The sequence below is a fragment of the Canis aureus genome, chromosome 15, assembly GCF_053574225.1.
Source record: "Canis aureus isolate CA01 chromosome 15, VMU_Caureus_v.1.0, whole genome shotgun sequence".
NCBI classification, from domain to species: Eukaryota; Metazoa; Chordata; class Mammalia; order Carnivora; family Canidae; genus Canis; species Canis aureus.
Genome location: NC_135625.1, coordinates 53,891,820 through 53,959,481, shown reverse-complemented (window position 1 = coordinate 53,959,481; position 67,662 = coordinate 53,891,820). Strand labels below are relative to the sequence as shown.

The 67,662-nt window shown below is 56.2% G+C and overlaps 3 protein-coding genes and 1 long non-coding RNA gene across 16 annotated transcripts; 2 read left to right on the top strand and 2 right to left on the bottom strand.

Moving 5' to 3' along the window:
- Nucleotides 1-12,370: 12,370 nt before the first annotated feature.
- Nucleotides 12,371-21,141, top strand: H2AZ2 (H2A.Z variant histone 2). 3 transcript variants are annotated; one of them, XM_077849947.1, is made up of 5 exons: nt 12,371-12,487; nt 13,939-14,016; nt 17,110-17,223; nt 19,152-19,281; nt 20,681-21,141. In XM_077849947.1, exons 1-5 carry the CDS (start codon nt 12,485-12,487, stop codon nt 20,908-20,910), a joined length of 555 nt encoding a protein of 184 aa, XP_077706073.1. In that variant the 5' UTR covers nt 12,371-12,484; the 3' UTR covers nt 20,911-21,141. The 3 variants fall into 3 exon arrangements, with proteins under 3 accessions (XP_077706073.1, XP_077706075.1, XP_077706074.1); XM_077849948.1 differs by lacking the exon at nt 20,681-21,141 and adding an exon at nt 19,937-20,266 and having other exon boundaries at nt 12,376-12,487; XM_077849949.1 differs by lacking the exons at nt 17,110-17,223; nt 20,681-21,141 and adding an exon at nt 19,937-20,266 and having other exon boundaries at nt 12,372-12,487.
- Nucleotides 21,142-33,253: 12,112 nt separating this feature from the next.
- Nucleotides 33,254-35,632, bottom strand: PPIA (peptidylprolyl isomerase A). 2 transcript variants are annotated; one of them, XM_077849945.1, is made up of 5 exons: nt 35,480-35,632; nt 34,722-34,752; nt 34,537-34,625; nt 34,176-34,348; nt 33,254-33,582 (listed from the first exon to the last, which is right to left on the bottom strand). In XM_077849945.1, exons 1-5 carry the CDS (start codon nt 35,546-35,548, stop codon nt 33,450-33,452), a joined length of 495 nt encoding a protein of 164 aa, XP_077706071.1. In that variant the 5' UTR covers nt 35,549-35,632; the 3' UTR covers nt 33,254-33,449. The 2 variants fall into 2 exon arrangements, with proteins under 2 accessions (XP_077706071.1, XP_077706072.1); XM_077849946.1 differs by lacking the exon at nt 34,722-34,752.
- Nucleotides 35,633-35,865: 233 nt separating this feature from the next.
- On the top strand, nt 35,866-45,993 carry LOC144284843 (uncharacterized). 2 transcript variants are annotated; one of them, XR_013353264.1, is made up of 4 exons: nt 35,867-38,497; nt 41,846-41,978; nt 42,507-42,612; nt 45,764-45,993. It is a non-coding gene; the product is annotated as an uncharacterized LOC144284843 (long non-coding RNA). The 2 variants fall into 2 exon arrangements; XR_013353265.1 differs by lacking the exons at nt 41,846-41,978; nt 42,507-42,612; nt 45,764-45,993 and adding an exon at nt 39,433-39,661 and having other exon boundaries at nt 35,866-38,497.
- Nucleotides 45,994-52,562: 6,569 nt separating this feature from the next.
- On the bottom strand, nt 52,563-66,956 carry ZMIZ2 (zinc finger MIZ-type containing 2). Of its 9 annotated transcripts, none has more exons than XM_077849939.1 (19): nt 66,902-66,956; nt 61,134-61,268; nt 60,886-61,000; nt 60,379-60,581; nt 59,959-60,142; nt 59,519-59,782; nt 59,175-59,351; nt 58,571-58,648; nt 58,287-58,455; nt 57,562-57,736; nt 57,266-57,476; nt 56,796-56,901; nt 56,503-56,660; nt 55,902-55,969; nt 55,533-55,601; nt 55,065-55,309; nt 54,462-54,631; nt 54,138-54,377; nt 52,563-53,471 (listed from the first exon to the last, which is right to left on the bottom strand). In XM_077849939.1, exons 2-19 carry the CDS (start codon nt 61,181-61,183, stop codon nt 53,364-53,366), a joined length of 2,790 nt encoding a protein of 929 aa, XP_077706065.1. In that variant the 5' UTR covers nt 61,184-61,268; nt 66,902-66,956; the 3' UTR covers nt 52,563-53,363. The 9 variants fall into 9 exon arrangements, with proteins under 9 accessions (XP_077706065.1, XP_077706062.1, XP_077706066.1 ...); XM_077849936.1 differs by lacking the exon at nt 66,902-66,956 and adding an exon at nt 66,519-66,671; XM_077849940.1 differs by lacking the exon at nt 66,902-66,956 and adding an exon at nt 66,519-66,671 and having other exon boundaries at nt 57,562-57,706.
- Between the last annotated feature and the right edge of the window lie 706 nt (nt 66,957-67,662).

Sequence of the window (67,662 nt, the reverse complement as noted above, 5' to 3'; positions counted from 1 at the left end):
CGAGTCTCCCGATGTGGTTCCTGTGCCAGACAGGCCACTTGTTGCTTCCTGCATTTGTTCCTGACCATTGTCCACTGGCTATTAGGCCCTGTTGTGGTCAGTGGGGGGCGAGAAACTACCACCCCAGCCTCCGCCACCAACTGTCACAGCTGACTGGTCAGGCCAGTGCTACCCACCTAGAAGGAAAAATGAAACTCTTAGGTCCTAGGTCCCGGCCCTGGCTCCCAAATTGTTATTTTCAGGAACTCCCTTTACACCATGAAGGAGATTCTATTCTTCCGGCCTGTGTCAGCTGATGCCTATCCTAAACATTGAATTAATTATTTTGAAGATTTTATTTATTTATTCATGAGAGACAGAGAGGCAGAGACACAGGCAGAGGGAGAAGCAGGCTCCCTGCAGGGAACTCAATGTGGGATTTGATCCCTGACGCAGGATCACACCCTGGGCCCAAGGCGGCGCTAAACTGCTGAGCCCCCGGGGCTGCCTAATTTTTATTTATTTATGATAGTCACAGAGAGAGAGAGAAGCAGAGACATAGGCAGAGGGAGAAGCAGGCTCCATGCACCGGGAGCCCGACGTGGGATTCGATCCCGGGTCTCCAGGATCGCGCCCTGGGCCAAAGGCAGGCGCCAAACCGCTGCGCCACCCAGGGATCCCTGAATTACTTTTAAGACAAAACTAAAAGTATACACCCTGGGGGCTACCAGCCAGGGGGGCCCTGGAAAAGGCATGCTGGTGAGGTGACAGGCCGGTGTGGCCACAAACAAGAGGGCCAGGAACCGATGGCTGAGTTCGAGGTCTTCTAGGTGATCCCCCTCCCCCCCCGGTGCACTCCCACAGTGGCGGCATGCAGACCCTCGGGGAGCCCCAGACCCACTACACCAGAGTCTTTGGGACGCAGGCGTCGGTGTCCTGTGTGCTTTGTGCTACCTTCCCAAGCTCCCCAAGTGGTCGTCCTGAGTCGGGATGCGAACCAGCCGCCTGGGGGGCTCAGGGAAGGAAGAGAAAGAGGGCGAAGGGCGCAGTTTCCGCGGCAGGAAGCAAGAACCCCGGGAGGGCGGAGCCCTGGCCAGCGGGGCCTCACCTGGCGCCGGGGGGTGGGCTCCCGGGGGCGGGGGCAGGGCCGGGACACGCGGGGTGCTGCGAGCGAGCCGGGGCTCTGGAGACGCTCTGGGGCGCGCAGGTGCGGTGAGCCGGCTTCCCCCCGCCTCCGTGCCCACGGGCAGTGCGGCTCCGCGCGCATCCGACACAAATCCTCGCGGCCCACGGCGGCCTGGCGCGCGGAGAGGCCACCTGGCGGCCGCTCCCGGGATCCCTATGCCCGGACTGCGGTGGGCCTGCCTGAGGCCTTGGCACCGGTTGCAGGAGGCGGGGTCGGTCGGGGCGCAACGAGAGCAGCGGGGGGCACTGGGGAGACCTGCGGGAGCTGAGTGCGGCCCTCCTAGGGACGCCCCTCTGCAGACCCCGGCGGCTGTGGGGCTGGGGGCAGCGTGCGCGGCAGAAGACGGGGCGCCCCGGGTTCCGGGAGGGCGCGGGCGCACCTGCGGGGGTGGGGGTGGGCCTCGGGCAGGCCAGGTGCCGCGCCCGCGCTTCCGATGGAGCGGCTCCCCTGGGGTCCGAGCCATCCAGTCTCCATCGCTGAAGATGGGCTCCATCCAAGCGGCCGGAGCTCACGCGGGAGGGGCCCGCTCTCCGACCCCGCCGTACCCGGGACACCTGGGGGCCCCACCTGGGGAGAGGCGGGAGTGAGCCCACGTCGCAGGCTGTTGCCCCCACCGCTGCCCCAGGCGTCCCACCAGGGTCTGCCAGACGTCCTGGGTTCCCCCGCGAAGTGTGCGTGCCGCTCATCAGTGTCTTCAGGGTGTGCTTCCGAGAATGAAATTAAACAGGTCCCCAAGGCTTTAAACAGGATCCCCCGGTGGCTTTAGCGCCGCCTTCAGCCCAGGGCGTGACCCCGGGGGCATCCGAATCAAGTCCTGCATCGGGCTCCCTGCATGGAGCCTGCTTCTCCCTCTGCCTGTGTTTCTGCCTCTCTCTCTCTCTCTCTCTCTCTCTCTCTCCTCCGTGTCTCATGAATAAATAAATAAAATCTTAAAAAAAAAAAAAAAACAGGTCCCCAAGGCTAAGAAGGAAAGCGCACTGACTTGGTTCATCACTATCAGTGACCCAGAAGGAGAATGCTAGCCTTGCATCTGGGTGAGCCCCACTCCACTGTGAGCATCCGTGGCTGCCTCCAGACCTGAAAATCACAGTGCCCCTCCCAAAACAAAAGGTTCCAAAGTCACATTGCAGGACTGGATTGGAGCCAGACAGGCACTTCCATGAAGCCAGTGCAGAGCAAGTGGGCCTGCAAATAGCCCCTTTTATGCTACTTTATGTTTTTTTCCCAGCCTAGGTGTCAAACCAAGAAAATAGCCAAGTTAATAAATAAGGATGGACAGGGTCTGTTACTGAAGTGTTCCCCAGGATGCCCAGGGTGGGACCAGAGGCCAGAAGCTGGGGATGTGGACTGAAGCCCTGGCGGGGGAAGCCTGACCCACACACAGCCTGGCTCTGCCTCCCAGGGCCCTGTCACTAAGCGCTCCTGGACTCTCCCACACTCACCATCATCCTGTCCTTTGCTCATTTATTCAGCAGCCCTCATAATCAGTGGCATCATTTTGGTAGTTACAGTCTCCGAACTTTCTTTGATTATAAAAATTAATGTATACTCATTTCAACAGATATAAACAGTGGAGTATCGCTGGAAGGAAACAAAAATGAATGTTCTTTCTCCAGACCCGCTCCATAAATGTAACTACTGGTATCCTTTTGTTTTTTTTTGTTTGTTTGTTTGTTTGTTTTTAGATGTGTCCTTTTGATAAATCTTGATAATTTTTAAAAATCTCAGCAGTGGTAGGTGCCCACCACATTTATGTATATTTTTTAGATTATTTATTATTTATTTGAGAGAGAGAGAGCACCCACACAAGCAGGGGGAGCAGCAGGCAGAGGGAGAGGGAGAAGCAGACTCCCTGCTGAGCAGGGAGCCCAGTGTGGGGCTGGATCTCAGGGCCCCGAGATCATGACCTGAGCCGAAGGAAGACGCTTCACCCACTGAGCCCCCCAGGCACCCTGAATGTATATTATCATATTGAAAAAACATCGGATTAGCTCACCAGGTGAAATGACACAGATTTCTGGTCAGATAGGTTAAGGGTGAAATCTGGGCCCCAAAGCCAACAACTCCAATGCAGGAATTGAATTGAAAAGTAACCTAATTTTTCATGATTTTAGGTTCCAGCGAGTTAGACACAGGCAGATCCCTCTTGCATAGTGGAATAAGTACTTTTGAGCCTATGGAATTTAGAGAAAAGTGTCTTTATTTTATAAGCTCTGGCACATGGAGTGATCATCTGCTGGTTGCACTTCCAACCGACTGTGTATTTCAGGCAAAAACTTGCCTTCGCCATCAAGAAGTCACGAGATGGAGTGATACTCACCACACACAGGGATCCAGTGGCCCTTCGCTCTTATGTCACAGGCTATTGTGCAGTTTAGGAACAAGAAAATGTGTTTTTGTTTTTTGATTTATTCTGCAACCTGCGGTGAGTGTTTCCCAGCCATACCTACGTCCAGCTGCTTCTGACCTTGAAACTTTGGCTTAGAATTCAGAGTGAGCCTTTATGAATATGCATATCGTGTAAATGACTAGTTCAGAACATAAAGGCAGTCTCAAATATAAATAATGCAAACAGAGAAAGCATGTTCGGTTCTTAGGAAGAATGGCAGGGAACAGTCTGCGCGGGCAGGAGAGCTGCTGTCAGCAATGTGGAATGTTCTAGTGCAGCAGCTGCTGTTTCCTGGCTGTGAAAACCCAGCTGGGGACATCACTCAAGCAAGTGACTCATCAGGACCCGGGGGGGCGGGGGGTGTCTCATTTGTCTGCTCTGCTGACACCATGCCTTTCCTGGGGAGCTGGGGAGGCTGTGAGCTTGCTTTGGATACACCTGCTGACCTCTTCCAGACCTCCGGCAGCCGAAGGCTTTCTCTTCTCTGGATGGTGTTCAGGATAAAACAAGTCTGTGGGGGATTCCAGGGCTTTTCACTGGGTGTTTCTCTACTCCACCTGCCATTTGCCTTCCAAGGCCACATGTGGAGGGAGTCAGCCCTTCTGTTCCACCTAAAAGCTGCTGTCACCCACCCTGCAAGGGCCAGGCCTAACGTTGCAGGGAGCATGCATTCTAGAGCAGAGCGGGGGCCACGGTCAGTGTCATCCGGCTCTCAGTGGTCCTGGCCAAGCACCTGCCAAGCCCACAAACCGGGTCCTCGCCGGACTCAACGCGCAGGAGTTGACATGTTATCACTTTGTGACAAGGAGCACGCTTACCCTGTGCTCAGGTACTCGGCCACTGTTAAATTTCAGTAAACATGAAAGATTATTTTGCCAAAAGACATGTGCCAGTTACAGTGCCAGATGGAGCCGGGCTCCCAGAGGAGGAGCTGAGCTCATCTCCAGAGGGAATAGTGCTGTACCACCCTGTGCAAGCATCATTTTGGGGCCTTCAGACATAGGGAGGCCTGAGAGCAGCAGGGAGGAACAGCGCAGCACCCTGCGTCTGGGCCTGGGGAGGCCGGGTACATAAAGCTAAGAGCAAATCGCATACGGATAAGAAGTAGGTACAGACAATCCAAGGGGAAAAAAAATTGACACCAGCGGCCCAGAATTACATGAGAATAATCTCCCCCCTAATAAGAGAAATGCAAAATAAAACTGAGATACTATTTCTCCCCCGCGGCCTGACAGCAATCTCCCCTAGCAATGCTGTAGGTACACAGGGTCACTGGAGCATCACGGTGGGGGGTGAGGTGGGGGGTGGGCACAGTCCCCAGCAAAGGGTCTCGTGAGGTCTAGCTAGCAAGAGGGCTTGAGAAGTTGCCCTTTGACCAGCAATCCCACTTCTCGGGATCTACCCCAAAGGCATGCTGGCAACAGTGTGGAAAATGCTCGACTGCAGGGCCCCCTTGCGCCTGCTGTCTGCTGTGAAGTCCACCAGGTAAATTCTTATGGCCCTCGCATTTATGTTCGCTGCTCATTTTTAGCCAAAGTCTATGTTGAACTATTGTAAATATACTGTACCCCTAACCTTTTTATTTATGGCAAGCTGAAAAATATTTGGAATAACAAAAGAATTTCCTTTTTTTTTTTTTTTTTGTCTTTTCACTGACTACAAGTCCAATTTTAGGAGCCTTGGATTTGTAACTGTTTAAAAAGAAATTACAGGGCAGCCTGGGTGGCTCAGTGGTTTGGCGCTGCCTTCAGCCCAGAGCATGATCCTGGAGACCCGAGATCGAGTCCCACATTGGGCTCCCTAAATGGAGCTTGCTTCTCCCTCTGCCTATGTCTCTGCCTCTCTCTGTATGTCTCTCATGAATAGATAAATAAAGTATTAAAAAAAAGAAAAGAGTCCAATAATTAAGATGAAATTGTTCTTGTGATAATACAAATTATTTTTATTATTATCATATGGAGCCAAGTGGTGCAAACATGTGCTTGCAAAATGAAGACGTTAAACACACCTGGAATTGGATGTAGCACACACACATAACTCTTAAGGTGTCCAAGCAAGCTGTGATATCTGCCCAGCTAACAATTATGGTATAGTCATCACATCTTAACAGAGTTTATAGTGGCTAAAGTACAAAATTGTTGTGAAACAGTAAATGTTGAATCTAACAAGCACTTGAGCTCAGGGGTGTGGATTTTCTCTGTTTTTTTTTTTTTTTTTTTTTTTAAGATTTTATTTATTCATTCATGAGAGAGAGAGAGGGAGAAGCAGGCTCCATTCAGGGAGCCCAATGTGGTACTCGATCCCGGGACTCCAGGATCATGCTCTGGGCCAAAGGTGGCGCTAAACCGACGAGCCACCCAGGGATCCCCTTTTCTCTCTCTTTGCTGTTCAACATCCTATTTCAGAAATGCTTGAGCCTTTGAGAATCAACCTATACTGAATTCACTTTTATTTTTGTAAACAAGGCCTCTAAATTTTGGTGGTATTTTATTCAAGATCAGTTGGAAGTCTTTCATCAAAGCATTCGATGTATGAATTGGTAAGAAACTTCAGCTTTTGGTTATTCTGAATTGTGACCCTTCACTATTCCCAAAGAAACCCATGGCAGCTGATAAAAATAATAATAATAATAATAATTTTAAAAAGGAAATAAACTTCAGCTTTTGAAACCATTGGTTGCAAGTATTGGAAGCCACACTGAAAAGAGGAAAATGATGAATGTGGTCCCTTCAGAAGAAAGGGAAAGATGAGCAAATTAAACACTGGGGGAGCACTCTGGAATATCTCAGCTATGGTTTCTCTTCTCCAGAGCGTTTCCCTTGTTGTAGCCTCGAAATTTGGTGAATACTCAAAAGAATCAGAGACCTTTTAGAAATGACTTGACATAACTCACACAGCCTTTCTGGATCTTTCTCATGTATAAAATGAGGATCATAGATTGTATTTTGCATTTTGTTATAAAGATTAAAAAGTATGTGTAAGGCACTTAACACTTAGGATGATGTCTACCACAGAGGAGTAGGCCCTCCAATTTTAAGGTGCATGAATTTTAAGTCTTGAAAAATGTAATAATTTGTTCTATTATCATGTTAATTTTTTATTTTACTTCTCCCTCATGTAAAATTGAAATATTTTTAAATGCATTTTTTATAAAAGCACTTATAAAGCTGACACATAGCCAAGAAATGCAGTTTAGAAAATACCAAAGAACATTCAAAATCCAACCCACATTACCCTAAATAATTCATTGTTGGATGTTGCTCCATTTCCTGGCAATGCATTTCTATGTGAATGAAAGAATGAGAAAAAGACAGCAGATTCTCTTCAGGCAGCTTTCAACACCGTTTCTTGAAAAGATTGTGCTCTGCCCATTGCATCATCTCAACACCTTTATCAGATACCAAGTGACCAGAGAGACTCTTGTCAATCCGATTGATCTGTCGACCCTGTGCCAGCCCCATGCCATCTCCGTCACTGCAGCTTTGTGCTAAGTTTTTTTTAAAGATTTTTATTTATTTATTTGAGAGACAGAGAGAGAGAGAAAGAGAGATAGAGAGCTCGCACAAGCAAGGGAAGTGGCAGGCAGAGGCAGAGGGAGAAGCAGACTCTGCTGAGCAGGGAGCCCGATGTGGAGTCAATCCTGGGACCCTGGGATCATGACCTTAGCCGAAGGCAGATGCTTCACCCACTGAGCCACTAGGTGCCCCTGGGGTAAGTTTTGAAATTGAGGAGTGTGGGTTTTCCATAGATGGCCTCCATCAGGCCTCCATCAGGACCTCCATCAGGTCCATCATTAGAAGAAGTTCCTTTCTAATCTTAATTATTGGGTGTTTTTATGATGAAAAGGTGTTGGATGGGATCCCTGGGTGGCTCAGCGGTTTGGCGCCTGCCTTTGGCACAGGGCGTGATCCTGGAGTCCAGGGATTGAGTCCCGCGTTGGGCTCCCTGCATGGAGCCTGCTTCTCCCTCTGCCTGTGTCTCTGCCTCTCTCTCTATCATGAATAAATAAATAAAATCTTAAAAAAAAAAAGGTGTTGGATTTGGTCAAATGCTTTTCCTGCCTTTTTTGGGATGATCACACATGTTTCTTATCCTTTATCCTACTAATATGGTACATTGCTTGCTTTTCCTCTGTCTAGCTGACCTTGCATTCCGGGTATAAGCCTTTTTACATGTCACTGGGTCTGTTTTCACGAGTTGAGCAATTTGTTTCTAGATTTACAAGGGAGTTGGTGTGTGGGATGTTTTTCTCGTAGGATCTCTGTCCTATGTTAGTCCCAGGGTAATAATGAAGTGGGAAGTGTCCTGTCCTATTTTTTGGAGGAGTTTGTGAAGGATTGATATCAATTCTTCTTTTTAAAAAAAAATTATTCATGAGAGACACACAGAGAGAGGCAGACACATAGGCAGATGGAGAAGCAGGCTCCTCGCAGGGAGCTGGATTGCGGCACTCGATCCCAGGACCCAGGGGTCACAACCTGAGCCAAAGGCAGACGCTCAACCACTGAGCCACCCAGGCACCCCGATATTAATTCTTCTGATAGAATTCAACAGTTAAGATTCAGCTTTTCTTTGTAGGAATATCTTAAATTACTAATTCCATTTCTCGACTTGTCATACATCTATTCAGATTTTCTAGTATTTTCTGGAGTTTCTATCTTCTCAGGACTCTGCCCAATTCATGGAGGTCACTTAATTTGTGGTCACAGAGCTGTCCAAAAGCATTCTGATCATCCTTCTTATTTCTGGAAGGCTGGTAGTGATCTTCCCTCTCTCACTTTCCATTTCTCTGATCTCATTCCTCTTTTCTTCTTCTCACTTAGTCTAGCTGAACCATAGTTCTGTTCATCTTTACAAAGAACCAACTTTTAGTGTCACTGATCTTGGTCTATTGTCTCATTCTCCACTTCCTCTTGAATCTTTATTATGTTCTTCCCTCTGCTTGCTTACAGTTTGCTCTTTTCTGTTTTATTTTTATTTTTTATTATTTTTAAATATTTATTTATTTATTCATGATAGACAGAGAGAGGCAGAAACACAGGAGGAGGGAGAAGCAGGCTCCATGCCAGGAGCCCGATGCAGGACCCGATCCCGGGACTCCAGGATCGTGCCCTGGGCCAGAGGCAGGCGCCAAACCGCTGAGCCACCCAGGGATCCCCTCTGTTTTATTTTTTAAAATATTTTATTTCTTTATTCATGACAGGCACAGGGAGAGGCGGAGGCATAGACAAAGGGAGGAGCAGGCTCCCTGTGGGGAACCCGATGCAGGACTTGATCCCGGACCCTGGAATCTCAACCTGAACTAAAGGTAGACACTCGACCACTGAGCTACCCGGGTACCCCTGCTCTGTTGTGTTTTATTGTTTAAGGAAAGGACGCATGCACGTTGTACAAATTCAAGAGGACCGAAGGCTTTTTTTGTAAGGAAACTATTTTCCCGTAAAAACATCTGTTGCTCCTTTGCTTTCCATTGGATTTGCTAGTGGTGGGGTAGATGTGAATGTGAACGTAAAATAAAGTGACTGTGAGTCCGTGATCACTAGTTGTGTGAGGGCCACTTCAAGTCCATTGGAACTATCGCTTTACCTTGGCATACGTTTAAAATTTTCATAATAAAAACTTACACATGCACATATCCTGTGCCTATCCATCAAGGTCCTTTCGGGTTCCAGGGACACCCCACGTGTCTGAACAGAGAGGATATAAAGGATTTTAACTAGATACAAAGTTGCTAACTGATAAGTGGTAAAGGCTCTAAGCTTTTGGCAGTTGGCAGCTACCCTCAAGGAGCAAAAGGAAAACCTTAGAACCTCAGGGGAAGGGCCCGTGGCTGGAGCTCACAGCTGAGGGAAGGGCTGGCTGGGTCGAGGAGGCCCACCTGGTTTGGCAGGAGTTGGAAAAACGGATTCAGTGATGGCTATATAAGAGGTAAAGCACTGCTTGGGCGAAGCTCAGAGCAGGCCAGCAGAATTGCGTCCTGGCCCTGACTGTCCGGCGCGTTCCCTTCAGCGCTCCGCGGCCGCAGAACCACGCAGGTCGGGGAGCCTACGCACCGGCTCAGCAGCGCCAGCAGAGCGCTGGCTCCCGGGGCTGCTCCTCACTGACCACAGCGGAACCAGGCACGTGCTGGCTCATGGAGGCAGCTTCCCTAACGCCCCAGGCATGTTTTTTTTTTTTTAATTAAAGACTCAAAAGAGAATTTGGCTGTGCTTTACAAGAGTGGCCCGAAGAAAGTGTCTGTCTCTTAACGCCTTCATGATATTTGGTAGAGTCCCTCAGTGTTGAAAGGAACTTAAAACTGAACACACAGGGATCCCTGGGTGGTTCAGCGGTTTAGCGTCTGCCTTTGGCCCAGGGCGCGATCCTGGAGTCCCGGGATCAAGTCCCACGTCGGGCTCCTGGCGTGGAGCCTGCTTCTCCCTGTGTCTCTGCCTCTCTCTCTCTCTATGTCTATAATAAATAAATAAATAAATAAATCTTAAAAAAAAAAAAAAGCTCTGGGAATCCATGTAGTAATCATGTAATCATTAAGACCATCTTCCCGAAAGGCGGGAGGATGCTGTCATCACTCTGGCAGCCTAGGAAGATGGATGACTGGGGTAGGATGACTGCTACCCTCTGTACCTTTACAATTCTGTGCTCATGAATACATAACCCACTTGAAAAATCAACTACAACTTTGCAAAGAAAAACCTTTGTGTTAGGTCAGGTTTCCCAGGAAACAGACTCTAATGTGGGGGGATTTGCCTTCGCCAGTTTGCGGGGGCGGGGGTGCTCCTGGCGAAACTGCTATAAGAAAATGAAGAGATGGATGGAGGAGAGGGAGAAGTGGGACAGCAGTGCCGCTCAGCAGATTGGGGGGAATCACACACAGGACACTATAGAGTCCAAGGGCTCTTCAAGATGCTTTCAAATTAAGGCACAGGACTGGGCACCGCTACCCCACCTCCACCAGCCTGGGAGGCCGGCTGTGCCCAGAGGACTGACCCCTGGGCCATGCTGCCCCCTTGGGTTGAGCACACTTCCTGGGAAGACTCCTGAGCAATGACCAGTGGACCCCGGGCAGCTGAGGAAACAGGTGCCTCTGTGTGGACCTGCTCAGACGCTCCTGTGCACCCTCCCTGCCAGCCCCATGACCCCAGCCACAGTTTCTGGTTCAGACGTGTGGGTTGGGGTCCGAATCTGCTCTTCCAACAATTGCGGGTGATGCTGATGGTGCCGCGTAGGCACTGCGCCTGGAGAAGCGTTACACCGTCTCTGATCGGGTTGCATCACGTGTGGCAATTTATCACCAAGGGATGCTAATCCCTGAACTGCCCTGGTCACGCTGGGGTTCTTTGTGAGCTCATGCCACCTTCCTTGAAGCCCGAGCTCTCGGGGAGCTAGACTTGATTCACTAACACACCTGCTTTCAAAGATCGGTAACAGGCAGTGTTTATAGATACCAGAAAACCCCATCGGTTTTCTGGAGTCTGTGGGCCTCACTCTATTTCTCGCGGCTCTCAACAGGACACAGAAGCCAGGACAGGGGTCTTCAGTACCACTTGAGATGAGCACCAGGGTCTGTCAATCTAACTCCATGCTCCCCGAATCCGTGAGCAAAGTTTATCGGGTATTGATCCGTGCTAGGTAACCGGTGAGTGCTTTCTCTAGGCCACCGCGTAGCGCTCACCCAAACCCTGCACGGTGGGCCGGCGTGGGATACCAGGTGCCTTGGCGGGTCAGACACGCAGCCAGGGAGGGCCCCAGAGCGGTCTCCGGAGGCGGGGTCTGCAGGTTCAAAGTGGGGCTGGGCAGGTCTGCAGGGGAGCGAGGTAAATGAGGAGGGGCGGGATCTGCAGGTGCACGGGGCAGGGGCGGAGTCTGCAGGGGAGTGAGGGGCAATGAGGAGGAGCGGGGTCTGCAGGTTCAAGGTGGGGAGCGGGGTCTGCAGCGGAACGCGGGGCAATGAGGAGTGGTGGGGTTTGCAGGTGCGCAGTGGGCGGGGCAGGTCTGCAGGGGAGCGAGGGGCAAAGAGGAGGGGCGGGGTCTGCAGGTGCAAGGGGTAGGGGCGGAGTCAGCAGGGGCGCGCGGGGCGCAGAGGGGGCCTGTGGCACCGAGGGCATCTGCTCCTGGGCCAGACTCGGGTTGCTGACCGGAACGCCCTTCTCCCACCCCGGAGTCCCGAGGGAGCGCTGGCACCGGGGCCATCCGGTGCACCCCACAGGAAGCGCCCACGAAACCTCCGGGGTCCCCGCCGCGCGGACGCGGGAGGAGGGCAGCAGGACAAATGCCGACGCAGGGCGCCGCACGCGGACCAGCGAAAGGCAGGAACACCCGGCGGGCCGGGTCCTGGGGAGGCCGGCCTCACTCCGGGGGTCCGCACACCGCTCCCGGCCGCGGGCCACCCAAACCCTGCGTCCCACACCGCGGCGGACCGGGCACCGAGAACACGCGGGAAAGCCGTGGCCGCCTCCGAACTGCCCACCCATTGGCTAACCCCACTGTCGTTCACGGAAGCCCGCCTCCCCTGCTCGCGGGCCGTGCTCTCATTGGCTGACTATCCAGCCGTCCGCCCTTATTAGCCCGCCCCTCCGCTCTTCGGGCAGGAGTCGTGGCAACAGGCGGACAGAGGTACGCGGCCCCGCCCTCGCGCGCGCACACGAGCGCGTCAGTGTTGGGGCTGGAGGCCCCGCCCCCGCGTGCCGTGTGCAAAAACAAACAGCCGTTAGGGAGGAGGTGCCGGGGGCGGGGCCTAGCTAGAAGGGGGCGCGCGATTGGGCGGTTGCCGGGGTTCAAACCAGCAAGGCGAGCGGGGATTGGCCGGGGCGGCGCGAAGCGGGCACCGGTTATTGTCCGGGCTCCGGCGGCGGCGGCGGCGGCGGGGGTGGTGGTGGTCTGTGCTCCGGAGCGGCGGCTCGGCGGGAGCGAGGGCGGGAGCGGCCGAGACCATGGTGAGGGCGGCGGCCTAGCGGCCAGGGTCGGCGCCGCTACCTGTTGAGGCGGCCCGGGGCGCCCGCCCGCCCGCCCTGGCGCCGGCGAGCAGCGAGGGGAGCGGGCCGTGCGGCCGGCCTGCGTCCCGGGCGGGCGGCGGGCTCTCCGCTGGGCCCCCGGGCAGCGCCGCACACCTGCGTCTCTCCGCCAGCGGCCGCACGGGAGCTAAAAATACCAGCGGCTGCGAGCTGTGGGCTTGCTGCGGAGCCGCGGTCCCCCGGGGCCGGCGGGCAGTTGTCCCGCGGGCGGGAGCCCCTCCGTCTGGGCGCTAGGGACCAGGTGTCCGGCGGCAGGTGTCCCGCGGGCGGGAGCTCCTCCGTCCCCGGAGTAAGGGGGCAAGTGTCCCACAGGCCGGAGGGCAGATGGGGGAGACGGCGAGCAGGTGTCCAGCCGACAGAGCTCCTGCATCCGGGGGACAGTGCATACCTGCACTTCGTTTGTTGAAATGGCTGCATATTTTCCCTTGCACCTCTGTACCATGCTTTATTTGTGAACGGTCAGATTTTTTTTTTTCTGTCAGTTGATAGAAATTTGTTTGACCCTGTTAGTGTAAACTGGAAGGCCCTTTTTTTTTAATTCTCAAATATACATAACAAAATTTGCCATTTTAGCCACTCTTTCATGTCCAGTCAGTGGTATTAAGTACGTTGTTCTGCAACCAGCACTGCCAGTCATCTCCAGAACTTTCCTTTCTTCCCAGAGTGGAACTCTGTACCCATTGCACACTGACTCTTTGTTCCAGCCTCTGGCAGCCCCCCTTCTACTCTGTCCCTCTGGTTTTGACCAGATGCTCCTGTAAGATGCACTGACAGTATTTGTCCTTTGGGGTCATGCCCTTTATGGGTCCATGTCAGAGCAGGTGCCAGAACGTCCTCTTTATAGCTGAGTACTAGTCCATTGTGTACACGTACTGCATCCCCTACCTCCGCAGACACGGCTTTTTCTGTCTTTGGGCTGTTGTGAACATGCACGCACATCACATTGTTCTATTCTGTGGGGAGAGACCAAGGGTGGGATTGCTGGGTCATGTATTTCCATGTTTACATTTTTGAGAGTTTTCTTTTTTAAGGTGCTTTTTTTTCTCTCTCCCCAACAACTAATCTTCTGATTATTTCCGTGGAAATGATGTATTTTAACTGTTTTTGTTTAATCTCTTTTTGTTTAATCTCTTAAAAATACCTTATTATGAACTATTTCCAATGTAAAAATTATAGTCTTGATGGCTTGACATATTTATGTAACTTAATATATGGTGAAATAACACGTGTATATTTGAAATTGAGGAAGGAGATCATGTAGTTTTTTAAACTACCTTAAGTAAAACTGGCAAAAATTATTTTCCAAGTGTTTTTGAAATAGCATCTTCCAACTGGAGCTTTTTTTTTTTTTTTTTTTTTTTTTTTTTACTTAGGCTGGAGGCAAAGCTGGAAAGGACAGTGGGAAGGCCAAGGCTAAGGCAGTATCTCGCTCCCAGAGAGCCGGGCTACAGGTAATTGATGCTCTCGTCATTCACTATTAAAATTAGTTTCTTGGGATGTTTGGGTGGCTCAGCAGTTGAGCATCTGCCCTTGGCTCAGGGCGTGATCCCGGGTCCAGGGATCGAGTTCCACATCGGGCTCCCTGAGTGGAACCTGCTTCTCTCTCTGCCTGTGTCTCTGCGCCTCTCTCTCTCTCTCTCATGAATAAGTAAATAAGTTTCTTTACTGTTGTGAGGACCATAGATGTTATATTAATTACAAAAATGTACTTGTACTCCTGGCCTTTTAATGAGATTGATTGATCAAAATGTAAATCCTGGGATCCATGGGTGGTGCAGCGGTTTGGCGCCTGCCTTTGGCCCAGGGCGCGATCCTGGAGACCCGGGATGGAATCCCACATCGGGCTCCCCGTGCATGGAGCCTGCTTCTCCCTCTGCCTGTGTCTCTGCCTCTCTCTCTCTCTCTCTCTCTCTCTCTCTCTGTATGACTATCATAAATTTAAAAAAAAAAGTTAAAAAAAATGTTAAAAAATGTAAATCCTAAAACAACAGTCTTTTAATTTGTATTCTAAATGAGAACAAGTCATGAAATGACCTTAAGTGAAGTCTGTGATTTTGCTTTTAAAATCTGTTACTTCTAGATTGTAAGTATTTCCTGGTTCTTTTGTAAATTGTATAATGTTAAAGTAAGTCTGCTGTGGTTTTTCTTTTGGAGAGGTATCTGTAGTGGTACGTAACTCTGAGGATGAGACAGAGTGTTGGGTAGAATAATGAACTATTCGTTAATCCTTTTAATGTCTCCCCAGTCACTTCAGTTCGAGACTCTGTGATATACTCAAAACACTATTTTATCAAACTTTATGTATTTTAGTTATTGTAGCTTTAATCCACAAACTCAAAATTTTCTGAATAAGAATTACTCCCTACATATAAGAGACCCTTTTTAAAGGAAAGTGTGAAGGCCAGACTGTAAGGTGTGGACTTTGATCCCCTTGGCAGTGGTGAGTCACTGAAAATTTTGGAGCAAGAAGATGACGTAATCCAGGGGTACTAAAGGAAGGGGATGGAAGGTACACTTGATGGTAAATTCTGTGTTTAGAGCATCTTGTAGATCTCTGTGAAGATGTTGGGGGGAGTGGGAAGATAGCAGAGGCTGTTCCCATGCCACAGGTAACACAGACATGAGCCAGAGCGGGGCAGAAGCAATGGGAGCATGTGTGTGTCCCCCACGAGTGGAAGGGGAAGCACAGGGTTGAGCGGCAAGATTTGTCTAAGACTCAGAACCAGAGAGTCAGAGGAGTTTGTGTTGTTAGAGGAACGGGTTATGATGTAATGAATTTCAAGTGAGTAACTTGAAGTTCAGAACACCCACCCGAAGATGTCCACGAGTGTAGATTTGAGCCCCCTTTCCAAGAGGGAGTGATGAAAAGAATTACACATATAAGTTCAGGTATGTAAAATTGGCAGTTCACGCCATGGATGTTTGCTATATAGAGCATGAGAAAAGAACATGAGGACCCAGGTGCACCCTGAGAAGCACAGGGTATTTGAGTCTGATAAAGAAAAGCCTGGGGATCCCTGGGTGGCTCAGCGGTTTAGCGCCTGCCTTTGGCCCAGGGCGCCATCCTGGAGACCCGGGATCGAGTCCCACATTGGGCTCCCAGCATGGAACCTGCTTCTCCCTCCTCCTGTCTCTCTCTCTCTCTCTCTCTCTCTCATAAATAAATAGATAGATAGATAGATCGGGCTCCCAGCATGGAACCTGCTTCTCCCTCCTCCTGTGTCTGTCTGTCTGTCTCTCTCTCTCTCAGATAGATAGATAGATAGATAGATAGATAGATAAATAAATCTTTAAAAAAAAAGAAAAGCCTGAAGCCCACCCTAAGGCGGCATTAGAACTCTGTAATCTCTGTAGCCTAGGAAGAAATGGAATTGGAAGCCCTAATTTAATGTGTGAGACAAGCTGTCTGCTTGGAGGAGCTCAGGATTACTTAGTGAACGAATGTAAACAAAATACCATGCTTTTCCTCTGGAAGGATTTGATCTAGAAATGGCTAGAATGGATTTGGCAAATGGATTTGGCAGTTCAAGTTCACCACTGACTCTTGACCTTCAAGGATGTTTGGCAAAAGCCAGGTTTGGAATGCCTGGGTGGCTCAGCGGTTGAATGTCTGCCTTTGGTCTGGGGTGTTATCCTGAGTCCCTGATCAAGTCCCACATGGGGTTCCCTGCAGGGAGCCTGCTTCTCCCTCTGCCTGTGTCTCTGCCCCTCTCTGTGTCTCTCACGAATAAATAAAATCTTAAAAAGAAAAAAAAGAAAAAAAGAAAGGGTTTCAGCATTTCCACTGAAATTTTGCCGTTGAAGGGGCGTCTGGTGGCTCAGGTTGTTAGACGCCTAACTCTGGATCTCGGCTCAAGTCATGATCCCAGGTTATGAGTTCAAGCTCTGCATCAGGCTCTAGGCTGGGTGCAGTGCCTCCTTAAACATGAATAAATAAATGAGTAAATGAATGACTCTTGCTTTTGGAAAGGAGGGGTGTAGGGATGGGGTATGGCGGGGACTGGCAGGAGTTCAGGGGCACAGCACTGGGACCTCTGGGAGCTGAGGAGATTCTTAGAACAGTGAGGGAATGGTGTTGGCTTTTCCTAACTATCAGATCCCCTCTTGAACCTGAGCAAGGAAGGGTGGCGCTGGGGTCCAAGGAAGGTGGGAGTGGAAGTCACATGAGGCTGTTCTCTGGATAGATGACCCCGACACAACTTAAGGCCCCATGGGACGAGCAGTGGATGCCACACCACGTGGTTTCTCTGCAAGTTGCCATGACACCCCGTATAGAGAATTGATTCCTAAAAGCCCGTGGTGGTTCCTGGCACTGTGCCTTTTCTCCGCTCTTCAGTAGGGTAAACGGCGTGAAGATGTGGGGTTCCTTTCCAGGACACACACAGGTCTAGGGACTGCTCTTTGCCAAGTAGGTTTGACCTCTGATGCATGCAACCAAATTTACCTTCTCTCCTGCTTTCCCCTGTTGCTCCACCATGCATCATACTAGGTAGAGTGATGTCAAGACTCTTAGGTGCTTCCCATTCTGATGGTCTGTCTTTCAGTTTCCCGTGGGCCGCATCCACAGACATCTGAAGACTCGCACCACCAGCCATGGAAGGGTCGGTGCCACGGCTGCTGTGTACAGCGCTGCGATTCTGGAGTACCTCACTGCAGAGGTCGGCAAAGGGGTCTGTTGTTCATGGGGTTTGTGGGGGTCTGAGGGGCTGGAACCCGTGAGTCAGGGCTTGAAACAAAATGATACATGTACTTTAAGCTGCATCTTGCTGGTCCTAGCTGCCCAGCACTGGGGGCAGAGGAACCTTCATGTACTCACGTTTAAAGTTCAGGCTAGGGGAAAAAAAAAAAAAAAGTTCAGGCTAGGGTCAGTGACCCATAGTTTAAGCGATGTGACAACAGAGTGTACAATCCTTTCAGTTCTAGAGTAGTAGTGAAGGGAGCCCTGAATAATACGTATCACTGCGATGTGATCCTTGTGAGGTTAGACCAGAATCTTCATGAGTGAAGATTTGGGGTGGGGTCAGGGTTTGCCACTGTGATGGTACAGCTTTAAAGATCATAGTGATAAGGAATTTGGTAAAAGACCTTATTGGTCCTTTTGGTTCTCTGGGGGGTCGTATGCCTAAAATGCTGCATCTTGGTCAGTTTGACTTCTCAGGAAGAAAAGTTAATTCATTCTTAAGACTTGGCTGATGGATTAGCACTGCCTCCGTCCAGCCCCATTCAGGGCTCTGAAACTCCTTTAGCCACATCCCAAGCTGGGGCATTTGTTAGAGTAGCAGGTGGTGGCAGTAGTCAAGCGGGTAGACCCAGGGAAGGTTCTTCCCCAGCAGAGACATGGTTGAGACTGAGGCTGAAAGATAGTTGTTGTTGTTGTTGTTGTTGTTGTTTTTAAGATAGGAGTTTGATGTGTGTATTGTCACTGCTGTCATTTCGTGAACCTTGACCCCCAGACAGTGTCAAATCTGTTAGGTCCTGAGCCAGGCAGTTAGTGTGGGTGACGCAGAGCCTTTGTCCCCCTCTCTCCTGCAGCAGCTCACACCAGTGTGTGTGTTTAGTGGCGGACTTTGGAGAGGTGTACGTTTAATTCCTTCACTCGTGGGGAGGCTCTGATTGTTCCAGATACTTAAGTTTGGGGGTTTAGTCACCAGAAGTAAAGAAAACACTGGAATCTAAGGTCAGGGATAATCATTTATCACCCTTGGCTTTGCACTAGGATCACTTGGGGAGCCTTCAAAAGATGCTTGGATGAGGCCTCCCCCCACAGACCATCCAGAGTCTCTGGGGCAAATGAAGGGGGTCCTGGTGGTTTTTACAGCATGCTAGTGGCTTCTGATGCACACCAAGGCTTCCTGCCACTCTATCTCAGTGCGGCTCGTGGAGTTATTTTTGTAGGACTTCCATCAGAGGGTTTTTTTTTTTTTTTTTTTTTTTTAAGATTTATCTATTTATTTATGATAGACACAGAGAGAGAGAGAGAGAGGCAGAGACACAGGTGGAGGGAGAAGCAGGCTCCATGCCAGGAGCCCGATGTGGGACTCGATCCCGGGACTCCAGGATCGCGCCCTGGGCCAAAGGCAGGCGCCAAACCGCTGAGCCACCCAGGGATCCCTCCATCAGAGGTTTTATAATGCTTGTATAGTCCGTGGAGGCAAAAACAAATTAAAAATGAAGTTTTATGGCCAGTTGGGACTTTGAGATTCTTTTAGTTGAAATTCCCATTCTAGAATGAAGGGCTTCTAGTACATTGCCTGCAGATTATAGGGCCCAGTGATGTTAAAAACTCCGAATTAGAAAGTATTTTCATTATATTTTTAAACTTTTCCACGAGTCGTAAGAAAGAAATTCCAGCCATTAAGGACTCTGCACTTGGGGATCCCTGGGTGGCTATAAAAGGACCCAATGGAGTAATGAGATTTCTCTAAAAGCATCAGAAATGTAAGAAGGAACTGGTGTTGTTGGTTTATGTATCTGTTGTGTGTCTTGTGTACAGATGCTGCAGGAATCTTTTTATCTATAATTGCAAGTCTCTACTGATTTTCAAATGCTTTGCCCTCTGACGTGCTCTCTCACACGTACCTTGTAGGTGCTGGAGCTGGCAGGTAACGCTTCCAAGGACCTCAAGGTAAAGCGGATCACTCCGCGCCACTTGCAGCTTGCAATCCGTGGTGATGAAGAATTGGATTCTCTCATCAAGGCTACCATCGCTGGGGGTGGTGCGTATGATTACCTCTTCAGCCTCTGTCGTACTGTCCTTTCTAACGACATATTTCAGATCAGCGATCCAGCACCTGTGAAGTTGGCTAGAACACACACAGGCTTAGAGTCCATCAGTGTGGGCTCCATTACAATTAAGGCTTCTGTTGGTCCTGACCTGAATACATAGTCCTCCTTTGTAGCCACATACAGGGCTACTTTTATTTTAGCAAGCTCCTTGTCTGAATCTCATATATGATACTTACAACTTAGTGTTTAAAATATTTCTCATACGCTTTAACTCTGTTAAAAATGACCTTGAGAAACTGCTGAGGGTGAGCCCTTGAAACCCAGGGCTGAGGTCATTGAGCATTTCAGGGGGAGTGTAGGTGTGATGTGAGCTGTGGTTCGAAGTCTTTGCTGGGTCACCTTCAGAGAACCTTCTGGAAGCTGTGATGGGTCTTGCCCCCAAACCAAAAAAGCACTGTTTTGCATAGTTTTAGGGGGAGTTCCCAGACCCCAAGAGAGGGAGCCTTTCCTGGGTGTAGGTACAGTCACAGGATCAGCGTGTGAAAGGGGACGTTATGGAATTTCATTTCTGTGTGGTCGCTGTCCATGGAGACACTGGTAAGCGAGAGCCAGCGCGAAGTTGTTGATCTGTGCATTTCCTTCCAGGTGTGATCCCGCACATCCACAAGTCTCTGATTGGAAAGAAGGGACAGCAGAAAACCGCTTAGAGCATTGTTTTACCCAACCCCTTCCTCCCCGTCATTGTACTGTAACTGGGACAGAAGAAATAATGGGGATATGTGGAATTTTTAAAAGAGGCGGATGGAAAAGCATAGACAATTACTGTAGACGTGATAAGAGATATTTGTACGTTCTTAGGCTCAAAGTTTGATAAAGTACCTTTCCATGTGGCAGCACTTGTGTGTTGATTGGCTAGGTTTCTCCCGTGTGTTTTATACAAAAATGGAATTGATAAACCATTTTTTACAAAAATAATTTGTCTCAAAACTGCTCTGTTTGTGATGGGTTGGAAATATTTTGGTCATACTTTGAAATTTCTTAAATTTCCAATCAGTTATCCTATATTCACAATTTTAAAACAGATATTGGGACTATAGAGTCTCCTATTATTATGTAAATCTTAGGTGGCTCTCCATCTGCAGTATGCACTGTTATTTTACCCACAATGAAGGAAAGAAAAACTGCCAATTAAACCATGGTATGCCAGCAATTAGGAGATGCATCCCAATTCCAGAGGGATTTGAGGATGAAAATGTACATTTAGAATTGATGAAATTCTAGTGGGGATAGTGGAATTGCTTTGAATTATTTACTGAGCATTTATTATGTGGCAGGCCCTGAACTAAGTGCTTTAGTAATTGAGAAATTCTGTTACACCCATTTTTAAAGGTATGGAAACCGAGGCTCACAGAAGTTCCTGTTCTCTGGAAGCCATTTATCTCGTAGACCGGAGACTGCGGGGCTGGGATACATGCTTAGATTTGGCTGACTCCACAGCCTCCCTCTTACCTGGGATTAAAGTTAAATTTATCAGAGTTTTCTACTTTTACTTAAACTTCCAGCTTTTAGTGGTCTTTTATTGCTACAGTAACACTCAGCAATTTGTGCCATATTTTTGAAACTATTTGACTTTGTCAGTTTCTAAGTAACTTGTAAGATTTAATTAATGTACCGATTAATGGTCCATCAGAAAGTTCTATTTTTCTGCTTGGAAGTCTTCATTAAAAAAAGAAAATTTCTAAATGTTTTATAATGTAGCACTATCAAAACAAAACTCTCATTTTTAAAAACTTATTTTTATTATGGAAAATTTCAAAAATACAGAAAAATAAAGAGAATAGTATAATGAACCCCGGTGTACTCCTCCGACTTCCAGCAGTTATCCCGTGGTCAGCTGCGTTTTACCTGGATGCCCCTCGATCCCTCCTCCCAGTGGATTATTGGTTTGAATCGTGTTTGAGCATGATTTATTTTCACATCTGCATACCTGCTAAGTCTAATGCTGGGGCAATTTGGTCCATAGTCACAATCTTAACACAGCATTTGATAGATCAGGTCTCCTCAGTATTCAGATTTTCCTATCAGCTGTTTACCGTTGGTTTGTTTGAATCAAGATCCAGACATGTTCTGTATCTTTTTTTTTTCTTTTAAGTCCTCCCTGCCCAGTGTGGGGCTGAAACTCACAACCCTGAGATTGAGAGTCGAGCACTCCCGCAACCCCACCAGCGGGCGTCCCAGCATGTTTTGTATCTTATGTTTTGTTGATGCCTCTTGTCCCTTTTTAATGTATAAGCTTCTCTTCCCTGTTTGTTTTTCTTATTTAATTTTTGAAGAAACTGTTGTTTTCCCTACAGATTTTACTAAATACACCCAAATGATATTTAGATGTTCTTCTGTCCCCTGAATTTCCTATATGTGGACGGATCTAGAGGGGTTGGTTTTTGCTGCATTTTGCTTTGTCACAAAAATAATTTATAGGTGACACTGTGTAGCTCCCGTCGGACCACATCAGGGGCACCTAAATGGCTGCATGAACACATATGGGTCAGGTGTGCCAGCCCAGTCCGTGCACCCTGCAGACACCGCTGCTTGTCCCCAGGAGTCCTGGACACTCTAAACCGTCCCTACCCAGTCGCAGGTTTATATTGGGGATCAGATAGGGGACCCTCTTGTGTTCCTTCTACATCTGGAATTCTGTACATTGCTTTTATTCTCTTTGATTTACAAGGCGGGATAAGAAGATTTCAAATTCTAAAAAAAAAAAAAAAAGAAAATTTCAAATTCTGATCGAATCATCTCAGCACATACTTTGAAGTTTCTACATTGAGAGGGCCAGCAGTTAGATCTGTGTAAAGTCTTAGTCGTTTTCAGAAGGCCAAGTAGCAACAGAAAAGAAGGCAAAATCATCAACAGAGAGTAATAGGGTCTTTTCCTAGAGTTTTCTAGAGAATTGCTTTAGATACCAGCTGCTTTTCCTTTTTTTTTTTTTTTTTTTTTTTTTTAAGATTGTATTCATTTGAGAGCAAGCATGAGCAGGGGGACGGGCAGAGGGAAAGGGAGAAGCAGACTTGCCCCTGAGCAGGGACCCTGGGATCATGACCTGAGCTGAAGAGGGGAGATGCTTCACCAACTGAGCCACCCAGGCGTCCCAAAAGCTTTTCTTTTAAAAGGGAGTTTTAGGGCAGCCCTGGTGGCTCAGCGGTTTAGCACCTCCTGCAGTCCGGGGTGTGATCCTGGAGATCCGGGATCGAGTCCCATGTCGGGTTCCCTGCATGGAGCCTGCTTCTCCCTCAGCCTGTGTCTCTGCCTCTCTCTCTCTCTCTTTCTCTCTCTCTATCTCAATAAATAAATAAAATCTTTTAAAAAAATAAAAATAAAAAGGGAGTTTTATATTAAAAAAATAAAAGACCTTCAAGGCATCTGGAGGGCTCAATGGGTTGAGTGTTTGACTCTTGAATTCAGCTCAGGCATGATCTCAGGGTTGTGGGATTTTGCTCTGCATCGGGCTCTCTGCACAGTGTGGAGTCTGCTTCTCCCTTTCTCTCTCTGCCCCCTTCCCTTTCCCTACTGCTCTAAAAATAAATAATAATTTAAAAATTTTTAAAAGACCCACTCTAGCATCTAAAGTTTTTTAACTTATAAAGTTTTATAAACTAGATTTATGTACAGTGTGGGGGCACAGTGTGGGTGGAGGGAAAGAAACAAGCAGACTCTTCAGGGCTCAATCCCACAACTGAGATCACGACTTAGACTCACATGCTCAACTGACTGTGCCACCCAGGTACCCTATAACATGTAAACTTTTAAAACCTACTTCGACACCTGTATTTTACACAGTACAGCCCATATGCATGCCGTAACACCTGAAGAGGATTTCTAGAAGAGGATTTCTATAAGAAATGAGAGGTAGAAGGTGAGTTTTATGTCCTGAGGAGGAAGAGCATTTATATGGGGCCTTACGTGGCCTGAAGAGTATCTGATCTGAAGTGGAAATGAGAAACATCCTACTACTGGCTTTGGTGCCGATTATGGAATTTATCGTGATCCTTTTTTATTGAGGTAGAACTGGTAGACAACATACTAGCTTCAGATGCACAGCATGATGACTCCATATTTGTATATATTGTGACATCACCACAATTAAATGCAGTCACCACACAGTATTGTTCTCAAGCTGTCATGCGATGCATGACGTTGCCAAACCTTACTCATAAGTGGAAGTTTGCACTTTTCAGCCTCCTGCACCCACCCTGCCCACTCCCTACCTCTGGCAACCACCAGTCTCTCTGTGAGCTTCATTTTTGGTTTTACACATTGCCTTTTGTTTTTAAGATTTGATTTTTGTGTAACCTCTACACCTCATGTGGGACGTGAACTCACGACCTGAAATCAAGAGTTGGACTCTCAACAGACTGAGCCAGCTGGGAACCCCATGTTTTTGTTTTTTGTTTTTTTTTTCAAATTATTTGTTCAGCTTTATTTGGACTTGAGAATCATGACATTGATGCTTCAAGAAGTTCCCCCAAATAATATAACTTTTTTATCAAGAAATACAGGGGATCTCTGGGTGGCATAGCGGTTTAGCGCCTGCCTTTGGCCCAGGGCAGGATCCTGGAGACCAGGGATCGAGTCCCACATCGGGCTCCCTGCATGGAGCCTGCTTCTCCCTCTGCCTGTGTCTCTGCCTCTCTCTCTCTCTATCATGAATAAATAAAATATTTTTAAAAAAACAAAAAAAAAAACAAGAAATACAACTAATCGGGGCAACTTAGTGGCTCAGGTCAGGACTTCCGGTCCTGGGATCGAGCGCCCCACATCCAGCTCCCTGCTCAGTGGGGAGTCTGCTCTTCTCCCTCTACACGCCTCCCCCTTTGCTCACTCTCAAATAAATAGAAATCATTTTTAAAAAATACAACTAATTGAGAGGGAAAAAGCCAGAAATCCTACCTGTAAACTATTAGAACTCCTAGGGTGCTCCCACTCCCGGTCTGGACTCACTAAATACAAGGAAGGGTGAAAAAAAATGCATGTACTTAGGCTTTAAAAAAATTTCTCATTCTTTCACTTTTTTTTTTAAGATTTCATTTTTATCTATTCATAGACACAGAGAGAGAGAGGCAGAGACACAGGCAGAGGGAGAAGCAGGCTCCATGCAGGGAGCCCCATGTGGGACTCAATCCTGGGATTCCAGGGTCACGCCTTGGGCTGAAGGCAGGCACCCAACCACTGAGACACCTGGGCATCCCATACACCCAACATGGGCCTTGAACTCAGAACCTAGAGATCAAGAGTCACACGCTCTACTGACCAAGCCAGCCAAGTGCCCTCAATTAAGTTTATTTGGCATGGAATTGTATGAGAGTTCTTTTTTTTTTTTTTTATGAGTTCTGTCTATATTTTGAATATTAACCCCTAATCAGTTAGATGGTTTGCAAATATTTTCTCCTATTGAGTAAGTTGTCTTTTTATCTTGTTGATAGTGAAGTGGTTCTTTTTTGACATGTTATTATGAAAAATTTTTAACAAGTACAAAAGTTAAAATCATTATGCAGCCAGTAATTCTTATTCCTCCATCCTAGAGTCTACAATTAATATTTTACTCTATTTCTTTCATCATGTGATTATTCATTTAGGGGATGGCTCTCATTGTCTGATGTTTGTGCTCTGTCCTAGTATTTCCTATTAGAGGTGAGAAAGTGTTCTTTAGCCAGATCATGTGGGGGTTTTTTGTTTGGTTGGTTGTTTTTTTTTTTAGGATTTTATCTATTTATTCAGTAGAGACACAGGCAGAGGGAGAAGCAGGCTCCGTCTATGGAGCCTGTTGCAGGACTCGATCCCAGTACCCCAGGATCACACCCTGAGCTGAAAGCAGCGGTTTAACCGCTGAGCCACCCAGGCGTCCCAGATCATGTGGTTCTAGCAGATGACTGACAGGTTTGCAGGATCTAGGGAAACAAGGTGCCACTGGGATATGTGTGCTGAGTTAAATCAAGGGCTGAATGTGTTTTAAGGACATTTGCTTCTTAGGTACATGAATCAGATTTTGAGCAAGATTTGTTACCTGCTTAGGAGGAGCTTCAATTTAAAGTAATTTCAAAGCACTTTTTTGTGCATCTTCTGCTTGGCCCTCAGGGAATGTGCATTGCCTCAAGGTGGGTCCACACAGCCATCTCCATCCTAGGCTGAGGTTTTAGGGCAAACAGGCGCTGGAAAGGGTGGGGCTATGTGAGTTGAGGGGTATCTGGCATCCATTTCTCATTTGCTTTTTTTTTTTTAAGATTGATTTTATTGGGCAGCCCGGGTGGCTCAGCGGTTTAGCGCCACCTTCAGCCCAGGGCGTGATCCTGGAGTCTCGGGATAGAGTCCCACATCGGGCTCCCTGCAGGGAGCCTGCTTCTCCCTCTGCCTGTGTCTCTGCCTCTCTCTGTGTGTCTCTCATGAGTAAATAAATGAAACCTTAAAAAAAATATTGATTTTATTTATTTGACACAGAGAGAGAGAGAGAGAGAGAGCACAAGCAGGGGGAGGAGCAGAGGGAGAGGGAGAAGCAGGCTCCTCTCACTGAGCAGGGAGCCCAATGTGGGACTCGACTCGATCCCAGAACCCTGAGATAATGACCTGAGGCAAAGGCAGACACTTCAGCAACTGAGCCCCTCAGGCACCCCCATTTCTCAGCTCTTGGTTCATAAGGGTTGATTCCCAAGGGATGGAGCCAACCTGAAATGTGTCGAAATAGGCTTTTCCAGAATTTACCAGTTACTCAGCCAGCATTTCTTAACATACAGAGAGAAAGTTAATTTGTGGTCGGGTGAGGCTCCAAGCTTAAGAGTTCTCGTCTGTAAACAGGGAAGGTCACTGCACATTTTCTTTGAAAACTTTGCACATGCCTTCTGTAGATTTGTCTGTAAGCCCCTAAGTGAATCTGGGAAAGTGAAGAAATCCAGGTTCATGGACGTTCGCTAGCTGGCTCCGGCTGCCACACAGCTAGAGTTTGACCTGAGGCCCGGTGACTGCAGGCCCAGGCCCTGGGGACGCAGAGGGCACCACCGCATGCGAGGGGTCACGGCCCGCCCGCAGCTGTGCAGGCGCTGCCCCACGTTGTCCCGCCTTGCTTGGAGCTGTGTACAGAAAATGTGGTTGACACAGGTGTCCATTGCTGGGAAGGCCAGCATCCGCAGGGCCTCGAGTCCTCACAGCCCCCAAGCTTCCACTCACTCCCGTGTCCATCCGTGGCAGCAGTTCTCACTCGATGGCCATCCTGTCTCTCCCTGCTCTTCCCTCCTGTCTCTGCCCTATTGCTGAGCACGGCCTCCACCCTTCCAGGTTCCTCCTGGGAGTCCACTTCCGAATTCTACTATCTAGAGCACACATCCTGATCCTGGATGCTGACGGTTCTTCCTGCAAATGACCCCGGTTCTGCTCTTGCCCCCCAACACCTCGGCCTCCGTGCCCTCTTCCTGCCCAGACTCCCTTGTCAACCCATGCAGTGTGTCACTGCCGGATTAATGGCCCCAGATATGTCCCCTTTAGAGTGTGAAGCCAGCCCCTGGGCTGCCTGTGCACTGAAGCTCTTCCTCTGCCAGGTGCTCTGCTGCGGGGTTTGGCTCTCCTCGCCAGCAGGTGTGGCCTTCTGCTCAGCTATCCTGCACGTCGGCCACACTCCTCGTAGCAGCTTGAGGCAAAGGCCACTGATGGCTCTGTGGTGGCCGCACTCAAGGACCATCCCACTGTCCACAGACTTTTTTTTTTCCCCACAGACTGTTTTATCAAATAGCACCTATTAAGATTTTTTTCCAAAGTGTTCAAATTTAAAAAATTGTTTTGAAATGTTTGGGGGCTTTTTTATAGTTTATTTTTTTTTAAGATTTTTATTTATTCATGAGAGACACAGAGAGGCAGAGACACAGGCAGAGAAGCAGGGAGCCCGACGCGGAACTAGATCCCAGGATCCCGGGGTCACATCCTGAGCCTAAGGCAGATGCTCAACCACTGAGCCACCCTGGCACCCCTGTTTTGAAAGATTTTATTTATTCATGAGAGATCCACAGAGGCAGAGATACAGGCAGAGGGAGAAGCAGGCTCCATGCAGGGAGCCCAGTGTGGGATTCCATCCTGGGACCCCAGGGTCACACCCTGGGCTGAAGGTGGGTGCTAAACCGCTGCTGCTCACTTTTTAAAAAATAAAACTCCAGGTGAGCAAGTGTTGCTCACACTTGCTCATCTCGAGCAAGGGCGGGAGAGAAGACCGGAGGCCAACCGTCCAGAGTGGGGAGCAGTGGCCCCCAAGCCCGGACCAGAAAGCAATGGATTTGGGGAATGCAGGTAGGGATCAGGGCCCCGGGACCAGTGAGCGTGGCCCCACTCGCCTGGACCCGCTTGGCCAGGCACGTGGCAGAGGGCGTCCGTGCGGCCCCGGCCCAGCTTCCCAGGCCTGGCGCCGTCCAGCCGGTGGCTCACTCCCGGCCTCGCAGCGGGCGCCCTCGGGCGGCGAGGAGCTTCAGTGGGGCTCTGGCCCGTCCCCACGCCACCAGGAACAGCAACGCTGGCTGAGCCCTGGCACATGTCTCAGCCACCAGGCGCTGAGCCGATGAAGTGTCACATCCCGACACAAGCAGACTCGAGCGACATGGCGTCCCTTGTGTCATCGAGGGCCGGGCATGGTGCCCAGAACATCTCAGATGCGCCGAAGCCCTGGCCCCGGGCGCAGGGTCCTCGGGGGCCCCCCGCCTGCATGGCCCGCCGCCCACTGCCTTCAGCGCCCCCGGCCCCGGAGTCCCAGGCCCCCCCGTGGGCGCTGTGGGTGCGCCCAACAGCCCTTCCCAGCATTGCTGGCCCAAGCACACTAGCGACTCCGAAGTGGGGCGCAGACGAGGGCGCGGGATTGGGCTCCATCAGGACAGCCGGAGGAGGCCCCCCTGCCCCTGACGGCTGCCCTGCTGAGGGCCGGATGGGTGGGAGGGAGACCAGGTGGGACAGGCCCCCGCACTCGGGCCCCAGCCGCTTCTCTGCGGCGGGCAGCCCTTCCACAGGCAGGACGCAGGTGCACGAGGTGCATGAGGTGCGCGAGGTACAGGAGGGCGCCCCCCACCCCGCGGCCCGCGGCCCAATCCAGCCCGGCCAGCTGCCGCCCGCCGCTCCCCAGGGAGCTCGGCCTCGTCCCTTCCGGTCCTGACCCCCAGCCACGGCCGGCCAGGGGCTCGCGGACCTGAGGATGAACAGGAGCGGCGCAAATCCGCCTGCAAACCCAGGTCAGTGCTGGAACCCCCGAGAAACCCCAAACGTCCACCACCTTCGTGACACACAACCGCTGCTGTTTGACCAAAGGATTTCCTGAAAAATCCCGGAACTTGGAAAGTTGGGCGTGTCGCCGAACAGAGTCAGGTTTTCGTGGCCAATTCCGGGTCACAGGATTTCAGCGGATTGGAAAACCACCGCTGCCGCCCCCACTCGGGCACGAGGCCTACCCATGCTGGTGGCTGCCGGCTTGGCGGGACATGGGCTCCCAGCGGCGGCCACCCCGCGTGGTCACGGCGACTGCGGGGCACAGCCGCCCCTCTGCCGGGAGCCAGGACGCGGAGATCGCAGCACGGCAGGTGCACCGGGCATCTTTTGGGGCTCTCTGGTCAAAGACTATTGCCTGCGTTCAGGGTTTACCAAGAATCCATCCGATTTCTTCCCAGACCTGCTTGGGCGAGTGAGTCATCGCTATTTTCAGCAGGCAATTCGGTTAACAAGTCTGTAAATCCATTATGAAATAAGCGGTCGCTTCTAGGACCAGTAGGCCCAGAAAGAGCCCACAAACAAAAAATTCCTTTCTGAGGATGAGTGGCCTGGGGCAGATGGGAAAGATCAGGGGTTGGAAGTGACCCGCCTCCTGAAGGGTGCGGAGGGCCCAGGCGCGGGCCACATGCAACAGCAGCCAGCGCTTTCCAGTCCACCGTGGGGTCTGGCGGTGGGACGCTCCACCCGTGGCCAAAGGCAGCCCCTCCAACGGGCTGAGCGCCAGTGTCCCAGTGGGAGGCCAGCGCAGGCCGAGGGCGCACCCGAAGCCAGGTGTGTGTCACAGTTGGTGTGCAAACTGAGCACTTCCTAGCTTTCATTTTTGAAAACTGCCTAAGAAAGTGATAAACAAAATCGAATTTTTTTCAGCAATAGCTTCGTCTACATGAAGCATTTTGAAGTGAGCCGATTGTGACTGATTCATTTCAGAATGTGTGTGTGTGTTCGAGGCTCTCGATGTGTTGATGCAGGTAAAAGCGGCGCGGGTGAGCGGCGCCCACAGGGAGCCTCCCGAGGGTATTCTAGGCCCAGACGAGCCCCAAAATACATTTCTTTTTTTTTTTTGCAAAAACTGTGCCATATGTTATGTGGCATCCTCCTGCTCTTAACCTTGATTTTCATCTTCCAAAGGCATATCCGAGGCTATGTTGGCGATGTACTACCTTGTTTTTTTAACAGCTACATCTTAGGATGTCACAACATGCAGGGAGGGAGGCTCCTGGGAAACATGCAGAGGGGGCAGGGCTGGACCTCTTGAAACGCATGAGACCACACCCCTGGCGCCCAGACATCCGCCAGATGTTCGTGCACACGAGAAGCTTATTCACGATGACCGAGTGTAGAAGTCCCTTCTACCTGTAGGCACACGGGGCTTGTCTGTGGTTGAAAATGCCAGCAGCCCTGGCACTTCCCGGGCCTCAGCCACGGGGCCATCAGAAGGAAGCATGGAAAAGAAAAAAAAAAAAAAAGAAGGAAGCATGGATTCCGTGGTTTGGGACTTTGTCCAGAGTTGATTACCATTGCGGCAAGCCATGTGATGTCACCCATAGGGTTGGAGACACCCAACGTGCACCCTCGTGCTCCTGCATGAATAGGGTGCCCCCTTGACCTCCCCCTGTGCCCTGGGGAGTGGCTGCTGGTGGGACACAGACATTCAGAGCAAAATGCACAACGGCCTCCTCGGTGATTTCCCTCCCTCTTCTTATAGTGCTCACTCAGGACACTAGTGAATATGGTGGGTAAGAAAATCATGAGCTGAGGGTAGTAAAGGGATATGAGCGGAAAGGCTACTATAAATTAACAAGTTCCGGACAGCCCAGGTGGCTCAGTGGTTTAGCGCCGCCTTCAGCCCAGGGCGTGATCCTGGGGACCCGGGATCAAGTCCCACACCGGGCTCTCCCTGCATGGAGCCTGCTTCTCCCTCTGCCTGTGCCTCTGCCTCTCTCTCTGTTTCTCAAATAAATAAAATCTTAAAAAAAAAATTAACAAGTTCGTATAATTTATGTAACTAGTCCCCTGTGATGGATATTTACAGTATTTTCAGCTTTCGTTTAAGGTTGTGAGTTCAAGCCCCCTGTTGGGTGGGGAGCCCACTTAAGAAAAAAACCCTGCCAGGACTTGCCTTGGGTTTGGCCACAGCTTGTTTTTCACAGATTGCGATTCATTTTTTAAAAAACTATTAGAAGCATGCATGTGATGTGTGTGCGCATACGTGGGCCAGTCGTGAGAGGGGCAGATGGAAGGAGAGAGAGAACCTCAAGCAGACTCCCTGCTGAGCAGGGACCACCCCCCCTCCGCCCCCAGCGTGGGGCTGGATCCCATGGTCCAGATCATGACCTGAGCTGAAGGCAGAGGCTTCACCCACTGAGCCACCAGGTGCCCCAGATATTGACTTTAGGATGCACGCAGGTCCTTCTCTCCCCAGACCCTGCTCTGTCTGCAGGGAGCACACGGGCAGGGCTTGGTGACAGCTGGCACCAGGTGGAAGCTACAGAGGTCAGCTCAGAGGGGCTTCTGCTGTCAGACTGAGATGGACTGAGCACCAAACATTGTACTGTCTGTAACAGGCTAAGTAAGAATCTGGGAGTCCTTGGTAACCGAAAGAGGGAGAGACTTGAAATTTATTTTTACGGCTACAGAATAATAATGGATTCTAGCAAAGATCATTAATTGATGTTCAAATGGAGCAGTCAGCAGAAGGTGTGGAAACAGGGTCTTCCCACAGCAGCAAACCCACTGCCCACGAGTCACCTGCCCGCTGGGCAGGGGCACAGTCACTGCTGAGCTGGCCTGAGCTCACGTGCACCCACGAGGGACAGGATCCAGTGCACATGGCATCACCTACAAAGTCTTCTAGCTTGAGTCCAACATCCTTGGCCTCACTTCCAGTTTAGAGAAAATCCAAGCGCCAGAGGAAGAAGCAAGTGACATGGGCAAGTGTCAGGTGACTGGGATGTCCTGGGCTACAGGAGCCAAGGACATAAAGAAGGGTGTGGGGGTCGCCTGGGGGCTGTCGTTATGCTCAGGGCATGATCCCGGCTCCTAGGACGAGCCCGCATCGGCTCCCGCTCAGCGGGGCACTTGCCTCTCCCTCTCCCTCTGCTCCTCCCCCTGCCTGTGTTCTCGCTCTCAAATAAATCTTTAAAAAGAAAAGGTGAAAAAAAAAAAAAAAAAAAAGGTGAATTTTATGGTGTATAAACTCAGTAAGTTCTCAAGTTTACACTAGTGGCAAAAGTGAAAGGGGAGAGACCAGAGACACAAGAACAAGATGGGGGCCAGGGTCTGGGCCAGGCAGAGAAGGGAGTGAAGGGCAGACCTTCCAACCGTATGCGAGTCCCACCGTAACAAACCCATTCTGGGCCCAATGGCGAAAACCCGAATATGGACCAGATACTGCAGATTCTATGCATTGTGCCCCATTTTCAGAGGTGTGATAAAGGCCTTGGGTGAGCCCTGCCTTCCAGGAAGCACACCGGATCCCCTGGGAGCAGCAGTGTCCACCTTCTCCTGGGCCTTCGTCACAGATTTGCCCCGACTTTGCAGAGGGCTAATGTCTGGGAGCCTCCTCTGGACCGAGCGGCACCTTGGCACCAGGAGTCACTGAACGGACCAGATAGGCCCCAGGGGCTCACACCCCAAGCTAACCTGCCCCGACTCCCTACTCTGCACAGGAAGCAGTCGCAGAGTGTGCAAGTTCTCAGCACGTGGAGACCACCCCCACCTCTGGCTGGGCCATGTTTCTCTGCGGGCACTCCCAGGGCCCAGACAGCCCAGATGGGAGGTAAGTGTCCTGGTCCTGCGGCCAGCTCTCCAGGAGAGTCCCTCGGGGCCAAGGGAGGGCTCCGGTCACATGCTGACACATCACCCAAGTCCTGGTCACTGGTGGGATTCCTCCTGGGAGAGTTGATAGGGGCCTACCCTGGTTACTGCCTTGGTGGCACCCATGGTGTTGGGGTCATTGCCCAGAATCCCTGGGCTGAGCAGACACAGCCGCGGACTAGGAGTGAATAGCCCAGGGAACAAGGCCCGCTCGGTCAAGGGCAGCCTCCTGGTCCCAAGCTGTACAGGACAGCGTGGTTACCCAGAGGATGGAAGAAGGGGACACAGCCAGGGACACATGGTTCTCACACCTCAGAGAACAGAATCACCTGAGGGCCTCTAAAGCGCTAACAGGCCCCCTGCAGCCACACACCTGGCCCTGCACCCAGTTCACAAGGGGCAAGGGCTCCTCAACTGGACCCCATGGTTCAGGATGGCGAGACTGCAGGCTTCCAAGGACCTGGAAGGGAGGGCCCCCCACTCCTGTCGGTGGCAGGATCAGGACCAAGATGATCCGCACAAGACCTGTCACTTTCATCAACAGATCAACTTTAGGCTCACCTGCTGACCTTTTCCACATGCCCCAGTTAAACCAGATCCAGGATTGTGGTCCAAAGACCTATGGAGTTCACCCACTGGTAGAGGAGGCCATAAAAGCAGCCAGCACCTCCCCACGAGTGTCCACGCATGTAGGCTCAAACGAGGTGCTGGCACAGCTAGTACCCTCCCACTTCCATCCAGCCTTGGCTTGCTCATTCCCTGACTCCATATACCTCCAGGAGCTTCTGGGTCAGGGGAACCAACACAAACCCACCACTGTGAGTGAAAGGCTGGACTGACTCCCCCCAAACAAGGACAGACAACTGTGGTTTAGATTTTATTTCATCATCATAAACTGAACTCTGCAATCCAGCTATACCTGGGGAAAGGAACCACGGAGCCCGCAGAACTGCAGTGAGAGTGCGGAGACTGGGCTATTTCAAGCAGGTGGGGGTGGAGGGGCGCTCTCCTGAGCTAAAGGAACGGTCTGGAAGTTCAGATAAAACAGGAGTTAGATTCATCAGATCTGTCCACAGTCGGCGATGGTGATCTTCTTGCTGGTCTTGCCATTCCTGGACCCGAAGCGCTCCATGGCTTCCACGATGTTCATGCCCTCCTTGACCTTGCCAAAGACCACATGCTTGCCGTCCAACCTGCAAGCAACTTCTAATATTAGCACCCGCCGGAGGCCAGGAGCAATCAGCACCTCGTACCTGACCCCAGCTGACACCCACCTGACACCAAGCACCTCACCCTTCCAGCTAGGACACGGTAACGCCACAGACAATTAATCTGTCTCCTAAGGTGGCGGCTCAGTGGTTGGGCGTCTGCCTTCAGCTCAGATCATGATCTCAGGGTCCTGGGATCAAGTCTCAGGTCAGGCTCCCTGCTCAATCTCTCTTAAATGAATAGACACCAATCTTATAGACCAGATCCCTTAAGACCCAACAATCCCATCCTCACCTGAAAAGAGTATCATTTTCACAAGCATTTACTTTAAGTCTTTGTTAGTAAGCTGTACAGACATTGTAGGGCTTAAACTTACGACCCTGACGCTGAGCTAGCCAGGTGCCCCACAATGCCACTCAGCTGGGCACCCTGTCTGGCAGCTACAGTACCTTGCCTTCTACAGCACACAACCTAAACCTGTAAGTGCTTTGTGTCCTCCTCCTGCTATGTCAGGTGGACACAGCAGGGAAACTAAGGTGCAAGGCCTTTGCGTCCCTGGGCTATGTTCTGCCCTTACCACTCAGTCTTGGCGGTGCAGATGAAAAACTGGGAACCGTTTGTGTTGGGTCCAGCGTTGGCCATGGACAAGATGCCAGGCCCTGTGTGCTTCAGGATGAAGTTCTCGTCATCAAACTTCTCCCCGTAGATGGACTTGCCGCCAGTGCCATTGTGACGCGTGAAGTCCCCACCCTGTGAGCATGAGCAAGACCCGTCACTTCTGGCAACGTCGTCGGAGAACATGTAACTTATTGGCCAACTCAAAAGGTTGAACGGAACCCAAACGATAGAAAACAGCCCTTCCACACCCTTGCTGAAATATTCCAGCTCAGCCTCCAATGACAAGCCCCCACCCCAATCAGAACCGGTGAATTCCATACCTGGCACATAAATCCCGGGATAATCCTGTGAAAGCAGGAACCTTTGTAACCGAATCCCTTCTCTCCAGTACTTAGAGCACGAAAGTTCTCTGTTTGGAGAAAAAAAGACACGTATGTTCAGATGCACGCGCGTGTTTTAGAATTGGCGTTCCTTGGGAAGTTCAAGGGGAAGAGAGGGCACTAACCTGCTGTCTTTGGAACTTTGTCTGCAAACAGCTGCAAGACAAGAGCCGGGTTAACGCCGTGCGGACACGTTACACCGACAGCCGCGCCCGGGCGGCTGCTGAAACACAAACTCCTTTTCTCGGCGCTTCGAGCACTACGGAGAAACCCCCGAAACGAGGGCTCCCGGGGGCCCCGTCCTCCGACTGCAGCTGCCGCCCGGGCGGGGGGGGGGGGGGCGGTCACGGCGGCAGGCGCCGCACTCCCCGACACGCGGGGACGAGGCCGTCGCGGCGGGAACCCGCTCCGCGTGTCCCGGAAGCCGCGCGCACCGCCAGCTCCGGGAGCGGCGGGGAGGGGCCGCAGGTCGCCACGTGCGGGGGGCCGCGTCCGCGTGCGCCGCCAGGTCCGCCGGGGACCGTTGGGCGGGCGGGGCCCGCGGCGTCGGCGCCGAGGCGGGGGCGCCGCTCGCTTCCGCCGGGCGGGGCGGGGCCGGGCGCATCCGCAGCGCCCCCGCCGGCCGCCCGCGCCCCGCCGCCCCCCGCAGGCGTCGCCCACCCCGGCGCGCGGCCAAGCACGTGGGCGCCGCCCCTCCCCCGCCGCCCCGCCTTTGTCCGCCGCCGCCCCTCCCCCGCCGCCCCCGGCCGCCCAAGATGGCCCCTCTTCAGGAAATGGCGCCGCGCCGCCGCGCTCCTCGGGCCAGGGCCGCCCACCCGCCCCCCGCCAGCCTCCCCACGCCCGGCCGCCGGCCCCCGCCCGCCCGGCACGCCCGGCCGCCCACCTCGAAAGAGACGCGGCCCAAAGGCTCGCCGTCCACGGCGATGTCAAAGAACACGGTGGGGTTGACCATGGCTGGACGGCGACGGCTACTCCGGGGCGGCGGCGTCTGCAAGGCGGCACGAGCCCCGCCGCGGCCCCTTTTATAGCCGGCCGGGCCCCGCCCACACCCGGTCGCGCGCCCGGATCCTAGCCAATTGAGAGTGCGAGCCGGTCGGAGTGATGGTAGGACTGGCCTATGAGAGGAGGCGGCGCCGGAGGGGCGGGACCTGGGCGCGCGTGCGCGCTGGCGGTGGAGGCTGGTTCCCGCCCGCGGGCTCCGTCGCGGTGCTGCGGCGTGGGGACCCAGTCGGGAGTGGGGTGCGGGCGGGGGAGGGGGGGGGAACGGAGGCCAGGCGAGCCGGCGGAGCCCGAGGGTCCGCAGGAAGAGGGCGACGGCAGCTGCGGCGCGGGCGGGCCGACGCAGCGCCGCGGCCAGGGCGTGTCCCCATTGCGCAGAGGGGGCAACTGAGGCGAACGCAGGCCCCAAGGTCGCGCCGCTCGCCAAGGTCGCCCGCGCCCCTCCCGGACTGCGACCCCGCGACCCCGCGCGTGGCTGGGGGCGCCCGGTAACCGCCGGCATAGCCCCCTCCTCCAGCGCCGCCGCCTCCGTCTCGGAGGTTACGAAATGCTTCCAAAATGCCCTACTTTCCGAAAATATCTTGCACAGTCCGCTTGAATTTTGTTAGGGAGGAGGACGTTGACACGGGAGCCGGGCAGGCTCGTACCTGCACGGACGCGGCGCGCCCTCTCGCCCTCGTCCGACCTGGGGGCGTGGGAGCGAGCCCCGGGAGCCCCCAGCCGCCGTGCGGAGCCTGGAGCGGGGTCCGGTCCGGTCGGCGCCCCCGCCGTGCGGCGAACTGGGACCGTCCAGGGGGTCAGGTCCGGATCTCCACCCGCGCCGCCAGGAACGTCTTCTGATGAGCCCCGCGTCGCGCATCGTGCGTCCCCACGGTGCACCTGGCGCCATGTGTGCGGGGTTTACGGCCCCGCTGTCACCAGTGAAAGTGACGCTCGTCCCTGTGAGCAGCTGCTCAGTCACCAGCGCCGGGTGTTCCCGAGGCCACACCTGGACACTGCTGCCCCCACCATCACCTAGTGCCTTGTGACCTTGAAGCTCTGTGGACCCGTCTGCTGGAAGCCAAGTGCGCCAGGCCTCCCAGTGTCTACACTACCCCCTCCTCCACCCTGAGCCTTGCAGAGCTCAGAGACCCTTCTTCCTAGGAAAGCAATGAGTGCGCGAGTGCAGAAGGAAAGCGGCCCTGTGACTTCGCTGGCGCCTATGTAAAGTCCTGCCTCCTTTTTTTTTTTTTTTTTTCCCCTAAGGTTTTATTTATTCATGAGAGACACAGCAGAGGGAGGAGCAGGCTCCCTCCGGGAGCCCCATGGGAGCCCCATGCTGGACTCGATCCGGCACCCCCGGAGCTGAAGGTAGATACTCAGCCGTTGAGCCCCCTGGGCATCCCAAGTCCTGCCTCCTGGTAAACGTCAGTGGGGCAGCCAGGCCCAGGGTCTTGTGCCTTCTTCCACACCGGCGTAGGATACGTGCACGCAGGAGAACCCACGTGCAGGGGGAGCCAGTGCGGCGGGGAAGCCTCAACCAGATTTGTCAGTGACCGGGACTTCCTAACCGAGTGTCTCGGGAACGCGGGGCCTTCCTGCCTTGTTTGGATGAATCACACTGCGGCCAACCTAACTGCGATCAACAGTGCCCTGACGTGGTTTTACACGGACGCTTCTCCCACCGGCGTCTGGGGCCGCTGCAAACCTAGGGAGGAAAAACAGGTTCTTGAAAACCCTAAGAAGACAGATGACTTCGGAAGAGGGTAAGGGGCCTCGTGCGTGCCTCTTGCCCGGGACGAGGGTGGGCTTCCCGTCTTCTTCTGCTGGGACCAGTGGCGACTCCACAGTCCACCTTCCCAGGGCTCTGTCCAGGGCCACCCTTCCTGGACGCTGCCCTCGGCTCGCCTGGCCCCACGGCTCCTCCCACTTCCCTGGAGTCTGGGCTTCTCTCTCCTGGTCTCTCCACTCCTGGTCCCTCCGGCTCTGCCTCCCCGAAGCCTTTCAGATGGCTCCGCAGCAGAGTTCTGGGTTTGGTCAGGTGGCGGCCCCCCATCCCAGCACTGTTAGCCGCCTCCATTCCCCAGGCTCAGATCACCTGGAGACTTCTAGACCAGCCTCACAGCTGTAGCTCCCCAGAGCAGCCATGGATCCTCCCCCATCCCCTGGTCCTCCTCCCCCATGCCCTGGTCCTCCTCATGGGTGAGCCGTGGGTGAGCCCATCAGAGTTCTGCCTCCGCCTCCCCAGGCCTCCTCTTCCCCCCCCCCCTCCTTCTTCTCCTCCTTCTCTTCCCCAGGCCTCCTCCTCCCCCCCAGGCCTCCTCCTCCTCCTCCCCCGGCTTCCCCCTCCTCCTCCCCTTCCCCAGGCCTCCTCCTCCTCCCCAGGCCTCTTCCTCCTCCCCCTCCCCAGGACGCCTCCTCCTCCTCAGCCTTTCCCGCAGCTATAGCTCCTGCTTGGCCTTCTGCAGCACCTTCTTGCTTCCGTTTCTGGGCCCCAGTTTTCCCAGGGGCTTCCAGAATGGTCATTTGCAGAATCACTGGAAATCGTGACTCCTGCGCTAGACTACTTGTCCAGGTTCTTGGTTGCCCACAGGACAGACGAAAGCAGCGGCTCCGTGGCCCCAAGTCAGCAGCTGTGGGCTGACAGTCCTGCTACGCAGAGCTTCTCCGAACTGCCCCCTGCATTTGCAGGGCTCTCCCTCGACCCGGGCGGTGCTTCCCCACTCCACCAGTAAGGCTCACCCCGTGCTGGGTCCTTTCCAGGACACGTTCCTTAGCGCTCTGGAGCTGGTCGCCTGTGAAGCTGGCGGTTCCTGCGGAACCAAAGCTCAGTAAAGGCGTGTTGACTGAAGGTGTAAGTGGGGTCAGCAGCACAGGTGCGCAGAACGGAAGGGCCCCCCCAGATCTGGCTGCATGGCTGCAGGTGTGTCTCCCTGGTGGGCTTGCCAGTGGGTTCCCCCACACTGACCAGACTGGGACTGTGCCCTGCTGGGACAGCCGTGGGCCCCCCCTTCCCCCCCACCCCCCACTCAGGTCAGCCTGGCCTTGCACGCTGGGCGGGAGGGCGGCTCGTGGCAGCTCCCACCCCCACGGCCGGGCTGCTGGTGGCCTTCGGCGCCCTGCCTTCCTCCCTGACCTAGTGCTGTCCGCCTGCCTCGGCCCCACCCGCCAGTCACACAGCTTCAACCGCCCTCCCCTTCCCCTCGCTCTGGGGCGGCCTCGGCAGCCGCCCAGCCTCGTGCCTTACTGTCTCCTGCAAGCTGCTCCTGTCCGGGCCCCAGGACTCCTGTACCCCGGGGCGGCCGGCATTCGACCCCATGGGTGCGGAGGGGCCTCCGCTAGGGTGCAGAGAGCCGCCTACCACCTAGTTTGGAGCGCGCCAGCCGCGAGCCAGGGACCCCCGCACCGGTGGCCCTGATGGGAGTCGGCTTAGGCACAGCCCCTGTGAGCTGGCCGCGGGGCCTATGGCAGGGGAGCCATAATGGGTGGGCCCTGCCGTCCCCGCCCCCGGGCTGGTGGCCTGGAGAGGACACAGGGTGCGCATGCGGCCTGGTGGTGGCGGATGCCACCGAACAGGAGGCCTTTACAGACCCAAGGTGGCGTCACCTTCAAGGATGTTTAGAGGAAGGTGATGCTGAGAAGACCTACCACTGTCTCATGAATACATGAATAAAATATTTTTAAAAAACAAAAATAAAGCTGCAGCCCAGTGATTTCTAAAGATCGGAGCAGATCCTGCTGCAACCTAATTTTAGAACAGGTTCCTCACCCCAAAAAAGATCTTGTGCCCAATTTTAGTAACTCCCGCCCCCAAACAGCTTTTATAAAAAACATATTTTATTTATTTATTTATTTGAGACACAGAGAGGCAGAGACACAGGCAGATGGAGAAGCAGACTGTATGCAGGGAGCCCGACGTGGGACTCGATCGACATGGGACTCGATCCCGGGACTCCGGGATCATGCCCTGAGCCACCCAGGGATCCCCTTGGGGAGGTTTTCCTTGTTATTTTTGGACAAATAAGTACTTTAAAAGGAAACCAAATGTATTACATTTAAAAATGCAATTGAAATGTTTGAAGATGTATTTGAACCGGTTCAAGTCTGTTAATGCTCACAAAAAGGCTAACATGGTTTATAAGCTAAAGAATTATGTTGTAGGATGACAACTTTAATAAATTAAAAATCAGCTGTTAAAAATAAAACAAACTCATGCAAGTAGCTTCCTCCGTGAAAAGCCGCAGGACCCACACGGCCCTGCACCCCCGGGGTTGGCTCCTGCCGTCCCCAGGATGGCACCCCGCCACTGCCCTGCTCAGCATCCAGGGAAGGGGAGAGAAGGAGGAGGACCACCGGCTGGAGTGATGCTACCACTCAGTCCTGTTGTCAGCTTCCCTGGAGCTACCCAGTGCTGTCCCCCTTGGTGCCAAAGTCCAGGAAGGTGGCTGCTTGGTCTGCTAGTGATGTGCTCTGCTAGTGACGGAGGCAAGAGGGGTGCTCTGGGTAGATGGCCAGCAGCAGACAGGGACTGGGCGTTCTGAGCCCGGAAAGCAGTATGCGGCACGGGGGGCATCCCACCCGCCCCGCCGGGCTGCAGGAGGACCACTGCTGCTGCCTCAGCCTTCAGAAAAGTCCTTTGTGGGGGGTGTCTGCCGAGGGGAGCCAGGATCCCCAGATTGCCCAGATTGCCAGAGGCCGGGGTGTCTGGTGCCGAATTTCCCTGACACAGGGGTGGGGCGGGGGCAGGGGAGGGCGGGGTACAGTAACCAAAAAGGAGAGAGAGGCCTAAATTAACTCAGAATTCTAGGGACACCTGGGTGGCTCGGAGGTTGACTGTCTGCCTTGGGCTCAGGTCATGATCCTAGGGTCCCGGGATCGAGTCCCACGTGGGTCCCTGCATAGAGCCTGCTTCTTCCTCTGCCTGTGACTCTGCCTCTCTCTCTGTGTCTCATGAATAAATAAATAAAATATTCACAAAAAAAAAGAGTTCTAGGGAGGGCCAGGTGGCATGGTCAGGGCCAGTGTGGGACTCTCCGGCAGCCCTTTGGGGTAGATGCTGATGTTTCCTCCAAGAGGAGACGAAGCCCAGCAAGGGTGAGAAACGAGGCCACGGCGCGGCCGGCCGAGGCAGGGCTAGTGCCCGGTCCCCGGGCCTGGCCGCTGTGCCCCTCGCTGCCACACCTTGTCCTGGGAGTGAAAACCCAAGTGTGGCGCCAGCCACAGGGCAACAGGTGTCCTGCCCCGCCCAACACGCCGCACAGGCCTACAGAGCAGGTTCCTGCTGTGTGCCATCCTCACCTTCCACCTCCAGAGCTTTCCTGTCTCCGGAACAGAAGCTCTGTGCCACGCCCCCCAGCACGGTTCCCTGTCCTGCCCACCCCCCGCCCCCCTCCTGCCGTCCCTCAGCTGCCCGGGCACCTCCAGCAGGTGGGACCTGTGTCCCTGCAAGACGAGCTGCTTTCAGCATGTGTGCTCGGGGCCAACCATGGCAGAGTGCAGGTCAGAACGACCTTCCCTGGGGATCCCCGGTGGGGGGTGGGGGGGTGTGTTTAGCGCCGCCTTCGGCCCAGGGCGTGATCCTGGGGTCCTGGGATGGAGTGCCGCGTCGGGCTCCCTGCGTGGAGCCTGCTTCTCCCTGTCCGTGTCTCTGCCTCTCTCTCTCTCTGTCTCTCGTGAATAAGTAAATAAAAAAAAAAAAAAAAAAAAAGAACATCCTTCCTTTCTGTGACTGCGACCACCCGCCTGTGGAGCTGCAGCCCTTCATCCATTGACAGACACTGGGGCGCTCCCATCTCAAGTGCACTGTGAGCGCAGCCGAGCCCCTGCTCTTGGCTCTTCTGAGTTCACAGCACGAAGCGGCGTCGCGGGGTCACATGGGAGTTCTCCACTTCAATTTTCATAGGACCTGCCACACCGTCTCCAGGGCGGTGGCCGCAGTCCACCATGTGAGACAGTCCAGTCCCCTCCCCCCAACACGACACCTGCTGTTTCCTGCTTGTCTCTCTGACAGCCGTCCTAGTGGGCATGCAGCGCACTGCGTACCCCTGCTTTGTGTTGTCCTGGTGGGTAGCACTGCTGAGCCTCCTCTCTCGTGCTGTGGGCCATCGTGTACATCTGTTCGAGTCCTCTGCCCGCTTCTTCTGTGGATCGTTTGCTTTTTTTTATAGTTGTAGGAGTTTTTTCCACATTCTGGACATTAATCATTTATCAGAGATGGGATTTTGCAGCTCCTTCCTCCCGTTCTGCGGCTACTTTCTTGTTCTCTTCGCAGGTACAGACTGGGGAGGAGTGCCAGGCACGCGCGTGGCATACACACACCCCAACTCTTCCAATAAACATTGCTGAGCGCTCATGAGGAAGACTGGAGTCCAGATCAGGGGACCAGGGAGCTACCTGAGAGCCAGGTGTGCAGGGCCTGTGAGGGCCTCAGGCTGGCCCAGGAGAGCTGCAGGAACCCACTAGACGGGCTAAGCCTGCCACCGCACCCCACTGGGGATTTGACCAGAGAGCCAGGGCTACCCGGAGGCCCAGACACACAAGGCTCCCTGTGTTCTGAGAGCAAGGGGGAATGAGAGAAGCAGCATGGGTTGGTGCGGTGCATGCTGATTGCCAGGAGCGGTCCTCCAATGCTCAGGGAGGTGGAGGAGAGCTCGGGAGACCATCCTGCCAAGGCACAGGGCACAGGGCCTGCTGCCACAGACCCCGGAACCCACAGATGCCAGGCCCACTAAAGGAAGGTGTGATGCTGCTGCTGCCACTGGCAAACAGCATGTAAGGAATGTCCCAGCAAGTCCAGACGCAGCCTGCCCACAGGCCATGAGGGCTGAGCCCAGAATGGCAGCCTGCACAGGGAGGGGCGTGCCGTCTCCCAGGCTCCGGGACCACTGACTTCGACCTCTGCTTTTCTCCTATGCGCAATGCCTGGCATCCAGTCACAATCTCTCCTGCCTTCAGACGGGAACTCACACCACCAGTTCTAGCTCTCCAGCTTTCTGGCTCCCCTTCCAGATCTTGGGATATGTCAGCCTCTGCAGTCATGTGAGTTAATTCCTCATGATAAATATCTTTGTTATGTTACTATTTTTTATTTTTTTTTATTTTTTTTTTATTTATTTTTATTTTTTTTATTATTATTTTTTTTTTGTTATGTTACTATTTTTTAAAGGTTTTATTTGTTTATTGATGAGAGACACACACAGAGAGGCAGAGACACAGGCAGAGGGAGAAGCAGGCTCCATGCAGGGAGTCCAACATGGGACTCAATCCTGGGTCTCCGGGGTGACACCCTGGGCTGAAGGTAGTGTTAAACCGCTGAGCCACCCGGGCTGCCCTATGTTATGTTATATTAATTATATTAATTCCTGTAGGTGTGTGTATCTCTTACTGGCTCTCTTTGGAGAACCCTAATACAGACACCCAAAAAAGCAAGATGATACAGCCTATCATCCAGAGATACAACAGTCAATAGAACCAGACCCAGAGATGTCCTGCCATAGAAAGGGGGGGTTTAATCCTGTTAAGTATGCAACAGGATGTGATGCAGAGGGTGGATGACAGGCATGAAGAGGCGGGAATTTCGTGAGAAAGATAGAAGTAAAAAGAAGAGGTGAGTGGAGACACTGCAAAAGGAAATTATGAAACTAGAAGTAAAGATTACATGGAGATTAAGGCCTCTTGTGTGGATATAGAGTAGACTGGACTCGGCAGAGAGATGAACCAGTGGCTTTGAGGACAGGTTTGTGGACTGGATGTCTGTCCCTCTTCAACAACTCATGTGTTGAAGCCCTACCCTCAGCATGACTCTATTTGGAGAGGAAGTCTCTGTGGAAATAGTTAAGGTTAAATGAGCCAGTGCGGATGGGGCCCTGATTCCATCAGACTAGTGTCCTTTTTTTAAAAAAAAATTATTTATGTATGTATTCATGAGAGACACACAGAGAGAGGCAGAGACACAGGCAGAGGGAGAAGCAGACTCCTTGCAGGGAGCCTGATGCAGGACTCAACCCTAGGACCCTGGGATCATGCCCTGAGCCAAGGGCAGATGCTCAACCACTGAGCCACCCAGGCATCCCAGACTAGTATCCTTCTAAGAAGCCACCCCAGAGTTTGCCCACCCTCCCTCGCCCCATGCACACACCAAGGAAAGGCTGAGTGACAAGGTGGCCATCTGTGAGTCAGGAAGAGAGGCCACACCAGAAACCACATCAGCTGGAAGCTTGATCTTGGACACCTGGCTGTTGAAACCACCCAAACTGTCATGTTGTTTTAGGGATACCCAGCCGACAAAGACAAGGCAGTAGAAATGACTCAATTGGATATACAAAGGTGAGGAAGGATGGCGGGAAATCAAACAACAGAGCATTCCAGATCTGTGAGATGCATCATTAGTCTGACCTGTATGCAGTTGGAATCCCACCAGGGCAAAGGGAGAGGAGAGAAATTTAAATCAACAATGGATGAGGATTTCCTAAAGTTAATAAAAGGTAGCAAATGGATCCATGAAGCTCAGAAACCCCAAAACAGATTTAAAAATGAACAAAGAGGGGCACCTGGGGCCTCAGTCAGTTGAGCATCCAACTCTTGGTGTTGGCTCAGGTTGTGATCTCAGGGTCCTGGAATCGAGCCCCATGTTGGGCTCTGCCATTTGGCAGGGAGTCTGCTTGAGGATCCTCTCTCTCCCTCTGCCTTTCCCCTGCTCATGCTTTCTCTCTCTCTCTCTCTTAAATAAATAAATCTTTAAAAAATTAGAAATGAACAAAGAAAAAACAAAACAACTATACCCGGCACATGGTGGTCACACTGATAGGTACCAAAGGAACGGGGAGGACTCAAAGGGAGAGAGGGGACCAAAGATGAAGAGGAACGAGGTCAGCAGATTTCCCTCCAGGACGATGGATGCCAGAGACAGTGGAACTATGTGTTTGGGGCACGGAAGGACAGAGGGGCCCAGGGATGTACCACTCAACCAGCCAGTGTCCAGACCATTGGCTGTCTCTCTCTCTCTCTTTTTTAAAGATTTTATTTATTTATTCATGAAGGACACACACAGAGAGGCAGAGACACAGGCAGAGGGAGAAGCAGGCTCCCTGTGGGAAGCACGATGCGGGACTCGATCCTGGGACCCCAGGATCACAACCTGAGGTGAAGGCAGATACTCACCCTACTGAGCCACCCAGGTGCCCCTCCAGTGTCTCTTTAAAAACAAACTTAAGGGGATGCCTGGGTAGCTCAGTGGTTGAGCATCTGCCTTTGGCCCAGGGCATGATCCTGGAGTCCCGGGATCGAGTCCCACGTCGGGCTCCCTGCATGGAGCCTGCTTCTCCTTCTGCCTGTGTCTCTGCCTCTCTATCTCTCATGAATAAATAAATAAATAAATAAATAAATAAATAAATAAAAATAAAAACAAATGTAAAGCTCGCTGGGTCATCTTTATTAGCAGGTTGTATTTTGGTGGGGGTTTTCCTCCAGCAAATTGATATGAAAAATCAATTACTGAAAGTTTATTCGAGTATCTTATTATGACCATTAGTTTGTTTACTTCTCTTTTCAGATCCGTAACTTTTGTTCTATGCTTGTTGAGGCCATATTCTTGGGACTATGCAAATTTTTTGCAAAAATGTTTGTTTATTTATTTATTTTAAAGATTTTATTTATTTATTCGTGAGAGACACGGAGAGAGAGGCAGAGACACAGGCAGAGGGAGAAGTAGGCTCCATGCAGGGAGCCCAATGCGGGACTCGATCCCAGGACCCTGGGGTTATGCTCCTAGCCAAAGGCAGACGCTCAATTGCTGAGCCACTCAGGCACCCCTCTATGTCTTTAAGAATATTTAAAAAATTTTTTTCAGTGCTGTACTTGCCCTTGGCAAATTCCGTAGCTCCCCACCACAAGAGATAGATGCGTCTCCTAAGCTGAAGGTGGACCTCACACACAGTCCTAAATGTGGAGTTCTGATTTTCAAAACTAAATAAAAAGAACCAGGAGGCACCCAGTGGGCTCAATTGTTAGAGCACAGGACTCTTGATTGCAGGGCTGCGAGTTCAAGCCCCACGTTGGGTGTGAATATTGCTTTGAAAAAAAAAAGTTTGGTCAGTAAAACCTCTAAATGACCTTAAAATTCTGAATGAAATTAAAAAAAAAAAAAGAACCAGATGTAAAGTATGAGGTGCTATTTGTTATGATCTTCCAGAAGGTGTGGACTAGATTCATAGACCAACAGGAACGATTTCAAGCCAGCTCCAGGGAAGATGTCGCAGAGATGGACCAGGTTCAGGCACGACGGCCGGAAGGGCAGCTCCGCTCGTATTTGCAGTGCTCTTTTACAGAAGAAACAGAGGAAACCAGGGGACGCGCAATTCACACTAATACAGAAAAAAGGATTTGGTCCCCTGATAACCAAAGAAACACAAATCACCATAAGATCATCCATGGTGTCCATTCTGGCAAAGATTCAAACAAAAATTATGCCCACACTTAGCTACAGGCTCACGGGTTGAACACCGATGTCAATCATACCTCAGTTAACCAGGCTAATGAAGGGGGGGACATGCTGGGGGAGGGGAGTGGAGGGGGGAGGGGGGAGAGCTGAGCTGCTGGGTTGTGTGGACAGTGGACATCTGTGCATCCACTGGGTGAGCACCCCTCCTTCTGTCCCTAACTGCATCCTCGTTCCCACCGGGGAGCCCCTGACCTTGCTCCTGCTCTAGGATTGGGTGCTCCCTCACCTCCGGCCGGTCCGAATAATGGCATTTTGTTTAGGAGGGACCAGAACCCAAATCTGGCCCGTGTGGCTCTCCCCAGGGCTCTTTCTAAAAATACTGGGAAAGCGTTTCCCTTTCTCCCGGCCTTGCTGGGATTCACCCAGGCCCTGTCCCTGGCTGGGTGACAGTGCCGAACTCTTAAGGCCCAGGCCACCTCCCACCCCGGGCCACTTCCCCACCCTGGGCCATCAACCCACCCCAGGCCACCCCCCACCCCGGGCCACCCCCCCAACCCCAGGCCACCCCCAACCCTGGGCCACCCCCCCTGCCCCGGGCCACCTCCCCACCCCGGGCCACCCCCCTGCCCCGGGCCACTTCTGAAGGCTTGGCTCAGCTCCCAGCCCCGGTAGCTGCCCTCCCGGCCCATCTCACTCAGCTGGGACTGGTTCCATGAATTTTGGAGCCCAGTATGTAGAGACATGGAGCGTCTTGTTCAAAAGCCAGGGAGAATTTCACGATGGGGCTGGTCCCTCTGAGTGTGAGACTCCGGGGATGGCCTCCCCAAGGCCACCACACCCCACTCAGTGCAGCTGGAGGGGCAGCCAGGACGGGGGCCAGGGTCCCCGTGCATCCTCCGTCCTGGCCTGTCCCCCGAGCCCTGCTGCCTGAGCCGTGTGTCCTGCTCTCCATGGCTCCATGTCCCCGGCCCTGATTGTGGCTGGTGTGGCGGGGGGCGGGGGGTGGTCCATGCCCCGAGCCCCCTTGCTTCTCCAGAGACCGCAGCCCCAGGCTATCGGTGCGGAAGGGACGGGGTGAGGGACACGTTCACTGCCTGCTCTTCTGCAGCAAATAGAACTGCAAGTGCACGGCTTGTGTTTTAAAGACACGTGTCCCTGGCAGCCGGACACCGGGCTTGCCATCAACAGCATCCTCGCTGACTTGGCCACGGAGGACTTTGTTGGAAGTCTGTCTGGTGACACACATGCAGTGGGGTTGGGAGTCACAGGCTCAGAGAACGGGCAGGACCTGGGGAGCCCGCGGGCTGAGCGGAAGGGTGCCCCCGCGTGCCCCCGCCCCGTGCCCCCGCACCCCTCCGCTGCTCTGCACCTGTCTCGGCCTCTGCTGGCGGGTGCACTGTCGTGGGAAGTTCGGCCCTGGTCCTGGCCCGCTGGGGACCCCCGAGGAGGCTGGGGGCAACTCAGGGTGGGGGCCAGAGTTAGTGAGTGTCCTTCTGGACTTCTGTGTGCTGCCAGGGCTCCTTCCTGCTTCCCACCTGTGTAGGCCGTTCTGTTTGCTTAGAGTCCGTGACAATCGGTAAGGATGGGATTTGGTAATTACAAATAATATGTAAGGCTCACTTAAAAAAAATTTTTTTTACAGATTTATTTATTCATGAGAGACACAGAGAGAGGCAGAGACACAGAGGGAGAAGCAGGCTCCCTGCAGGGAGCCCGATGCGGGACTCGATCCCCGGACCCCAGGGTCGCTCCCTGAGCCGAAGGTGGCACTAGACCGCTGAGCTACCCGGTTGCCCTAAGGCCCACTTTTTAACAGATTTCTTTCTTTATTTTTTTTTTAAAGATTTTATTTATTTATTCATGAGAGACACAGAGAGAAAGGCAGAGACATAGGCAGAGGGAGAAGCAGGCTCCCCATGGGGAGACCGATGCGGGACTCAATCCCAGGGCCCTGGGATCATGACCTGAGCTGAAGGCAAATGCTTAACCACTGAGCCACCCAGGCGTCCCTTAACAGATTTCTTTAAATAGTTTTTAGAGCACTTCTAGGGGCACGACACGGTAGAGCGGGGGCTGCGTAGGGAGGCCTACCCCCAGGCCCCCACCCCCACCATCCACGTCCCCCCAGAATGGGGCACGTCATCGTCACCCAAAGCCTGTGGTTTACACTTGGGCTCCGTGTGTCTGGTGTGGACGGACGTGTGACACGTGTCCACGTAGTCGCGTCACACAGAGCCTTCCACTGCCGCACATCCTGCCTGCCCGGCGCCCAACCCTGGACCCACCACTTCCAGAAGTCAGAGACCTGGGCTCCTTTCCCTTCGAGGGACGGTGTTGCTGCCCCACGTCCTTGCGGCACTCCTTCCCGTCAGCGCTGCCCTGCACTCGCCCAGTGGCCTCCGTGGCCCAGCCGTCCGCCTGCCGAGGATGCCCTGCTGCATTCACGTTGGGGCGACGATTCTGTCGCCACCTGGGTGCGGTTTCCATGTGGAGCTGGGTTGTCAGCTCCCCAGCTGTCCTGCAGAGCGATGGCCCCGTTTTGCCTTCCTGGCAGCAGTGTGAGCAGCTCCCGCTGCCCTGTTGTGTGCGTGTGCATGTGTGTGTGCGTGTGTGTACTTCTTGCCATGAGGGTGTGTTCACTGTGTAGAAGCAGCCTTTCCTGGTCGCGAGGAACTCTGGGGACTGTCACACTGGCGGTAGGCTTGCAGGCCCCACCGCGGGCTCTTCTTACTTCCGCGGGGGGTGGGGGGTAGGGACAGAGGACCCAGGGGCAGCGGGCCACTAGCCACAGCCACGGGTCACTGACAAGGGAAACTGGAAAAGCAGGTTGGCTGAGAGCAGGGGGGCAGGACCTCGGGCTCCCAGGCCCTGCGCAGCTTCAGTCTGGAAGAGTTTGGCTTGGAGACTTTGAGGGAAACCTGCACCCATCAGCGGTGCTCCCTGGGGTGGGGCCCTGCGGCTCTGCTCGCCCCCACCGGGAGCCCCCCACCGGGAGAGACCCCTGAGCAGGGCCTCGTTCCTGGGGCGGGGGTTCCTGGGGTGCCCGGGAGTCTCTGTTGCTGTCGGAGGGTCTCCAGGAGTGGCAGCCAGGCCTCCGGGGCTCACTCTGCCACCAACCCTCATTGGAGCAAGGGACACCTGCGGACTGCCCCACAGCGACAGGTCCCCAGCCAGGACAGCAGCAGGCTGGGGGGACGCCAGGTGCTCAGAGCCCACCGCACGCTCACCCCAGGCAGCCCGCTCCTTGGTGGCCCCCATTTGCCAGCTTTGGAACGAATGAGGACACGAAAGAGATCTGGTTGGTCCCGTGGTCTTGCAGGGAAAGCAGTCCATGCTCGTCTGGCCCAGAATGTTTAGCCCTGCTCCAGATGTCCTCTCTAGGGGACGGGCAAGCTGGGTGCAGGAGAAAGGGCTGGTTGCCAGGACTGTGTGTCCAGGTGACCGTGGGGCTCTGCAAGGCAACTTGCCTGAATCGTGCAGAAAATCAGTGTAAGGAAGGCCAAGGACTCCTCCACACTGAGATGCAACCACCAGACTCAACGGTGACCCCTGATCAGGTCTCAGGATGAATAATGCTATGGCGGGCGTTGGGACGTCGGGAGGCAAGGGAGTGGGTGTGGAGCCCGGCTTGGCCATCACAGCAGCACCCCTGCTCACGGGTGGGAACAGCCTTGTTTCCAGGACGCGTGCTGACCGGTTTGGCTGCAGCTGACTTTCCCTAGTTGGCAGCAACTAAAACCCATGTGCGCATAAAACATGCAGCTACGTGGGAAGTTGGGGGGAGGCAGGTAGGCTCGCAAAACATCCATGACAGCTAACCCGAGGGTTGTGCAGGGCGCTCCCTATGCTGTTTGCAAAGTTAAAGTGCTTTTAAGTAAAACGTCAGAAGCGATCACTATCGAGTTGTCTGTGATTGAGTATCGGCTGTGACGACGGGGACCACAGAGGCCACAGTAGGCGGCGCCCTGACCCGCTCTGGAGGCGGAGGGCTCCCTGGGCAGCGGCAGGTCGGCCATGGCTTGCACTGGGTCGGATGCAGAGGGGCCTTAAGTCTCCAGTGGTGGCCAGCGTGGCAGATGCAGGGCCAGGAGGCAGGCCGTGGGCTGGTGGGAAATGTGCCCTCCTTCCGTCCTTGGGGAGCACTCCCGACCCCACCCTGGATGTGGGCCCCCTAGTGCTTGGGGCCCTTCTGTGTGGATCTGGAGGCTCTGGCCTCCACTCTGTAGCAACAGCTACTCTGGACGGTGGGCTCTCCAAGGGGGCAGGTCATCCTGGGGCTGCGTCTGCCCGTGTCCGGCTGTCCCCAAGGCACCTGGCTGCCCTTTCAGGATGGCTTTGCTTCCCTCCTGAGCTGGCTCTGAGCGGGCTGTGGTCACTTGTAGCCTGAGCCGTGTGATCACACACGGAGAAAATTTGAGCAGAGGGAGCCTGGTCAGAGGGCGTCGGCCAACGCACCCCCAATCCTCCCTCACGGCAACCGGTATAGCCGACACCTCATGTTGGGGTGTAGGCCCGTGGTTGTACTCACAGGTTCAGGACCATACTGAGGAAGGCAGACGTGGCTACAGGGGATGGGGACAGCCACACAACCTCATCGATCCCCGCACACTTGGCACCTGGGCAATTCACGGATCATCAGCCTGAACAAGTGGACCAGGCAAGCGGCCAATGACTCTCAGGTACAAAGCCATCAACGTCCGGGGCCGATTATGCATTTCCTTAGTCCTGTGCGGAGCCTCCTCCCTCCGACGGTCGTCCGGCTGTCCCAACGGGCCCCAGCAAGCAGCAGCGTGGGAGGTGGTGAGGCGAGGGCACCGGCAGGCAGCGGCATGGGGACAGGGCCATTCCCGTGGTGTCCGGCAGCACGTAGCCCCGGGCGTGGGGACTGGGGCTCCTGCTGTGGCCGCTTCCCGGGAGCCCCGCACCTCGCCTGGGCGTCTGGCTGCCGGCGGTCGTGGCCTCAGACGCCCTTGCCGTGCTGTTGTTGCCGCAGCCCTGAGGCTTGGCCAGGGACGCGTGCAAACGGCCTGTTCCCCTCGGGACCCTCGCCGCCACTGGCACGGCTTCGTCTCCCGAAGTTACCAGTTGTTGCCCGCGTTGTGGTGAGAGCCTGCTGAGCAGCCCGCTCTGCTCCCCGGGGGCAGGAGGGTCTGGGCACCACCTTGAGTGCTTGGGTCCCCTGGGCTCTCGCAGCATCCGGGACACGAGCAGAACGTGTGTCCCGCGGGGGCTGGCGGTCGCACCCCACGGAGTCCAGTGTGCTGCTCTGGAAACTGCACGCGTGGCACGTATGGGAAGACGGAACGGATGAAGTGCAAGGCGGCAGCCCAAGAAGCCACGGCTTGGCCTGAGGACCAGCGAGGTGCTGGCACCTCCGCCCTGTAGCACCCGCCTGCCGCACCCCCGGGCCCCGGGCTGGCGCCACCACTCCGGGCCTCCCTCCTCAGCCTAGCACACGCGGGCGAATCCCGGAAGATACGTTTGCCGTGGAGCCTCACGGTGACGGCATCGTGCCCCATGAACTCCTGCCTGTCACCTGGCAGATCGAGGGGAGCCGGGCGCCGTCGAGGCTGTGGCCCCGCTTACCGCTCAGTCCGGCCAGGCCCACCCTGCCGCGCGGGGATGCGCAGCCTTTGGCTCATCTCCAGGTTTCTCTGTCCTGCCAGCAAAACCCAGAATGACGTCGGTGAGACCACACCTGGCGCGACCCCCAGGAAGGAAGGCCTGCCCCTCGTACCCCAGCTGCATGAGGGACAGCGCCCTGGACAGGCCCTGCTCACCCTGGGGCCTCCTCGTCCTCTGCGACCCAGGCCAGAAACACCGGCTGCGGAGATGCGGAGGCCCATGCCACGGTCCCAAGACGTCCGCAGAAAAGCGCCCGGGGCCTGCCGGCGCCCAATACTTCCCACCCGAGGTTCCAGCACCCCACAGGCATTCCCCATTCCCTGCCGCGGGGCCCGTAAGCCTCTCCCACTGGACAGGAAGGCTCTCGGGGCCAGGAAGAGGAGGCCACCAGGGCACAGCTGAGGAGGGCACAGGGTTGGGGCAGAGCTGGGGGAAGGGCCCGGCCTGCAGGACGGGGGCAGAGCCAGGGGGGCCTGCAGGACCAGGGCAGAGCTGGGGGGGCCTGCAGGACTGGGGCACAGCTGGGGGAGGGGCCAGCAGGACCAGGGAACAGCTTGGGAGTGGTCCACAGGACCCACACACAGCTTGGGAGGCACAAGACCGGGGCACAGCTGGGGCGGGGGGCCCTTGCAGAACTGGGAGCCCAGGGCCTCCCCCCACAGGCCTCCTGCAGCTGCTGTCTGGAGCTTGCCAGGCCTTAGGTCCTGCTCCTGCTCAAGGCCCCTGGCTCACTGCCCCAGGCACGCCCACGCAAGGTGACAGGGTGGCAGATGTGTCTCCTGGTCCTGGTGACACTTCACAAAATAGTTTTCTAGCCAGGGCCAACTTGGGAAATTCCAGGGATGAGGCGGGAACAGCTGGGTCCTGGCGGGGGAAAGCCCTGCCCACATGGGGCACAGGGCAAGGAGGGACGGACTCTCAGGCCCACTGTGAGGAAGTCCTTTAATAGAGACGGGCAGACAGGGTACACGACTCGGCCCTGGGCCAGTGGATGCAGTGGCCCCTCCCCCCACCTGGCTTGGCCCCAGGGTGGACACTGGAGAGGCAGTTTTAAAAACAGTGGGACTGATTCTTCACTTCACGGAGAAGGGGATCCCAGAGGAACAGCCCGCAGGAGCATCTGCACTCAGAGATGCGTCTGAGCGGTCACCCCTAACTGTCGCACCCAGGAGGGGGCAGCGGCCCACGGGGGCCCTGACAGCACGGGAGGGACTGGCCGTCTACAGCTCTTACTGTCCCTACTCTACGTCCACAGTTGTGCTTTAGAAGCCCCCACCCTGCAGCCCTAGCCTGAAAGCCCGAAGCTCCTGGGGGGAGAGGGACCCCCGCCCTCTGTGAGCTCAGGCCTGGGGACAGAGCAGCCTTGCTCCTCGCCATGAGCCAAGGGGTCGCTGGAACAGAAGGGTGGACGCCGGACAAAATGCAGGCTGGCGGGAGCAGGCGGGGTTGGAAGGACAGGGGGCGAGGCTTGAGGTCTGGGTAGCAGGTGCTCATGGGTGGGGCAAAGCTGGGCTGGGGGCGGTGGATGGAGGGGAGCTGAGCATCTCCTGACACCATTCCGCAGCGGAGGGGGTGGGGGGCGAGGTGCCCACCCGGCGCGGCTGCCTCCAGTGTCAGGGGCTGGGGGGCTGGGGCAGGCCCTGGCTCCAGGTACACAGGTGGGGAGGGGCAGGGCATGGTGACGTCTGCGGGCGAGTCCCCGCCGGCTGGGGGGGGGTCTACAGGATCAGTTGTTCTCGAAGAGAGAGAGCAGGTCATCATTGTTGTTTGTGGGGAGGTCAGGTGGGCCCAGGTAGGACAGCAGTTCCTCGGGGTTGGTCAGTTCTGGGAGCAGCTGGGGACAAAGCAAAGCCATCAGCGGCTCTGGCCTCGGACCCGGCACAGCCCTGCACGGGCCCCTGACCCTCAGCCTGCACAGGGGCCTCTCCCTGCCGAAGGCTGCTCTTTGCCCGGGAATCACTCCACGCAAGTTGTCCGAGGACAGCCCGGGACACGCAGTGCCTGGCCCAGGTGGCCGCGCTGCTCCTGGCAGTTGGGGATGGTGCGGGGACCCCGACGAGAGCACGCCAAATGCAGGAGGTGGAATCTCCAGCGTCCAGGATTTGCTGCTTTGAGCTGCTCTAACTTTTCTCGCGATGAACTTCAATGAGTTTGGTTTATTCGGGTCGAGGACAGTTACCTGCGTTTTACACGCTGATTCTGGCTCACACGCCAAGGTGAGTCAGACGGGTCAACTCCCACCCCGAGCCGATGTGGTCAGCTGCAAGCCCAGTCTTCTCGGGCACTTGGCACAGGCCCCCAGAGCCAACCCCACGGCTACTGCAGGTGCCCGACACTCAGCGTCACGAGAGTGGACGCTATCTGACCAGCTCTCTGGGTCTGGAGGTCACTGGGGCGTCAGTGTCCTCCCTTCTATGAAGCACGTGGACCCTGGGGACGATGAACACGCTGTCCCCAGCCCCAGCTCCCATGTGCTCCCCAGCATGGGGCCCGTACTCACGTCCAGGGCCGGTTCCGGGGCCTCCCCCGCCCCAGACATGGGGGGCCCCATCACGCCTGCGGCAGCACTGAAGCCCAGCTCGCCGAGGGGGCCTGAGCTCACTGGGCCCAGGGGCTGCCGGGATGCTGGGGGAGGGTTTGCATGGTGCAGCTGGGCCCCGGGGGGCCCCCCAAGGCTGGGGGCGTGCAGGCCCTGCGCCCCGGGGTTGTGGGCTGGGTCCAGGTGACCCGCTGGTGCCATCTGAGGAAGCAGAGAAGAACCAGGTCAAATAGCCCAGGGCCCCCCTCCCCAGGAGCCGGCCCTCCACCCTCCACCAGCACTGACCTGGCCTGGGAGGCAGGGGGTAGACTTCTCTGGGGTCAGGAGGCTGCTGGGAAGGTCAGATTGGTAGGAGCTGGGGGGCGGCCCCGCAGTGAACTCCGGAAGGGCTGGGGTGCTGGGCGTGGCGGGCGGGAAGGAATCGGGGAAAGTCCCGGGTCCCAGGAAGCTGGAAGCTAAGAGCAGAGCCAGTCCTGAGTAAGGCCTGGGGGCTTGCGCCAGAGGAGCAGCGGGTGGGGTGGGGAGGCAGGCTGGCCGTGACCTGGGCGGGGCTCCCAGCACTCTCCCCCAGGTAACACGGGACTTCTCATCACAGCCAAAGGATCCCGCCACAAGAGGACAGGGATGGACCCGCCTTACCTAGACACACTCACAGGTGGGGTCAGAGAGGGTCAGGCCCCAGAAGCATGACAGCAGATGGCCCCTGTTCCCCAGCGCCGGGGTGGCTGGGCCCAGCTACCACGGGAGGCCCTGCTGCACTGCCCAACCCCTCCGGGGTGTCCCCAGACAGCCCCCCAGGCGCGGGGATGGCTTCACAGGGAGTGGATAGACGGGCCCGGAGAGAACAGATCATTTGTGGCCATCTGCGGGGGGGCCTGCCATACTCACCCTGGCTGGGGTAGTCACCAGGAGCTGGGGCTGAGGGGGGCTGCAGGGGGGCGAAGGGGGCGGCCCCGGGGCCCAGGGCTGCAATCATCTCCATCACACTGGGCATGAGCACGTGCGCAGGGCTCACAGTGCGGCAGCGCTTCAGCACGGGCCCGTCCGGCTCCTCCTTGACGTGCACGTCTGGCTTCACCGGCACCGGCTTCCAACTGCACGTGGGGTCGATGGTGATCTCCTCGTAATCGGAGCTGTGGGCGTACACGCGGCCTGGTCACCACCTGTCCAGCTGCCTCTCTCTTCTGGGCAGACCTTCCACTCAAATGCTGGTGGCCGCCCAGCACATTCTACGGGCCCCGGGGCGGGGGGAATGTGGGTTCTGCCTGGGTAGGGAAGCCGTGGAGGGTGCCTCCCAGCTGTCCCCCAGGCTGCCCGCTGCAGACCAGATATCGGGGGCGGCAGAAAGAAACTTACTTCTGAATGTAAATGAGAATGCCCAGCATGTACTGGTCTACCTCCAGGCCTTCCAGCAACGCTGTCTTACTGTGGGAAACCAGAGGCACATGGCTCAGGGGCCTGGCCCAAGCTCATTCTGGCCGCAGGCCCATCACTGTGCCGGAGGCCACCCCCTGGGAGATGACCCCTCAAGAGGAGACCCCATGGAGGTGACCGTGTGTGAAGTCTATGCCCTGGGCTGCACCATCCTGGTCTGTGCGGTGACCCCCTGAGCTGACCAAGGTTTTCCATGGTGCCATGGAGGGGGGAAACGCTCCCACAGCCTCTGACACGTGCCACCCTGTCTGTACCTGAGGCTCCCATGAAGACTGCCTTGGAGGTACTCACTTGCACACAGGGCACCTCCAAGTCCCCCGCTCGCAGTTGAGCTGTAGGTAGGATTCCAGGTCGAAGCACTATGGAGAGCAGGACAGGTGGCTCCTCACGTGGGGGCCACATCCCGTGATCGAGCCCCACGATTCTGGGCTCATCTACTCGGGTGCCAAGAAGCCACGTGTGCCAGGCTTTCCCTGAGGCGCCCTTCTGCCAGATGGACACTGGGACAGCCTACACAGTCCTCAGTGGGATGCGGAGGCCATGCAGCCACAGAATTGGGTGTCTGTGCTGGCAAAGGACCACCCCCGGGGCACAGTGTCCAGGACACCCCGAGAGAGAGCTGGCCACTGAGCTGCCCTCCTGGGGGGGCGAGGGGGGGGCTGGATGGCGCCCGCTGTCCTGTGGCCTCAGGAGACGAGACCCCAAGAATTCAGGGAAATGGCAAACCGTGCTTGGAGACACAGATGCCCAGTCCCAGGGGAGGGTACGAAGGAGCCTGGCCACCTGCCTGCCGCTGCCTGTCCCTCCACCTGCTGTTGGAGGTGGCGGCAGCGACGGCACACAGGGAACACAGCCAGCGGAAGCTCTGGCTGAGCTGCACAGGGACACCCACCTGGATGTGACGGCAGTCGTGACCGCGGGCGGGGAGCTGGATCCTGCGGAAGGTGATGGGGCACTTGAGGGACACCTTGATGGCGGTCTGCTCTACCCCGTCCTCGCCGTTTGGCCCAGGGGTGCCTGGGATGGTGCCGCTGCTGAAGTTGCGCTTTACTGGTGTCGCCGGGGAGAGCACTCGAGTGAGGGGCTGCGTGGGGCTGACCGCCCCCCATCCCCCCAGGGCCCCGGCGTGGAGGCGACAGCCTCATCGGATGGGGGCATGTGCGGGTGGTGGCCGGGGCCACTCACTCTTGGTGATACAGTGCTCGGCAGGCAGGAGGCGCTTCTTGAGGAGACCCTGTAGCACCGAGCGAACGGAGGGCCGGTGGACCAGCTGCAGCACGAAGAGATGGGACTGCGGGAGAGGGGCTGCTCAGGGGGGGCGGGGGGACTCCTGGCCTGGGAGCCCCCCAGGTGCTGACCAGCACAGCCCGCAGCACCCCCACAATCCCACAGAGCCAGAGGCCCTGGTGGCTGCTCTCGGCCCTGCTCACCCCCAAGCCGGGATTCGGGGGCTGCAGCACATGGGACTCCACAACCTCCTGCCGGGGCGACAGCTCAGCTGGCTTCCCCGTGGGGCCGGCACAGGTGCCCAGTCTAGGTAAGCGGGCCTAATGAGAGCAGGGAGGCCGCTCCTCACAGGCCCCTTTCTGAGAGGCCAGAACAGGCTGGATGGGGGAAGCACCGGGTGGGGTCGCCGGACCCAGGAGGGTACTCACGCAGCAGCAGGCTGTGACTGTGATCTGGATGGTGTTGCGGCCTGGCTGGCACACGTGTTTCAGGTACAGGGGCTTATGGGACGTCTTGTTGTCGCCGCGCTCAATGGTCAGTGGGGTGGCGTTGACGCTGACCTGCACGGAGGCCGGCCAGTTGGTGTTCATCTGCCGGTCCTCGTGGTGGTAGCACTTGAACTGCAGCTCCAGGTCGGGCCTGTATGGGGTGGGGGCGTGCTGCGAATGGAGCAGGGGGATGGGGTGGCCAAGGGTGGCCATGCACGGGGTGGGGGGGCGCCCACCTCAGCATCAGGGTCTTGTAGACGGAGTCGCGGAGCTGGAAGGCGTGGTTGCTCACAGCCAGGTTGTGCTGCAGGCGGAAGGGCTCCAGGACCACCCCGTCCCGCACGGGGAAGGTCAGCCGCAGCTCGTCGCAGGGGCCGCTGCCTGGGAGCAGGCCGTGCAGGTGTGAGCAGGCTGTGCGGGTGTGAGCAGGCTGCCGGGGCTGTGGCCAGGAGCACGGCCTGTCATTCCCCTCCCCCGCCCCACCTCGGGGCGTCTCCCCGGGACCTGGGCCTGGCCAGAAGCAGGAGCTTGGTGTCCCACCTTAGTCACCCAGCCCAGTGTCCCCTAAGTTATAACTGGAGCACATGTTCCCAACCCAGAAAGAGGCTGTCACTGGCACTTTCTCAGGGGTGGGAGGCTGAGGAGCTGGGACCGGATCAAACGGACCACCTGGCGTCTTGCTAGTGCTTGAGCCAGGGTTCCAGTTGCCCTGCTTCCGTCATGGTGGCCTTCCCTAGTTCTCCCTCAGGGCAGGAAGTTCCCAACGAGGAGTGGACTTCAGGGGACTCATAAATCCCTTAATAATATACAAAATTTTGTGTGCACGGGTGTGTTTCTAGAGAGAAGATCCACACCTTGAAAGACACGCAAAGAGATCTACGAGTAGAAGACAAAGGTATGGGCCCCCCGTCCCCCACATTCCCTGCAGGCCACTGGGGTCCTGAGAGCAGATGACACTCACCGGGGGGTGACGGGTGTAAGGAGCTCACGCTGGGCTTGAGGTCGGACAGGAAGGGAGACTTGACCTCCTGGCTAGTGGACATGTAGGGGACGCTGCTGCCGGGGGTCATGGGCGGCGTGGGGCTCCCCGGTAGTGGGGAGCTGGGGTAGCCAGGGATGGAACGGGTGGGCTGTGGGGTCGAGCAGACAGTCAAAGGGTATCTGGCTAGCCCTCCGTACTTCCTCCTCCTTGGGTGCCCTCTGTGCACGTACCCACCCGTGAGCCGCCCGCCAGTCTGCCCGTACCCCACTCAGGCCATGCTGGCTGTAGCCGACGCTCCCCCCGTTGAAGCTGGTGCCCTGCCCGTTGAACTGCTCTGTGGGCTGCAGGAGAGAAAACTGCGTGCGCCCGGGGCCCCCGCCTGCCCCTGCCAGGCCCCTGAACTGGACCCGAGGAGGGGGCTGGGGGCGGGGTGCCCACCGCACACACCGGCACTGGCCTTTGGTTTCTTTGTATGCTTTCTACGATTTGCAAACGTGTTGCTTTCATAATTTACAAAGTTACCACTCTGGAAGCAGAGAGGACCCCGCCTGTCAGAAGGGGGGAAGGCAGGGCCACCAGAAGCTAAAAACCCAGCTCTTCCTCCCCGCCGTGCCCCCCTGGGCCCGTCCCCAGCAAGTAGAGGGAACGGGGGCACTCTTCCCCACAGGACATTCAGTGGCTGCAGTGCCTGCCCCCTAGGTCCCTACACCAAATCTCACAGTGGGTCCTTTCAGAACCACATCCCTGCCCCGGTCAGGACCTCTGTGGAGCTCCGGGCTGCTTGGTCACCCCCCTGTGCACATGGGCCCGCACCCTGGTCAGCCGAGTCGAGGCCCGTCTGTGTCGCGCGGGGGGAACCCACCCTACCTTGTAGTGCAGTCCTGCAGGGCCGGGGGCGGGCAGGGACTGGGCCAGGCCCTGCTGCAGGGGCAGCCGGTGGCCGGCGTAGGAGGAGGGAGCAGAAGACTGTCCGGCGCCAGGCGTGTACTGGGTGGCACTAGGCCCGTACTGGCCTCCTGGCAGGTACTGCTGCCCTGGATAAACCTGAGGAAGAGAAGAGGCCAGGTGCCAAGGGAACAGGTGTCGGGGAAGCCAGCTCCCAGGGGGATGCGGTGCCCACCCCGTTGGGCGCGGCCAGTTCTCTCACACGGATGCCCGAGCTCACCACGGCTCTGGATGCAGCTGGGGATAAGGGAGGCCCCGACACTCACCTCGCTGGAATAGGCTCTCTTGACCCCCTGTCGGGGCAGTGGCTGGGCCTGTGGGGGCCCAGCGTACCCATGCTGGGGCAGGCGCTGCCCTGCATACAGGGGGGCCATGCCTGCCGCCCGGGGGGGGTTCATGCCCATGGGGCTCAGGCCAGAGGGGCCCAGCAGCCCTCCCATGCTGGTGGGGTTCATGCCGCTTGGGACGCTGGGCCCCCGGGGACCTCCGTGCTGCAGGAACTGGCTGTTGAAAGCCTGCCCGGCCCCCATCTGGGGAAATAAGAGAGGAGCCTTTCAGGCCAACCCCCCACCCCGGGGGTACCACCCAGAGGCCCCCCTTCAGCATCTTGCCCCCCCAACCCAGTCCCCGACCCCGGCTGCCCAACTGGTCCCTGCCTTCCAGACCAGCACACGTGGGTGCCATGGGAGGAGCGGCCGGGCCTCACCGCTCCGTACTGGCTCAGCTCCTGGCTCTGCTTCTCCTGGAGGGCGGCCACGGTGGCCGTGGCGGTGGCCGTGGCGGTGGCTGCAGCAGCAGCCACTGCGGCCGCCGCCGCCGCCTGAGTGAAATCGGTGGAGGGTCGTGTGGCATGTGAGGGTAGACCCAGGCCCCCAGGGCCGCCCGCATACCTGCGAGAGACACACACCGCTGGACTCAGAAGTTCCTGTCTGCCCGTCACCCGGGGGGCCACTGGGCAACGACGGGGGCCCCCACTCTCATCTACATGCTCTCGTGGGAGCCCACAGGAAGAACAGAGACGTGGCTCTTAAGAGGCTCGTCCACACAGTCATTGGCGCCTGCCACGCCCAAAGCATTGCCCCTGGAGGGCTCCCAGCACACCTGCCGTGTGACGGGTCCCACTTACCCAGGAGTGAAGCCGGGGCCCCCAGGGTAGCCCCCACGGCCGTACACCCCTTGCTGCACGAAGCCCTTGTTGGCGGCACCCTCACCAAATGCCTGCTGTCCGAGGCACTGTGGGGAATTCAGGGCTGAGCCGCTGCCAGCCATGCCAGGCATCACAGAGCCACCCGGGGGGCTCCCTGCAGGGCCCATGGGGTTCCCCAAAACCTACAAGGAAGCAACAATTGCCATTGAAGACGATCCAAACAACTAACTTCACACAGACAGTCCAAAGGAGAGGCCTGGCAGGTAAGGGGGTGAGGAGGGCGGACAGAGGTGAGGGAAGGAGGGGAACAGAGCAGAGGGACGGTTCGTGTGGAAGCTGGAAGCGGGGGCGGGGGGGGGGCACACCATGTGAGGGAGGGGGGCACGTCGACAGGGACAGGGAGCACTCAGGAAGCCCAACTCCATTTCTCCCTGAGGTCCAGGGGGCCCTGGTGGCTCTCAGGGGCGGGCCCAGGTGTGGGCTCACCTGGCTCTGGGCCGCGTTCCCAACGCCCCACACGGTTGTGACCACAGACAGTGATCCCGCCGGCTGAGTGGCGCTCTGTTGCCAAGGCACCGCCTCATAAGCAAATGGACCATCACTGCCAGGAAAGAGGTGGGCAGGCAGGCCCAGGTCAGGATGCCACAGGGGTGGAGACCCCTGCTGGGGAGGTGGGGAGGCCCCTACCGCAGCCCTGCGGCCTGAGAAGTGAAGGCGGCAGGAGCCCCACTCACCCGTGTGGCGTGGGGGGCAGGGCAGGTTTCACGGGGTGCATGGGGTTCATTGGCTTCAGAGCAGCCTAAAGGCCAGGTCTGTGGGTGGCAGGAAGTGGCCCTCACTGCTGTTGACGTGGGACTCAGCTGCTCTGGCTGCTGGGACAGGAGAGAGGACATCAGTGGAGATGCAGCCAGGGGGGCTGTCAGCGGGTTACGGGGAGATCCGAGCACCAGGACCCCCTTGCTCTGGGCTGACTGATGGAGGGCAGGGTGACACCGGCGTCTGAGGGCCACCTTGATCTGCACTGCCCCCCCGGAAGCCAGCATTAACCCTTTAGGCCCTACTACTCAGGGCTCCTGGAACAGCTCTGGGAGAAGGCTTCTGATCCCAAATACTTTCCACGCTTCCCTCCTGCACAAAGGCCTGGATATCTATAAAATAAGGGAGCATCCAGGACCTGATTGCCATCATCCCCCAAGAAAGCCCCAGGGTGGAGGCCAAGCTGAGAGCCAGCATCAGAAAATATAGGAGGACCAGCTGGGGGGGCCGGGGCACTGTGTGCCTAGGCTCTGAGGCGTGCCCACTGTGCGCAGGGGCTCTGGTAAGCAGGGGTGAGCAAGGTCAGCCACCTTCCACCCTGGCTTGGAGCCAATCGGCCGCCCCTGGCTGGCAGTCCCCTGCGGGGGCCCACCTGGGACCAACATGGGCCCAGGGCCAGGCAGGCAGACCTGACCCCCACAGGCCACAGTGACACCCACACGAGTTCCCAGAAGGGGTGGGATGCATACACACGGTGACAGGCAAAGGGTTGGCAGGTGCCTGTGGACATGGCAAGGGGCCAATAGAACACAGCAGAGGCTGGCGAACGCTTGTGGGACCCAGGTGCCCAAGCAGGGGGGCTCCCGCCTACCCTATGAGGTGCACTCCCTCACATCTACCATCTCAGAAAAATGAGTGAGGGAGGGCCAGGCCACTCACATTCTCCAGCACCCCAAAAAGTCAGCCCAAACTTGCTGGCACTGCTGGGGCCACCCCCACACCTACCTCTGCCTGGCCTAACCACAGACACACACCGCCTATGTTCTCCGGGGGTCCCCTGGGGGTCCTGGGAGGGGAGGCTGTACTCTTGTACTCTGCCCTCTGGGTGTTGAGGTTCTGTCCTGAAGTACCACTGCCCTTGTGGGGCCGTGAGGCCTCGCGCACATGACCTGAGACAAGCTAACCTCTGGGGGGTCAGTCGCGCCATTTCAGCACTCACGAGGTGTCTGGCTGGTCCAGGAGTGAAGAAGTGGCCCCAGCAGCCACCCAACCACGAGACTCACATTCCTGTGTGCTGACCAGGGACCTCAAGATTATCACATCCTCTAGGAATATGGTGTGGGGGGCAGGTCTGTCACCGGGGACCCAGAGCCGGAAGGGGTACACTGGGGACTGTGATCCATAGCCTCCCATGGGTGGGCGGTTGGCTGTGTGTTTGGAGCATGTGAAGCTCACTGGCCTCTCCCAGCACAGAGCACTGAGGTATGTGGGTCCCGGGGATCCCAGAGCTGCAGCAGGGCCGCTGGAGCTAGGCACGAGGGGGATGGCAGAGGGGAGTCGGCTTGCTCCCCTTCCCCACACCATTGTCCTTCCTCCCCTAGACCAGCTCCCACTCAGGACACAGAGGCCAGCAAGAGCAAGGCTCAGGGGAGTCCAGAAGGCTCTGGGCCCCTGGAATCTGGGCAGAGGCAGGTTTGGGAGCCAGGACCAGCCGGCTAGGCAAGGGAAGGCTGGTGTCCCCACTCCCTACTGGCCACCTTCAGGATGGGTGGGGGGTCGGGGGATAGCGATGGACAGACCTGCCAACAGGTCAATGGGACAGACCAGAGAAGTGACTGATCTCTGATGACGAAGGTAGAAAAACCACACGCTGGAGAAAACCTGGCATTTCAACATGTGGTGCCAGGGCCGCTGGACTCCAGCATGCAAAAAAAAAAAAAAGAATCCTAATCTTCACATCTTGCACAGAAATTAACTAGAAACATGCCATAGGTTTAAATGTACGGCGTAAAACCATAGAGCCTTTGGAAACATTCACGAGAAAATCTCTGGGATCTTGCACTAAGGAAAGTCCTTAAACAGTGCCCCAAAAGCACAGTCCTCAAAGTGGAAAACTGAAAATTTACCTGTGGGAGGCCCTGCTGATGGGACGAAGGGACAAGCCATGTCCCCGGCAAAGGATTAGTATCTAAAATACATAAAGAATTCCCAAAACTCAAAAGACAAAAAAGCTCACCCAGGAAATGGGTGGAAGACAGAGGGACATTTCACTGGCGAGGTCGTGTGGACAGTGAGGCAGCCTGGGGGGTGGGGGGGCACCATCGAGGCATCGGGAAGGGTGGAGTAAGGCCTCTGAGCCCCCTGAGCCCCTCCCACCGCCCCTCCAGGCTCCGCAGCACAGCAAGGCCGCCACGGAGTGCAGTGAGGATAGACGGCTCCAGCCCTGGGGATACTGGGAATGGACTGCCGTGCAGCCGCTCTGGAAAGTCTGGGGCTTCTCGTAAAACTAAGCAGGCGGCTACTGCCCGGCCCCACAAACTCACTCCCGAACACTCATCTCCCAGAAATGTAAACACGCGTTCACCCAGGAATGTGTGTGTGTGTGCTGCCGGCAGCGTCAGTGGGGACGGCCTGCAGGTGAGGGGCGAGCCCTTCAGGGGCCACCCACAGCCTGGGAGCTTGCGGGGAGGCGGCAGGAAGCCCCAAGAGACCACGCTGCGTGGAGAAAGCCAGTCCCCAAAGGTTACACACGGTAGGATTCCCTTTATGTAACATTCCTGAAATGATGGAATCCCAGAACGAAAAGCAGAGCACAACTGCCAGGTGGGGAGGAGGGAACAGGTGTGAACAGAAGGTGGGGAGGGAGTATCTGCATCTTGACTGGAGCCACGCAGCATCCCGGTGTGACGTTATCCTATCGTATTATAAGATGTCACCACTAGAGTAACCAGGTAAAGGACACACAGTTATTTCTTTCAGCTGCACGTGAATCTTTAATTCCCTCAAAATAAAAGTTTAATGAGAAAACCGCCGCCGCTTGGCCTGTTCTCTCCACTGAAATGCCCAGGGCCACCCTTCCCTACAACAAAGCTGGTGGGGTTGGCCAGGCCCACTCTGTGGTTACAGAAGCAAAGGGTGGGTGGAAGACGAGCCCCTGGCCAGGTGGGGGAGCACCACTGAGGACTCCCGCGGCCCCAGCTCCAGCTCCGGCGCATCACACACAACTGGAGGACTGGAACTGAGGACCCGCATTGCTAACGAGCCTGGGTGAGGATGCTGCCGCTACAGGCACCCCAGGTGGAGAGTGGGGGAGGCAGAGGCTACTGGTCTGGGGCCCCAGGACGACTCCTACATCACATGGGTCGGGGGAATTCCACCCCAAAGGCTGCTCTGCTATGGACGAGACCACAGAGATTTCCAGTTCCCCCTGAGCTGACTGCATGCATGGGTGTCTGGGTGTGCAGGGCGTGTGTGTGTGTGTGTGTGTGTGTGTGTGACTTCCTGCCAAACTAAGTCTGGTCTCCTCCTTGGGGAGACCTGCACTCTCCAAGTTGGGTACCCCATGGCCCTCTGCTCCCGACAAAGGGAGAGCCCTGCTCTGAATGCAAGACCCTCCTCTCACTTCCTGGCCTGAGAGGTACAGCTGGAGAAGCCCTGGTGTGTGTGTGCGTGTGTGCCTGAGTGCACGTGCGCACAAGGAGGCCCGAGCAGGCCTGAGGCGGGGGCCCTTCTGCTGGTCCGAGGCTCTGCTGTCCACAGCTCCAGCGGGAAGCCAGGACCCCTCGGCAGAACCGCCCTGGCACGTGGTTAGCCTGGAGCTTTCTCTGGGTTGGGTCACATCTCCCAGAAAGACAGCTACAGAAACTCGCTACTCAGACCCCCTCCCAGGGCCTCGGAGCAGCTGCACCCAGTCTCCTGGGTGCCAACCACAGGCAGACGTTAATGTGGGTCAGCTCTCTTGCACCTCTCCTCCGTCCCTGCCGCCTGGTCAGCCAGGAGCAGCACACCCCATGACAGGCCACCTGACCTCGGAAAGGCACGCCTGCTCTGGGGTCCTGGGGCAGGCACTCCGGCAGCAGGGAGCCTGTGCTTCCAGGGCACGTGTCCAAGCAGAGGGTCACCCAAGTCTGATGGGCTTGGAGAAGGTGGAAATGGTGGCTCAGTGAGGCAGGACGACACAAGGGGGGGGACTCACATGCTTGGATGGCTGGAAGTCCTGCTGCTCTCCACGTGAGGCCACAACACCGACCAGCCTAAGTGCTGGAGCCCATCTAAAGCACCCAGGAACGAGCACTTACGAAGGGCCTGGGTGCACAATGGGTACGTGGCAGCCACCCTAGGAAAGCGGAGGACACACACCTGCCATTCTGTGCTCAAACCCTGAGTCCTGTAGTGGACGCAGTGCCAGTGGACACTTCGTGAGGAAGTCGGGCTGTCCCTGGAGTCCTCCCCAGGCGCACCCTGCCTGCCTGTCATTACCTTCCTCCTCCCTGACCTCTGTCCCCTGCCTGTAACCAGCCCCTGGGCATGACCAGTTCTCAGGCCCAGTACCTGCTGGGGGAGGCCAGGCCCCCCTCTCACGAAGCCTGGATGGAGGCCCGAGGGCTCTAGCTCCCCAGGAAGCGGTGGCTGAGTCTGCTCACCCTCCCTGCATCCACCACCGTCCCCCAGATCAAGTCACACGTTCCGTGTATGCCCCTGCGAAACCGACTTACAGACGCGGCTGTGGATGGTCTGCAACCATCAGGAACAGAGCTGGGCAGGGACGGGCGCATCCGGGCCGGAGAGGAGCAAGCAGGAGGGAAAGGAGAGCGGGGCAGGGAGAGAGGCAAACGGGGGTCCTGGGAGAGGGCACCCTCCCGCCCCGGCGCCGGCGCGGCTGGGACGAGGGGTGTCCCCTTAGAAACAACGGCGGGAGGCTGAAAGGTCAGCCTGCTCCGCCGGCCTCGGGCGGCCCCGCGGCCCCACGCCGCCCAGCTGGTGGGCGCGCACGGCCCAGAGCCAGCCCGGAGGCGAGCCCGAGCGCGGCGTGGCGGCGGCGCGGCCAGGCGGGGCGAGGGCCCCGGGCCATCCTCTCCGCTCGGGAGGTCGCCGGGGCCGCGCACACCCCTCGGGCGCCCGGCCGGCTTCCAGCCCACCCCAACAAAGGCTCAGGTGAGGGCCGCCCGCGCGCCGGCCGGAGGGCCCGAGAGCACGACGCGCACGCGGCAGGTGCGGCAGGTGGGCGGCGGGGCCGCCTCCACCCCGGCCCGAGCCCGGCAGAGGCGCCGCAGCGCGGGCCCCGAGCGCCGCACCTGCCCGCCGCGCGCACCTGCCGCACCTGCCGCCCCCGCCGCCCGCACCTGTCCACCCGGCCCGCTCACCTCCGCCCGGCCTAGCCCGGCCCCTCGCCGCCGAGGCCCCCGGCCCACGCCGCTCCATGCGCTCAGCCCGCCCTCCGCGCCGCCCGCCGCCGCGGGGCCGCCGCCGCCGCCACCCGCGCCATCGCGCCGCCGCCCGCTCCGAGGGCACAATGGAGCCGCCGCGCCGCTCATGCATATGCATGACGCCGCGCGCCGGCCCCGCCCCCAGGCCAGAGCAATGGATCCCAGAGCCGGCGCTCGCGCGGGGCGGCCGCGGGCCTGCAGGAGCCCGGGCTGCAGGCCGGGCCGGGGGCGGGCCGGGGGCGGGCCGGGGGCGGGCCGGGGGCGGGCCGGGCAGCGCCAGCGGCGGCGGACCACCACCGGCGCCCCCGCCCCCTCCACACCTGTCCGAAAGCCGTGTCTGCGGAGTCCCCCGCGCGCCCTGCTGCCCTGCCACCGGGGCGGGGCCTGATGGAGGGGCGGGGCCTGGCGGAGCGGCGGGGGCGGGCGGCGGCGACGGGGCCTGCCGATGGGCGGGGCCTGTCAGGGAAGGGTGTCGGAGCCCGGCTAGGGGGCGGGGCCTGGCGGAGGGGGCCCGGTCGAGGGCGGGGGCGGCTGGAGGGGCGGGGCCTGAGTGCGGCGGGGCGGGTCAGACGGAGGCCGGCCGGAGGACTGGGGGCGCGGGGGCGGGGGCGCCAATCTGAGAGAGGCCGGGCGGAGGGGAGGAGCCTGGCTGGGGGCGGGGCCGGCCGGAGGGGCGGGGCCTCCCGGGGAGAGATGGGGCTTTCGGGGGAGGGGAGGGGAGGGGCCTGGCAAAAGGCCGGCCTTCCGGGGGGTAGGGCCTGGCTGAGGGCGGGGCCTCCCGGGGCCGGGGCCGGGGCCGGGGTCCGGGGTCCGGGGTCCGGGGTCCGGGAGGGGAGCCGGGCTGGCCGCACGTGCTGCTGCGGTCTCTGGGTCGCTGCGCCCCTTTAGCGGACCAAGCGCCGTTTCTTATCCGCTGGCTCCTCCACGTGCTACTATTACCCTTTAAGTCCTTTTTTCTGCCCTGGCTTTAGGGAGACCATGTTCTTCCAGTCACCCCACAATTCATGTTTTTTACTGTGCCAACTACACGTAAGAAAATGTATTTCAGGGCAGCCCGGGTGGCTCAGCGGTTTAGCGCCGC

Bases quoted from the DNA above. Each gene is read 5' to 3' on its own strand.
- ZMIZ2 (XM_077849939.1), bottom strand. From the start codon at position 61,183: ATGAACCCCATGCACCCCGTGAAACCTGCCCTGCCCCCCACGCCACAC. The intron at 55,602-55,901 runs GTGAGTACCTCC...GGTTTCCCACAG, and splicing joins TGGAGGTGCCCTGTGTGCAA to TAAGACAGCGTTGCTGGAAG. The intron at 55,310-55,532 runs GTAAGTTTCTTT...GTACGCCCACAG, and splicing joins ATTCTCATTTACATTCAGAA to CTCCGATTACGAGGAGATCA.
- H2AZ2 (XM_077849947.1), top strand. The intron at 17,224-19,151 runs GTCGGCAAAGGG...CGTACCTTGTAG, and splicing joins TGGAGTACCTCACTGCAGAG to GTGCTGGAGCTGGCAGGTAA. The intron at 19,282-20,680 runs GTGCGTATGATT...CCATTTTTAAAG, and splicing joins GGCTACCATCGCTGGGGGTG to GTATGGAAACCGAGGCTCAC.
- PPIA (XM_077849945.1), bottom strand. From the start codon at position 35,548: ATGGTCAACCCCACCGTGTTCTTTGACATCGCCGTGGACGGCGAGCCT. The intron at 34,753-35,479 runs GTGGGCGGCCGG...CTTGTCTTGCAG, and splicing joins TGGGCCGCGTCTCTTTCGAG to CTGTTTGCAGACAAAGTTCC. The intron at 34,349-34,536 runs GTATGGAATTCA...TCATGCTCACAG, and splicing joins TCCCGGGATTTATGTGCCAG to GGTGGGGACTTCACGCGTCA.